Raw genomic sequence first — 70,583 nt, 5'->3', positions numbered from 1 at the left:
CTCCGCCACTGCTCTCTGAATAAAAGCCAAACTTCTTTTCGTGGATGTCTAGCCCTGCATGGTCTTGTTGCTCCTGCCATTCACAGGCTGATCTCTCACCTCTCTGTCCCCACTATGATTGAGCCCCTGCACTGTTCTCCCCTCTGTCTGTAATGCCCTCCCACCTCCTTTCAGCTGGCCAACTTAGATGTCAATTCCTCCAAGAACCCTTCCTTGACGTCCTTACTCTGGACTCCTATAGGACCCAGTATCCCCCACCACAGCAATTACCACTGTGGACTGTAATCATCTGTTTCCTTATCTGGGGCTCTGGCACACTTATTTATTTATTGAGCATTTACTATGTACTAGTCACAGGGCCAAGGGCTGTACAAGCAATAGCTCACTCAACACCCACTCAATGCTCACAGCAGCCCTATGAGGTAGGTGACGTTATGCTTCCCATCTCAGTGAAATGAAAGCTCAGAGAGATTAATTTGTATAAACTCAGAATGAACAAGTAATAGCACCAGGATTCCATCCCAGGTCTGCATGACTTCAGAGCGTTTTTTGTTTTGTTTTATTGTTATTATTTTGAGACAGGGTCTCACTTTGTCACCCGGGCTGGAGTGCAGTGGCATGATCATGGCTCACTATAGTCTAAACCTCCTGGGCTCAAGGGGTCCTCCTATCTCAGCCGCCCAAGTACCTGGGACCACAGATGCGTGCCACCACACTGGGCTAACTTTTAATTTTTATATGGAGGTCAGGGAATAGGGGTCTCACTTTGGTCTCAAACTCTTGGGCTCAAGTGATCCTCCGTCCCCAGCCTCCCAAAGGTCTAAGCCACTGATCCTGGCCATTCTCTCTCGCTCTCTCTTTTTAAGTAAAATAACTTTTTGTTTTTACTTAAATATTATGTGAACAATTCAATTACAGTGAAATTTTTTCTGAACTTCTAGGTTTGGGGTAATCTTTAAGTAATCTATGGGTGTTTGATATTATGTCATGCCCAAGACTATGTTTATATTGGATCAAAATAGAGAAGGAGAGAAAACTGTAAGGATTGCAAGTGTTTGATGTACCTAATGCATTTAATACTGTACTCTCAATGCCATAATTTTTAAAATAGAACCTCTCAAGATAACTTATCCTCATTTCTGCATACAATCAATAAATATAGAGTCAGGAGCAGCTACTCGAACAGTCCTCTGCTGGTATTGTTACCGGAAAGGGGTCCAAACCCCAAGAGCGGGTTCTTGGATCTCGCACAAAAAAGAATTTGGGGTGAGTCCATAGAGTAAAGTGAAAACAAGTTTATTAGGAAAGTAAAGGAATACAGAATGGCCAACCCCTAGGCAAAGCAGCCCCCAGGGGCTACCGGTTGCCCATTTTTATGGTCATTTCTTGATTATATGCAAGGGGTGGATTATTCATGAGTTTTCCCGGAAAGCGGTGGGCAGTTCTCAGAACCGGGGGTTCCTTCCCTTTTTAGACCCTATAGGGTAACTTCCTGACGTTGCCATGGCATTTGTAAACTGTCACGGCACTGGTGGGAGTGTCTCTTACATGCTACTGTATTATAATTAGCATATACAGTGAGGATGACCAGAGGGCACTTTTGGAGCAATCTTGGTTTTGGTGGATTTTGGCTGGCTTCTTTACCGCAGCCTGTTTTATCAGCAACTTCTTTGTGACCTGTATCTCATCCTGTGACTTAGAATGCCCAACTTTCTGGGAATGCAGGCCACTAGGTCTCAGCCTTAGCCCCTATTCAAGACGGAGTTGCTCTGGTTTAAACACCTCTGATGGTATTATTAGATTCTTGTGCTTGATTTTGGTTCACTGGCAAACTGCCACGTGCCAAGAGGAGGGTCCAGGACGCTGCTGGGGTGAAGCAGTGGGAAAGGTAAGAAATGAGCTCAGAGAGGTCCTGGGATGCTTGCTCTCTGCAGCAAGTTTTTTTCCAGATAAAATCAAACCTTCAAGGGGTCGGGCACAATGGCTCATGCCTTTGGGAGGCTGAGGCATACAGATCACTTGAGCCCAGGAGTTTCAGACCAACCTGGGCAACATAGTGAGACTTCGCTTCTACAAAAAATTTAAAAATTAGTCAGGTGTGATCTCACGTGTCTGTAGTCCTGCTACGTTCTGCTACTCAGGAGGCTGAGGTGGGAGGATTGCTTGAGTCCGGGAGTGTGAGGCTATAGACAGCTTTGATCACGCCACTGGTTAGAGACAGGGTCTCGCCCTGTCACCCAGGCTGGAGCACAGTGGCATGATCATGGCTCTGTAACCTTGACCGATCCTCCCGCCTCAACCTCCAGAGTCATTGCGACTACAGGTGCGTGCCACCATGCCTGGCCTTGCGATATTCTCTTAAACTCCGCCTGATCAGGATTTTGCTCCCACCAGCCACTGAACTGCTCTCATCAAGGCCACCAGTGACCCCCTGCTCGCTGAACCCAGAGGTCAGTGCTTAAAGCCTTTTTTGTATTGTTTTACTGCAGCCCCTCCAGCAGGTGCCTAACGTCTCCCCCATTTCTTCACTTGGCCCCAAGACACCAAACTTCTTTGATTTTCTTCCTCTCTCACTAGTGGCTCCTTGAACTCCTTGGTTGGTTCCTCCTCTTCTTTCTGATTTCTCAGCACTGAGGACTCCTCTCCACTCTCCATGCTCACTCCCTTGGGGATTCCACCCAGTCCCATGGCTTTAAATATCATCTAGATCCTGATGATTCCCAGCTTGTAACTCCAGCCTGGACCCTCTCCCTTGACCTGCAGATTACTATATCCAACTGCTTCCTGACACGTCTGCCTGGAAGTCTGGTAGGCCATCTTGAACTTAACCTATGCAAAGCTGAATTCCTGGCTTCCTTACCCAAAGCACCTACGCACACACACGCACACATGCACGCACATGCACATGCACACACCTCTTCCACATCTAAACTGGTGGCAACTTCCATTTTCTTCCTTTTTTTTTTTTTTTTGAGACAGAGTCTTGCCCAGGCTGGAGTGCAATGGCGCAATCTTGGCTCACTGCAACCTCCACCTCCTGGGTTCAAGCGATTCTCCTGCCCCAGCCTCCCACATAACTGGGATTACAGGTATGTGCCACCGTGCCCAGCTAATTTTTGTATTTTTTAGTAGAGACAGGGTTTCACCATGTTGGTCATGCTGGTCTTGAATTTCTGACCTCATGATCCGCCCGCCTCAGCCTCCCAAAGTGCTGGGATTACAGGTGTGAGCCACCACGCCCAGCCCACAACTTCCATTTTCTAGTGTTCAGGATGAACATTCTTGATGGTATTATTAGATTCTTGACTCTCTTTCTCTCACACCCCACATCATGAAATCCATTGGCTCTAGCCCTAAAATATATCCAGAACCCCACTCCTCATCATTCCACTGCTAGTGACCTGGTCCAAGCACCGTGACCTCTTGCCTGGATCACTGCAGGAGGCGTCACTGTGCTCTCTGCTTCCACCCTTGCTCCTCTACAGCCTATTCTTCTTCTTCTTTTTTTTTTTTTTGAGACAGGGTCTCGCTCTGTTGCCCAAGTTGGAGTGCAGTGGCACAATCTTGGCTCACTGCAACCTCCCAGCTTCAAGCAATTCTCATGCCTCATCCTCCCGAGTAGCTGGAATTACAGGCACGTACCACCATGCCCAGCTAATTTTTGTATTTTTAGTAGAGATGGGGCTTCACCATGTTGGCCAGGCTGGTCTTGAACTCCTGACCTCAAGTGATCCGCCCATCTCGGCCTCTCAGAGTGCTGGGATTACAGGTGTGAGCCACTGTGCCTGGCTTATAGCCTATTATCAACTGAGCAGCAAGTGACTCTGATACCAGATTATATCATTGCACTCTGCAAAACCCTCTAATGCCTCTCACTCAGGCCAAAAGCCAAGCCCTTGCATGGCCTGAAGGCCTTACCTAATTTGCCTTCCTCTGACCTCATGCCTTCTCACTCTCCCTCTCCTCCACTGCTCCAGTCACATTGACTTCCTTAGTGTTCCTTAGTGTTCACTTGGCACACTTGTGCCCCAGGACCTTTGCACTGGCTACTCCTCCTGCCTGACATGCTCTTCCCACAGATATCCACATGGCCAATGTTCTCACTTCTTTCTGCCAAGTCTTAGCCCAAATGCCACCATCTCGGGGAGGCTTATCCTGACCACCCAATTTAAACTGCAAATGGCCGGGTGTGGTAGCCCACTCCTGTAATCCCAGAACTTTGGGATGCTGAGGCAGGCAAATCACCTGAGCCCAGGAGTTCAAGATCAGCCTGGGCAACGTGGCAAAACTCCATCTCTACAAAAAATTTGATGGGTGTGGTGGCACACGCCTGTAGTCCCAACTACTTGAGAGGCTGAGGCGGGAGGATCACCTGGGCCCAGGGAGGTTGAGGCTGCGATGAACTGTGACCACACCATTGCACTCCAGCCTGGGCAACAGAATGAGACCCTGTCTCAAAAAACAAAAAGACTATGATCATGATTATTATTATTATTATTGAGACAGAGTCTCAAATTGTCACCCAGGCTGGAGTGCAGTGGTGTGATCTTGGTTCACTGCAACCTCCACCTCCCAGGCTGAAGCAATTCTCGTGCCTCAGCCTCCTGAGTCGCTGGGATTACAGGTGTATACCACCATGCTTGGCTAATTTTTTTTTTTGTATTTTTAGTAGATACCAGGTTTCGCCATGTTGGTCAGGCTGGTCTCAAACTTAGCCTCAGATGATCCGCCTGCCTTGGCCTCCCAAAATGCTAGGATTGCAGGCATGAGCCACTGTGACCAGTCAGGACTATGATTATGTTAGGTCTACCTCGATAATCCAATATAATCTCCCCATCTCAGGGTCAGCTGATTCGCAGTCTTATCGCCTGTAATCTTAATTTTCCCTTGCCATGTAATATCACAGATTCACAGGTTCGGGGGATTAGGACATTTGATATCTTTTGGGAGTAGAGCATTATTCTGCCTACCATGATGGGTAAGTAAGAAAACACTGTTGGCTGGGCACGGTGGCTCATGCCTGTAATCCCAGCACTTTGGGAGGCTGAGGCGGGTGGATCATGAGGTCAGGAGTTCAAGACCAGCCTGGCCAAGATGGTGAAGACCCACCTTTATTAAAAATACGAAAAAATTAGCCGGGCGTGATGGCGGACGCCTGTAATTCCAGCTACTCGGGAGGCTGAGGCAGAGAATTGCTTGAATCCGGGAGGCGGAGGTTGCAGTGAGCCAAGATTGTGCCACTGTAGTCCAGCCTGGGCGACAGAGTGAGACTCTGTCTCAAAAAAAAAGAAAAAAAAAAAAAAAAGAAAGAAAGCACTGTTGTTGGGCAATGACATATAGGGACTTTGAACTATGAGTACACCTGTGCTCAAAAAGCTACCAGGGATCCCCACTGCCTCCAGGATAAAGGCAAGACCTCTCAGCCTAGCAGGCAAAGCATGTCATGAATTGACCTATATTCCCATTTATGAACAGGTACTTTCTGGCTTCCTTGCTTCCATTCTACCCAAAAGCCCTTTTCTTCCATTTATGATCTTGAAAATCCTTCAATTCATTATGGTCAAGTTCAAATGTTACCTTTTCCATGAAACCTTTCCAGAACCCCCAGAATGATTCTCCCTCCCCTGTTGCTATTATGGAATTTGTCTTGACGGGAGTTGTTTGTGTATGTACCAGTTGGGGGTTGTTCCCATCTAAGTGTGGGCACCTGGACCACGGAGACCGCCTCAGCATAGGTCAGCAGTTCTCACACTTGAGTGTGCATGTGAATCACCTGGAGGATTTATTAAAATGCAGACTCCTGGGGCCAACATCCAGAATTTCAGATTCAGTTGATGTGAGATGGGACCTAGTCATCTGCATTTTTTTTTTTGTTTTTTTTTTTTTTTTCTTTTGAGACAGAGCCTTGCTCTGTCGCCAAGGCTGGAGTGCATTGGTGCGATCTCGGCTCACTGCAACATCCGCCTCCTGAGTTCAAGCGATTCTCCTGCCTCAGCCTCCTGAGTAGCTGGGATTACATGCGTCCGCCACTGTGCCCGGCTAATTTTTGATATTTTTAGTAGAGACAGGGTTTCACCATGTTGGCCAGGCTGGTCTTGAATTCTTGACCTCAGGTGATCCGCCCGCCTCGGCCTCCCAAATTGCTGGGATTACAGGCGTGAGCCACCACGCCCGATGGATCATTTGCATTTCTAACAACTACCCAGGTAATCCTGATGCTGCTGGTCTGGGGAGTACACTTTGAGGACCACAGGCACAGAAGTTGAGATGGTGTCATCAGGCTAGACCTGTCTTCAAATCTCAGCTCTGCCTCTTATTCTGTGATTCTCGATATGTCCCTATCCCTCTCCAAGCTGCTTTCTCATCTAAAAAAGGATTCATCTTCCCCTCCCAACTGGGATGATGTGAGGAGTAACAGGCTTAAGACAATTCCATGTACCTCGCAGGTTCTTAATAAAAGGCATGATGGCCGGGCGCAGTGGCTCACGCCTGTAATCCCAGCACTTTGGGAGGCCGAGACGGGCGGATCACGAGGTCAGGAGATCGAGACCATCCTGGCTAACACGGTGAAACCCCGTCTCTACTAAAAAATACAAAAAACTAGCCGGGCGAGGTGGCGGGCGCCTATAGTCCCAGCTACTCGGGAGGCTGAGGCAGGAGAATGGCGTGAACCTGGGAGGCGGAGCTTGCAGTGAGCCGAGATCCGGCCACTGCACTCCAGCCTGGGTGACAGAGCGAGACTCCATCTCAAAAAAAAAAAAAAAAAAAGGCATGAAGTTCTCCCTCTAAAATTTTCCTCCGCCTGTGTTTTGCCTTCCTAGTAGGTGCTCAGTAAAAACTCGTGAATTGGTTTTAGGGGAAACTACTGCCTTGGACACTTGGAAAAACGGTGCTGGCAGCTGGGCGCCGTGGCTCATGCCTGTAATCCTAGCACTTTGGGAGGCTGAGGAGAGCAGATCACTTGAGGTCAGGAGTTCAAGACCAGCCTGGTGAAACCTCATCTCTACTAAAATAAATAAATAAATTAAATAATAAAAATACAAAAATTAACTGGGCTTGGTGGCATACACCTGTAGTCCTGTCTACTCAAGAGGCTGAGGTATGAGAATCACTTGAACCCAGGAGGTGGAGGTTGCAGTGAGCCAAAATTGTGCCACCACACTCCAGCCTGGGCAACAGAGCAAGATTCTGTCTCAAAAAAAAGCTGGCAACATGAGAAGAGATGGGTATGTCTGGGTCAAAGGAATGTGAATGACCTTCACACTGGTGAGCATTTTCCTGACAATAACCATCATGTCAGAAGTGACAGCAGATCAACTGTATTGCAAGTTCACGGCCATTTATCCACAAAAGCTTCCCTAGTACCTCCAAGGAACCTGGTGACTGGTGGCCCTGCCAGGGTTACAGAGCTCGAGAGAAGGCGGTGATCCTGAAAGGGCTCAGACCATGAGGAAGATTTGTGTAAAGAGAGAAATAATGAGGCCAGGCATAGTGGCTCATACCTATAATTCCAAAACTTTGGAAGGCTGAGGCAGGAGGATGGCTTGAGCCCAGGAGTTTGAGACCAGCCTGGGCAATGTAGTGAGACCCCATCTCTTAAAAAAAAAAAAAAAAAAATTAGGCTGGGTGTGGTGGTTCACGCCTGTAATCCCAGCACTTTGGGAGACCAAGGCGGGCGGATCATGAGGTCAGGAGATCAAGACCATCCTGGCTAACATGGTGAAACCCCGTCTCTACTAAAAATACAAAAAATTAGCTGGGGCCGGGCGCGGTGGCTCAAGCCTGTAATCCCAGCACTTTGGGAGGCCGAGGCGGGCGGATCACAAGGTCAGGAGATCGAGACCACAGTGAAACCCCGTCTCTACTAAAAATACAAAAAATTAGCCGGGCGCGGTGGCGGGCGCCTGTAGTCCCAGCTACTCAGGAGGCTGAGGCAGGAGAATGGCGGGAACCCGGGAGGCGGAGCTTGCAGTGAGCCGAGATCGCGCCACTGCACTCCAGCCTGGGCAACAGCGTGAGACTCCGTCTCAAAAAAAAAAAAAAAAAAAAAAATTAGCTGGGTGTGGTGGCGGGTGCCTGTAGTCTCAGCTACTCGGGAGGCTGAGGGAGGAGAATCGCTTGAACCTGGGAGGCAGAGGTTGCAGTGAGCCCAGGTCGCACCATTGCATTCCAGCCTAGGCAACAGAGCAAGGCTCCATCTCAAAAAAAAAAAAAAAAAAAAAAAAAAAAAAAAAGAAGAAGAAGAAGAAGAAAAGAAAGAAATAACAGGATCAGGCTTGTCCTAGGGACCTGAAAGTACAGCCTAGTAGTGGTGGTGGGGTAGGGGATTGCTGGCCTCAGGGGACGCATTGTCTGGGAAGAGGATTCCTTGTGGCTGGGACACTGCCTATAGGCTTCCCCAGGGGCCTGTTTCCTTAGAATACCAAATACACACACATGCATATCATGCTTCCTTTGCTGCTCCAGAAGCCAGGTGTCTTCTCACAGTTTATATTTGAGGGGCCATTAGTCAGATTGTTTGTGGGCAAAATACTATGTCTTTGTTTCTCCAGCATCTGGCAGTGTACACACACAGGAAATCTCAAAGGTCAGAATGGAGCCCGCATAATGTCAGTTAGGAGGCTGGACCACATGGAAGTCACAAGCATGGTCCTTGGAGCTTAGATGACCATGTTGCAGTCTGGTTGTATCACCAGGTGAAGTGCCTCTCCTGCTCACCCTTACTAGCTGTGTGACCTCACATAAGTAAATTCACCTCTTTGAGCCTCACTGGTTATAATAATGCCTATTCTATAAGGTTTTCGAAAAGATGACATAGACTAAAACCTGGTCCCTAAAGAGATCTCAATAAAAGTTAGCTTTTCCCAATTGCTGCATTTGGCAGAGTGGCCACCAGAGGGCAGTGGTCTCCATGCTGGGAAAATAACCTGTCTGGGCAGAGGCCTAGAAAGTGCTGACCAGGCAAACACTCTTAGAGTGGTCAGGGATCCCTTTAATTGAGGGACTACACACTCCAGGAAGGGGTATGTGGCCATAACTAGGTCAACACAACCACCAGCCAACGGATACATTGGGCATCCTGCTGGTCACCCTTTGCTGTGGTCATTTGAGGACTGGCACAAGCCTTAGAATCAGTGAATTGAGATGTACTGGAACGCTCTATTCTATGTTTGTTTTGTTTTTTGTTTTTTTTAGACGGAGTCTCACTCTGTCACTCAGGCTGGAGTGCAGTGGCGTGATCTCGGCTCACTGCAATCTCCACCTCCCGGGTTCAAGCGATTCTCTTGCCTCAGCCTCCCAAGTAGCTGGGACTACAGGCACATGCTGCCACACCAGGCTAATTTTTTGTATTTTTGTGGAGACGAGGTTTCACCATGTTGCCCAGGCTGGTGGTGAACTCCTGAGCTCAGGCAATCCGCCCGCCTCAGCTTCCCAAAGTGCTGGGATTATAGGCGTGAGCCGCCACACCCAGCCCTATTCTATATATTTTAACCATGGAGCCACCTGGCCTTTTCCCAAAGAGCTCCTTCTGCCTGCTGTGCAGCCTTCTCCCCTTCTTTCCTTTGGCAAACGTCTCCTTCAGGCCCATCCCCAACCCTCTCTGAGTCCATCCTTCCATAGATGGAGTCCATCCTTCCATAAATGGAGTCTATCCGAGCTCCCAGAGCATTCCGTTCTTCCTTGATGGTGGCACTAATAACAATTTAATAAACGACATATTTATAATACATGAGGTTTGGCTAGAGGTTAAGAGTAGGGCTTCCTGGGGATGCACAGCCTGGGCTTCATCACATGCTGTGTGACTTTGTACACATTGCCCTACCTCTCTGAGTCTCAATTTCCTCATTTGTAAACATGGGGCTAATAACAATACCTACTTTATAGGGTTTTGCTGGAAACCACATAGCCATCGCTTTTAATGGCGAAAACCGCAATTACTTTTGCACCAATCTAATAAATGATTTTTTTGTTTGTGGCTTTTTTTGGTTGTTTGAGATGGGGACTCACTCTGTTGCCCAGGCTGGAGTGCAGTGGCATGATTATGACTCACTGCACCCTAGACCTTCTGGGATCAGGTGATCCTTCCAGCTCAGCCTCGCAAAGGGCTGGGACTACAAGCATGCCACCACCACGTCCGGCTAATTTTTGTATTTTTTATACAGATGGGGTTTCACTATGTTGTCCAGGCTGGTCTCAAACTCATGGGCTTCAGTGATCCACCTGCCTCCCAAAGTGCTGGGATTACTGGCGTGAGCCACCACACTTGGCTGGAAGCTAAATGATGTTATGCACACAAGGCCCTAATTTGTTGAACAAATGAATGAACAAGTGAGTGAATCCATTGGACTGTGAGCTCCTCAGGAATAGGGATTGTTTTGTTTCTTTTTTACATTTTGCAATGTCTGAATCCCAGTGTGGGCATTGCATGTTATCCGGTGCAGTGGTCCTCAAAGTGGTGTCCTCCTGACCAGCATCCTCAACATCACCTTGGAGCTTGTTAGAAATGCCCCCACCCCTTTTTTTTTTTCTGAGATGGAGTTTCGCTCTTGTTGCCCAGGCTAGAGTGCAATAATGCAATCTCAGCTCACTGCAACCACCGCCTCCCAGGTTCAAGCAATTCTCCTGCCTCAGCCTCCCAAGTAGCCGAGATTACAGGCATACGCCACCACACCTGGCTAATTTTGTATTTTTAGTAGAGAGAGGGTTTCTCCATGTTGGTCAGGCTGGTCTCGAACTCCCCACCTCAGGTGAGCTGCCTGCTTTAGCCTCCTAAAGTGCTGGGATTACAGGCATGAGCCACCACACCTGGCCCAGAAATGTCCATTTTTAGGTCCCACCCCTGACCTACTGAATCAGAAATTCTAGGGATGGAGCCCAGCAAGCTGTACTCTAACAAGCCCTCTGATTCTGATGAGCACTGAAGTTTGGGATCTACCAGCCAGCACATAGAGGCTCAAAGGTGTTTGTTTAAATACGTGTTCAAATCCATAAACTTTATATGGTTGGAATTAGAATTGGCTGTAAGCTCCATAAAGTCAGGGGGCATGGTTTCCCTAGCACCAGGCAGAGACAGGCACATAGTAGATGCTCAAGAAAGGTTTGTGGGCTGGGCTTAGTGGCTCATGCCTGTAATCCCAACACTTTGGGAGGCAGAGGCAGGCGGATCACTTGAGGTCAGGAGTTCGAGACCAGCCTGTCCAAAATGGCAAAACCCTGTCTCTACTAAAAATACAAAAATTAACCTGGTGTGGTGGTGGGCGCCTGTAGTCCCAGCTACCCAGGAGGCTGAGGCACGAGAATTGCTTGAACCCTGGAAGCGGAAGTTGCAGTGAGGCAAGATTGCGTCACTGCACGCTAGCCTGGGCGACACAGTGAGACTCTGTCTCAAATAAAAAAAAAAAAAAAAAAAAGGAAAATTCTGTGAAACAAATGAGTGAAGAGCCCTTTTGGTTCTTTTTATGGTTCTCAGTATCTTAGATTTTCCAAAGTTCAGTTTTATTACCTGTTCTCTCTTCCAGGATCTGTGGAAGGATCTACAAGCAAAGTAAGCAGCTTAATATACATAACAAAAAAGTATTGTCACACTGTTGAGCCATTTGAAACTCTCAGTTAAAACCCCCTGAAAGGTTTGCTTTTCTATCCCTGCTGCAACCCAGAGCTTGAGGCACCTCAAGAGTCCTGCTGCAGATGCACACCTGCCAGGCCTTGGCCATCCAGGGAAAGAGGAAACAATTTCTTAAGGCAGGTAAATATCCTTGACAAGGAGGGAGCAGTAGTTATGACCCAACCTTGGAACAGGGTAGATGCCCAATAAATGTCTGATAAATAAATGACCCTTGTTCGGGACAACGTTGTAGTTAATTGCATAAGTTCTAAACAGACTGGCAGGGGCTTTTTTCTTATTCCTTGTTTTATTGCTTTGTCCAGGATCACTAATACGATGTTGATTTGTAGGAATGATACTGGATGTCCTTCTCTTATTTCTAAAGGTTCACCATTAAGTTTGATATTTGCTGTAGAAAGTAATTCCTGTGTATTCTTATTTAGCTATCAGTTTTCTAAAAATCATGAATAAGCGTTGAATGTTTCAAGTGTTTTTCCTGTATCTGTGGAGATGGTCACATGGGTTTTTCCTTTAATTTGTTAATGTGAAGGGTTGCACTGATTGCTAAATAATACACAGGAACCATCACCATATCACCTTTAGAATATTTTCATCACAGCCCCATAAGACCCTGTGTCCATTAGCAGTCATTCCTCTTCTCCCCTCCCCAACAACCTTAAGTAGCCATGAATCTCTGTACATTTGCCTATTCTGGATATTTTATATAAGTGAGATCACATAGGTCAGGCATGGTGGCTCACACTTATAATCTCAGTATTTTGGGAGGCCAAGCCAGGAGGATCACTTGAACCCAGGAGTTTAAGATCAACCTGGGGAACATAGTGAGACTTTGTCTCTATAAAAAATCAAAAAATTAGCTGTAGGTTGGTTTTTTACTTTCTTGATGATGTCCTTTGCAACAAATAAGTTTTTAATTTTAGGTCGGGTGCGGTGGCTCACGCCTGTAATTCCAGCACTTTGGGAGGCTGAGGCGGGTGGATTATGAGGTCAAGAGATCGAGACCATCCTGGCCAGCATGGTGAAATCCTGTCTCTGCTCAAAATACAAAAATTAGCTGGGCGTAGTGGCGCACGCCTGTAGTTCCAGCTATTTGGGAGGCTGAGGCAGCAGAACCACTTGAACCCCGGAGGTGGAGGTTGCAGAAGCTGAGATCGCGCCACTGCACTCTATCCTGGCGACAGAGAGAGATTCCATCTAAAAAAAAAAAAAAGCTTTTGATTTTAATAAAGTCCAATTTATCTATTTTCTTCCTTTGGTTGCTTGTGCTTCTGGTGTCATATTTCAGAAATTATTATTCTGAGAGGCGAGGCAGGATCATTTGAGGCCAGGAGTTCAAGACCAGCCTGAGCAACACAGGAAGACCCTGTCTCTATAAAAAATATAAAAATTAACTGAGCATGATGGCAGGCAAGTAGTGCCTGTAGTCCCAGCTACACAGGAGGCTGAGGCAGGAGGATTGCTTGAGCCCAGGAGGTCGAGGCTGCTGTGGGCTGTGTTCACACACTGTACTCCAGCCTGGGTGACAGATGAGACCCTGTCTCAAAAAAAAAAAAAAAAAAAAAGTAATTGTTGCCTAATATAAGGTCACAAAGATTTATGCCTATGCTTTTTTCTAAAAGTTTTATAGTTTTAGCTTATATATTTAGATCTTTGATGCATTTCTGAGTCAAATTTTGTATATGCTGTGAATTAGGGGGTCCAACTTCATTCCCTTTACTTTTTTTTTTTTTGAGACAGAGTCTCGCTCTGTCACCCAGGCTGGAGTGCAGTGGCACCATCTCTGCTCACTGCAACCTCTGCCTCGCGGGTTCAAGCAATTCTCCTGCCTCAGCCTCCTGAGTAGCTGGGATTACAGGCATGCACCACCATGCCTGGCTAATTTTTGTATTTTCAGTGGAGACGGGGTTTCACCATGTTTGCCAGGCTGGTCTTGAACTCCTGACCTCAAGTGATCCACCTGCCTCGGCCTCCCAAAGTACTGGGATCCAGCTTCATTCTTTCATGTGTAGATCCAATTGTCCCAGGGTTATTTGTTGAAAAAAATTCTTCTTTCTCCATTGAATTGTCTTGGCACTCTTCTTAAAAATCAGTTGACTATAAATGAGGGCTCATTTCTAGACTCTCAATTCTATTCCATTGATCTATTTGTCTATCCTTATGCTTGTGTTGACTACTGTAGCTTTGTGTAAGTTTTGAAATCGGGAAGTTCTCTAGCTTCGTTTTTCTTATCGAGATTATCAGCCAGGCACGGCGGCTCATGCCTGTAATCCCAGCACTTTGGGAGGCCGAGGTGGGCGGATCACAAGATCAGGAGATCAAGACCATCTTGGCTAACACGGTGACACCCCGTCTCTAATATACGTCTAAAAATACAAAAAATTAGCCGGGCATGGTTGCGGGCACCTGTAGTCCCAGCTACTCGGGAGGCTGAGGCAGAAGAATGGCCTGAACCCGGGAGGTGGAGCTTGCAGTGAGCCGAGATCATGCCACTGCACTCCAGCCTGGGCAACAGAGCAAGACTCTGTCTCAAAAAAAAGAAAAAAAGAAAAAGAAAGAGAGATTATCTTGGCTATTCTGAGTCCCTTGAATTTCCATATGAATCTTAGGATCAGCTTGTCAATTTCTGCAAAGCCCGCTGGAATTTTGATGGTGACTACATTGAATCTGGAAGTCAATTTGGGAAATACTGCCATTTTAACAATATTAAGTCTTCCAATCCATGAATATAAAATGTCTTTCCATTTACTAAGGTATTCTTTAATTTCTTTCAATTAAAATACAAAGCATTGGCCGGGCGCGGTGGCTCAAGCCTGTAATCCCAGCACTTTGGGAGGCCGAGACGGGCGGATCACGAGGTCAGGAGATCGAGACCATCCTGGCTGACACGGTGAAACCCCGTCTCTACTAAAAAAAATACAAAAACTTAGCCGGGCGAGGTGGCGGGCGCCTGTAGTCCCAGCTACTCGGGAGGCTGAGGCAGGAGAATGGCGTAAACCCGGGAGGCGGAGCTTGCAGTGAACTGAGATCCGGCCAGTGCACTCCAGCCTGGGCGACAGAGCGAGACTCCGTCTCAAAAAAAAAAAAAAAAAAAACAAAGCATTATTTAGTACTTTGCAGTTTTCAGAGTATAAGTTTTGCACTTCTTTTGCTAAATCTATCTCTAAGTATTTTATTATTTTTGGTGTTATTGTAAAAGACAGTGTTGTCTTAATTTTATTATTTGGGTTGTTCATTGCCAATGTATAGAAATACTACTGAGTTTTGTATACTGATCTTTTATCCTACAACCTTATTAAACTCATTTATTAGTTGTTTTTTAATGCATTCCTTAGAATTTTCTACATTGTCTGCAAATAGAGATGATTTTGCTTGTTCCTATCAATCTAGTTGCTCCCCATGCTATTTTCTTGCCTAATTGTCTTGGCTAGAACCTCCAGTACAATGTTAAATAGAAATGGAGGGAGTGGGTATCCTTGTCTTGTTTCTGATCTTGGGGCCAGGGTTGGGGGAGAAGCATTCAGTATCTCACCATTATGTATGACACTAATTGTGGGTTTTTCATAGATGCTCTTTATCAGGTTGAGAAAGTTATTTTGTATTCCTAGTTTCTTGTTTTCAGTTTCTTGATTTTTTTTTTTTTTTAATCATGAAGGGGTGTGAAATTTTTTCAAGTTTTTTCTGCATCTAATAAGATGATCATGTGGTTTTCGTCCTTTATTTTACAGATACGCGTATTACACTAATTGATTTTTGGATGTTAAACCAATCTTGCATTCCTGGGATAAGTCCGATAAAGTGTAATTCTTTTTATTTATATGTTGCTGGATTTGGTTTCCTTGTGTTTTGTTGAAAATTTTTGCATCTCTATTTATAAGAGCCCTCATCCCCATTTATAATTAATCCCATTCCTACCCCAACTCCTCAGGCAATCACAGTCACCAATCTTTCTTTTTCTCTTTTTCTTTCTTTACTTCTTTTTCTTTCTCTCTTTCTTTCTTTCTGTCTCTCTCTCTTTCTTTTTCTTTTGTTCTTTCATTCGTTCTTTCATTCTTTCTCTCTCTCTCTCTTTCTGAGGCAGGGTCTTACTCTGTCACCCAGGCTGGAGTGCAGCACCATCTTGGCTCATTGCAACCTCTGCTTCCTGGGTTCAAGTGATTCTCCTGCCTCAGCAGCCCAAGTAGCTGGAACCACAGGTATGCACCACCATACCCAGCTAGTTTTGTTTGTTTTTTGTTGAGACGAGGTCTCACTATGTTGCCCAGGCTGGTCTTGAACTCCTGAGCTCTGGTAATCCACCCACCTTGGTCTCTCAAAGTGCTGGGATTACACGCGTGAGCCACCGCGCCCAGCCTACTTATTCTTTGTAGATTTTTCTGTTCTTCATGTCTCATGTACATGGAATTATATGTGATCTTTTGTGATTTGCTTCTGTCATTTAGCACCATGTTTTTGAGGATCATATTGTATCATGTATCAGTACTTTGTTCCTCTGTATATTGAATAGTATTCCACTGTATGAATCTAATACATTTTGCCTATCTGTTCACCAGTTGATAGATATTTAGGTATTTCCAGTTTGGGGTTATTATGAATAATGCTGCTAGAAACATTTGTGTCCAAGTTTGTGTCCAAGTCTTGTCTTTGCATAGACATATGTTTTCATTTCTCTTGAAGTAGAAATGAACCTACTTCAAGTAGGAATAATTCTATACCCAGGAGTAAAATTGGGTCTTATGGTAGTTTTATGTTTATCTTTTTGAGGAGCTGCCAAACTGTTTTCCAAAGTGGCTTCAAATTTTACATCCCCAACAATGTATGAGGGTTACTTGGGAACTTCTGAGTGTTTCTGTATCTATAAAGTGACTATAAGAGTAACTCTGATTTCCTGAAGTTGTTGTGAGCATTAAATGAGATTATGGTATATGAAGGCCAGGAAGCCTTCCAAAATGACCAATCCCCCTCCCACCAACTCCTGTAATGTATACCAATCACTACCATTGTTACATTATTTATAATTACATTTTTATGTTTGTGTTTTGTGAGCATCCTGAAAATGGGGACTAGGTCTTATTCATATTTATCTTCTCAGTGCCCAACATGTAATAGATATTCAATAAGCTATAACAATGTCCATGTGCAAAGTACTAATGATTACACGTTATGTCAAGAAAACTACAAAAAAGATTCTTGAACTGGGCCTTGAATAAGAAGTAGGCGCCCACTCAGCTGAAATGGAGCACAGGGCATCCTAGGTGGAAGGAACAGCATGTAGACAGGCCCAGAAGAGGGAAGACATGTCGATTTCAGGAGATGACAAGGAAGCCCAGTGTGGCAATGGTGGTGGGAAAGGGTGGCCAGGGAGGCCACAGGTAAGGTAGAGGAAGACAGCTGGAAGTTGTAAATAGCCATTCATACCACACAAAAGGGTTAGAACTTCATCTTGAGGGCAGAGAGGAGTCATGGATGGGCATTAAGCAGGAGAGTAACATGATTAGAACTACATTTTAGAAAGATCTCTCTGGGGATTGCTTCTTAGCCTTTTGGCTAAGATCAAGTGTAGAAAGATCTCTGTGGGGTAGCAGAAGTCAGCTCAAACTTCACCTGCATTAGAATCACCTGGGAGATTCATGGAGCCTCAGAAATTCTGAGTCCCACCCCATGAGTTTCTTATTCAGCAGGTCTGAGGCAAGGTCTTTTTTTTTTTAGACGGAGTCTCGCTCTGTCACCCAGGCTGGAGTGCCATGGCGCCATCTCGGCTCACTGCAACCTCCGCCCCCTGGGTTCAAGTCATTCTCATGCCTCAGCCTCCCAAGTAGCTGGGATTACAGGTGCCTGCCACCATGCCCAGCTAATTTTTTTTTTTTTTTTTTTTTTTGGTATTTTTAGTAGAGATGGGGTTTCACCGTGTTAGCCAGGATGATCTCGATCTCCTGACCTTGTGATCTGCCCGCCTTGGCCTCCCAAAGTGTTGGGATTACAGGTGTGGGCCACTGCACCCAGCCTTTTTTTTGAGACAGTCTCACTATGTAGCCCAGGCTGGAGTGCGGTGGTGTGATCTCACTGCATCCTCTGCCTCCTGGGTTCAAGCGATTCTCCTGCCTCAGCCTCCTCAGTAGCTTGGATTACAGGCACCCACCACCACGCCCGGCTAATTTTTTTTATATTTTTAGTAGAGATGGGGTTTCAGCATGCTGGCCAGGCTGGTCTTGAACTCCTGATCTCAAGTGATCCACCGCACCCAGCCTGAGGTATGGTCTTGAATATGCGTGCCTCACATTTCCAGATGATACTGCTGCTTCTGGTCTGAGGACTACAGTTGGACCCACTGATGTAGAGGGTGGGATGGAGAGTGTGGGCAGCAAGACCATTCAGGAAGCTGTGGAAATAACCCAGATGGGAGGTGACAGGCAAGGCTGATCACAGTTTAGATCTGGGTGCTGCGAACTTTTCAATGCCTTAATGGTGAGATTGTAGGCATGGTGATAAGAGGCTGTTTCTTGGAGGGAAATCCACTGGGCAATCATGTGCCCCTGGCACTGGCCAGGACAGCCCCCAACACCCAGCTTGGGGGGGGGCCAGATCCACAAAGACAAGATGCCCAGAGTTGCAGTTTAATGTTTAATGCCCAATTATCTCAATACAAGGAGGCTTACATGGTGCTCATCAAGACAGGACCAGCGAAACCAGGCCGCAGGAACTGACCCGCATGAGTCCCAGCACGGGGACCATGTTCTCTCGGGTCCAGCTCACCCTCGAAAAGTGTCACAGGCAAGGTTCTTCAGCTCACCCAGGAGCCAGCAGGCTGGCCAGGCTTATGGCCATCATGGTCACTGAGGGTCCTCGTGGGAGAGTAGGGTTCTGGGACCTCAGGATACAATGACAAGAACCAGAAAGCTGCTTCCAAACAACCCCAAAAGGTTTTCACTTCACGTGCGCTAAGCCACACAACACCTGGATGCTGGGGCACCCAAACCCTTTCCCTAAAACTCTAAACACTGCAGAATGGAGGCTGAGAACACTAGGGGAGGGAGAACAAAGTCAGAACCATCCTAAAGCCAGTTTTTCAAGCCTGACCACCTCCCTCTTCCTCCCTGCAGGCACACCAGCCGATCCCATTACTGTGGAAAAGGAACACCCTCTGGTCTAACACCTTTAATGGGAAGGGAGTTAGGAGCATGTTCTCGTCTTCAAGAAATCTCTGAATCTCCAACTCTACTGGATGATTTCCTGGAGCCCCAAGCTTTAGACATCTCTGAGGACATGGGTGATTTTGCGGGGGCTGCTGGTAGGGCTGGGAAGTTTCCTGGCAGAAATTATTTACCTCAGAAAGAAACTGGTTTTTCTCCTACCCTAGTTTTAAAGTCTACCTGGTCCCGGCCGGGCGCGGTGGCTCAAGCCTGTAATCCCAGCACTTTGGGAGGCCGAGACGGGCGGATCACGAGGTCAGGAGATCGAGACCATCCTGGCTAACATGGTGAAACCCCGTCTCTACTAAAAAATACAAAAAACTAGCCGGGCGAGGTGGCGGGCGCCTGTAGTCCCAGCTACTCGGGAGGCTGAGGCAGGAGAATGGCGTAAACCTGGGAGGCGGAGCTTGCAGTGAGCTGAGATCCGGCCACTGCACCCCAGCCTGGGCGGCAGAGCAAGACTCCGTCTCAAAAAAAAAAAATAAAATAAAATAATAAAGTCTACCTGGTCCCTAAAGAAAATACCACTCAGGCTGGGCCTGGTGGCTCATGCCTGTCATCCCAACACTTTGGGAGGCCGAGGCGGTGGATCACTTGAGGTTAGGAGTTCAAGACCAGCCTGACTAACATGGCAAAACCCCGTCTCGACCAAAAATACAAAATTAGCCGGGCGTCGTGGCGCATGCCTATAGTCCCAGCTACTTGGGAGGCTGAGGCAGAAGAATCACTTGAACCTGGGAGGCAGAGGTTGCAATGAGCCGAGATCAGGTCACTGCACTCCAGCCCGGACAACAGAATGAGAGTCCACCTCAAAAAAAAGAAAAAAGAAAATACCACTCAAAATGCGTCCTGAAAGCGCTCTGTGGAAGTCGGGAGGCTTCAAGTGTCACTGGCAGGAAGCGGGCATGAGATTGCGTTCTGCACTGAATCTGAGGCTTGGCCTGGGAGGCCTAGCCCCGTGGCCAGGAAAGGTGTGAAAGGGACAGTACAGAGGGGGACAGAGACAGCTGCTGAGGACACAGGGCACAAGCCTGAGGGCAGCTCCCCTGTCCAGCCATACGGAGAGGTGTTTAGGGCATGAGCTTACATTCCAGACTTCAGTATTAAACTCATTCCCCATGGGTCCTGCAGGCCTCTTCTTCCTTTTCTCTGATGTAATTCTTGGGAAAAGCTCCAGACAGAGCCCAAGGGATGGGAGTCAAACACCTCTGACTCCAGGGATGGTAGATGGCTAAATGGCAGCCCAGTGGAGACCTCAGAAGAGCAGCCCACTCACCCCAAACGAGATCCCACGCAGGGTCCCTGAGCATGCTGGACTTTAAGATGGGCTTCTGATAAGACCCTTGTATTTGGGGAGGGGAGACCAAAAGTATTTCTGTAAAGGGTACAAAATTAGCCTTGCTTATAGAGTGGGGGCAGCTGTGACCTGCTGACCACTCCCGGGAGGGGGCTAACTTGGGGGCCCAGGAATTTGAGCAAATGAGGAGGCACAATTGTCCCCAACTGGGCATTAGATCACATTGGGCCCCACCCTGAAATAATCCCCCGTCTCAAACTTCAGACATCAGTCAGTTAGTTCAGGAGCCATCCAACAAAACCAACTTCATATTTTAAACCAGCTTAATGCTACAGACTTTTTAAAAAAGTGCTGTCCAGCCAAGCCTCTGAGAAAACCTAGCTCCCTGAGGGGTGGGTGGCAGGCCTCTCAGACCAACCCCTGCGCCTCTCTCCAGAAGGCACGGCCTTGGTTCAGCCCAGAGCACCCACATCCCAGGGTGAGTGGAGGACAAGAGCAGCTGGGCTGCAGGGATAATGTGGGATGATCAAGCCTCTGGGGGAACAGGCTGAAGCCAAAAGACCCCCTTAGGACCCCAGGCCTGAAGAGGTAACATGAGTTCCTCTCCCCATTAGCTGCGAAGGCCTGGTCTGCCATGAAGTCCTCTCTCTGTCACCCCTCAGTATACCTGGGAAAAAAGGGGTGAACAAGTCACCAAGCCCCAGTCACCTCTGTCCTTGGGGGTCTGAGTGAGCTCTGAGGGGTGGAGCGGTCCTTAAGGAACCATCCCCTTCAATAACATGGTGAAAAACTTCCTCCCAGGGAAGCAGAGAATGATGCCAGCGCCACATCGGGGGGCAGAAGGGATGCTTTGGGCAGTTTTTTGTTTTAATCTGACCCTTCTTTTTTTTTCTTTTTTTTTTGGAGACGGAGTCTCACTGTGTGGCCCAGGCTAGAGTGCAGTGGCCCGACCTTGGCTCACTGCAAGCTCCACCTCCCAGGTTCGCCATTCTCCCGCCTCAGCCTCCGAGTAGCTGGGACTACAGGCGCCCGCCACCACGCCCGGCTAGTTTTTTGTATTTTTTTAGTAGAGACGGGGTTTCACCATGTTAGCCAGGATGGTCTCGATCTCCTGACCTCGTGATCCACCCGCCTCAGCCTCCCAAAGTGCTGGGATTACAGGCTTGAGCCACCGCGCCCGGCCTAATCTGACCCTTCTTTACAGTGGGGCTGCCTCTGCCTACCAAGTCCTTGGTGCAAAATGGCTCCTGGACCACAGCAAGGCAGAAACTCTGAGGAAAGGTGCCCGCCACAGCCATGAGAGCTGCCCCCATGTTCCTGTCTGTTTTCCTTGGGAGCTTGTCTCTGCTGGACCATTTTTACATCTCAAAGGGAGGGAGAGGTAAGGACTTCCTCAGGAAAGGGGTCTCCTGAGCAGGTGGCTCCTGTTTCCACAGGAGCCACAGTGCTACCTGCCTTAGGATGGCTCCCTGGAACCATGTCTGGGACAGAGGTGACCAGGAAGCCAAGACTGGCGGCTCAGCTGGAGATGTGAGGCCAAGAACAGGGGAGAGGCGAAAGGGCCCACAGCTGCCGTTTACTAGAATTGTGAGGCCTAAGTGCAATTAGCATTCCGGCCGACTGGACAGCCCCTCAGAGACCCAGCCCCACCACTATGGGGAAACCAGGGACGTGGCCTGGGTCCCTCCCTTGGAAACCCAGACCTGCCCTGGAACATGGACAGCGATGGGCCCTGATGGGCCTGTCTGCGGAGGCCTCACTAAAAACTAGAACAACCTCCCTGCTAAAACTCAGGGAGCACAAACAAACCACTCAACCTGAAATAAATACAAAGGCATTAAGTGCTTCTTGTACGTCGAGGGTCCTAATTACCCCTCAAAAGGAGGTAGCAGGGCCTTTCCCTGGACTTGGCCACCTCACCTGCAGCCTTCTCGTGAGAGGTCAGAGGTCAGAAGACTGGATGGGCCTCCCCAGGCCCAGCTTCCATTAGGAAGGTGAGGACCCACACCCTTATCCCCTCCTCACCCGTACCATTCACATCTCCCCACACAGCTTCTGCCGGCTGGGGTGGGAAAGGCGAGGAGACCCCATTCCCTGAGGGCAGCACCTAGTGTCCAATGTCCCTGTGCAGGCAGAGGGCCTGTCAGCCTGTTTGTGAGGAGGTAGAGTCGGGGGCAGGCTGCTGGGGGCAGGCGGGGCCACTCAATTAATCAACAGGTCCCCGAGGTCGTAGGAGTCGAAGAGGTCGCTGATGCCCTCACCCGCCTCCAAGCCCCACAGGTAGTCATCCTGGTCCAAGGACGGGGAGAAGCTGATCAGAGGGGAGCTGCACGCCAGGGTCGGGGACAGGAACTGGTCCTCAGTCTGCTGCAGGAGTGGGTGCGGCAGCTCCAGCATGCTGTCAGTAGCCTCCAAGGGGACCAGGGATGGAGGCAGTGGGGCCTGCTGGGGGGTTGGCGCTGGCGCTGGCACTGGAGACAAACAGACAAAGGTTACGCCTGGCCCTGGCATCCAAGCCCTCAGCACACGAGGACAGACTTCCGGTTCTCTGGACGACTGCACCCTTCTCCTCTCTCCTCAGCCTGGGTGCAACGCCCTGCTCTCAAAATCCACCTTCCAGAGTCTACACCCAACCCTACCCCTTTTCATGTACTTTTTATTTTTCTGAGACCGGGTGTCACTCTATCACCCAGGCTAGAGTGCAGTGTTGTGATCTCGGCTCACTGCAACCTCCACCTCCCAGGTTCAAGCGACTCTCCCACCTCAGCCTCTGAGTAGCTGGACTATAGGCACACACCACCACACCCAGCTAATCTGTGTATTTTTAGTAGAGACGGGGTTTCACCATGTTGACCAGGCTGGTCTCAAACTCCTGACCTCAAGTGATCCGGCTCCCTTGGCCTCCCAAAGTGTTGGGATTACAGGCCTGAGCCACCGCGCCCGGCCAAAAAGGAAAGAAATTCTGATATATGCTACAATATAGATGAACCCTGAGGACATTAAGCTACGTGAAATAAGCCAATCACAAAAAAACAAATACTGTGTGATTCCACTTATATGAAATACTTAGTCAAAAGCGCAGGGACAGAGAGTAGAAGGGTGGTGGTGGTCAGGGGCTGGGGAGACAGGGGAATGGGGAATAGGTACAGAGTTTAGTTTTACAAGGTGGAAGGAGTTATGGACATGAATGGTGGTGATAGTTACACAACATTATGAATGTATTAATTACCACTGAACTGTACATTTAAAAATAGTTACGATGGTAAATTTTTGTTATGTTGACTCTACTCCCCACGACACACAACTATACCTTACCTCGTCACCCTCTCCAATTACTGGCCCATTTTTCTGCTCCTTTGCGCAGTAAACTTTCTCCAGAGTAGCCTGAGCTTGTCTCTACTTCCTTATTACTATTCTCTCTTCAACTCACTCCAGTCTGGGGTCTCTCCCCACCATGTCCCTGAACCAATGACCTCCATGCTGCTAAATTCAATGGTCATTTATCTGGCCTCATCTTATTTGACCTTTCAGTAGCCATTCTCCAGCACTCTAAGCTCATTTCTTTCTCTTCTTTTTTTTTTTTTTTTTTTGTGTTTTTGGAAACAGGGTCTTGCCCAGGCTAGAGTGCAGAGTGCAGTAGGGTGATCACGGCTCACTGCAGCCTCAACCTCCTGGGCTTGAGCAATCCTCCCGCTTCAGTCTCCTGAGTAGCTGGGACCACTGGTGCATGCCACCATGCCCATCTAATTTTTAAACTTTTTTGTAGAGATGGGGTCTCACTCTGTTGCCCAGGCTGGTCTCGAACTTCTGGGCTCAAGCAATCCTCCTGCCTCAGCCTCCCAAAGTGCTGGGATTACAGGCATGAGCCACCACACCCAGCCTGCTCATTTCCACTAAGAGGTAAGATGGTGATTTCCCATACAGGGACATGCAATGAGGCACTGGAAATTGCCTGCCACATACATCCTGATGCTCAGAACTCCCCCCATTGGAGTCATTCCTTAAGCCCCAGCCAAGTATTATTTTGAAGATACAACTGCGCTGGGATGCTAGGCTGCCTGTTGAAACTGGAGGTGCACCCGTAGACATGTGATTTCACTTATTTATTTATTTATTTATTTATTTATTTTGAGATGGAGTCTTGCTCTGGGCTTCACGTTTTAGGGCATCCACTTCCTCCCCTCTGCAAGGGGCACGGTAGCTCTACCTACCTCAAAGGGTTGCTCAGAGGACTGCATGGTAAGTGCATATGAAGCACTGGTTTGGCCTGGCGCAGTGGCTCATGCCTATACCAGCACTTTGAGAGGCTGAGGTGGGCAGATCACCTGAGGTCAGGAGTTCGAGATCAGCCTGGCCAACATGGTGAAACCCCATCTCTACTAAAACTACAAAAATTTGCCAGATGTGTTGGCGGGCCACCTGTAGTCCCAGCTACTCAGGAGGGACTAAGGCAGGAGAATGGCGTGAACCCAAGAGGCGGAGCTTGCAGTGAGCCTAGATCAAGCCACTGCACTCCAGCCTGGGAGGCAGAGCAAGACTCAGCCTCAAAAAAAAAAAAAAAAAAAAAAAATTGCTCCCATTTACCAAGACTAATGGGGGAGGTGGTGACACTGCCCTTGAGGCGAGGCGTGGTTTAGCCTCCTTGGACACTCAAACGGCCCTGAGGGAGTCCATGCTGTTACCCCTATTTACAGATGAGAAAACTAGGGCCCAAATAAGTCAATTAAATGTATTTGAATTTAAAAAAAAAAAATCTAAAGTTTGTTTGGCACGCTGCTGATGTTACAGTCAGAGGCCTGGCTTGGGAGCAGGGAGCATGTGGGCTCAGACTCTGGCGCCTCCTCTCACCAGCCATGGAACCCCAGAACTGTTTCCTCATGTGGAAAAACAGGGATGAGTATTAGAAGCAGTAACTGATAAGACACATGTGAAAATGTCTATTATAGATCAGACCTTACTGTCTCCTGCTGTTGATCACGTCCAGAAATAGAATCGCCTTTTGTAATATGTGTCTCTCCACCACCCTCTGAATGGCTCTTTCTGTCTCTAAAACAGCACTAGGCCCAGCTAGTAGATGCTCTTCACATAAGCCTTTTTTTTTTTTTTTTGAGACAGAGTCTCACTCTGTCGGCCAGGCTAGAGTGCAATGATGTAATCTCAGCTCACTGCAACCTCTGCTTCCCTGGTTCAAGTGATTCTTGTGCCTCAGCCTCTTGAGTACCTGGGATTACAGGCATGCACCACCACCTCCGGCTAATTTTTGTATTTGTAGTAGAGATGGGGTTTCATCGTGTTGGCCAGGTTGATCTGGAACTTCTGGCCTCAAATGATCCACCTCCCTCAGCCTCTCCAAGTGCTGGATTACAGGCGCGCACCACCGCGGCTGGCCACATAAGCTTTTTTTTTTTTAAAAAAAGCACATTTATGCCATATCATCTCCTATAACCCACTCAGTATTCGTGAGGAAATTTCAAGTGTCCCCATTTGAGAGATATGGGAACTGAGGCTTCGAGGAGTTAAAGTGATTCACTGACAGTCACCAAGTCACTAAGATGTGAGATACAGGTTTGAACCCAGGTCTCCCAATTTCAAATCCTTTGCCATCAGCTACATTTAGGTTTATTTCAGAATGTCAGAGCCTGGAGAAATGTCAGAGACGATGTTGTTCAAACCCCTTCTATTACAAATGAGGGAAACTGAGGCTGAAGAGAACACTTCCCCTGGTAATGCATAACCAGGGCCAGGACCCAGGTCCCAAGACTGTAGCAGCTTCCTCTCTTACATGGCCTCTGGCACTCACACCTCAAAACAACACTACTTCAGAACACAGCACGGAACACGCGTGTGGGGGCGTGTGTGTGTGTCTGTGCAGGAGAATCGCTTGAACCTGGGAGGCGGAGGTTGCAGTGAGCCGAGACCAGGAAAACTTCCTCTTCCTCCCTTCAGCAGGGTAACACTGAGGCCATGCGACAAGGGTCGGGGGGACAGCTATGACATGAGAGCTGGCCCCACCACTGATTGTTCTATAAGCCTCTACTCCTCTCTAGGCCTCAGGATCTTGATTTGTAAACCTCAGGTAAAAACTTCCCATCCGGCCAGGCTGGGTGACTCACGCCTATAATCCCAGCACTTTGGGAGGCTGAGGTAGGTGGATCATCTGAGGTCAGGAGTTTGAGACCAGCCTGGCCAACGTGGTGAAACCCTGTCTCTACTAAAAATACAAAAATTAGCCAGGCGTGGTGGCACGTGCCTGTACTCCTAGCTACTCACAAGGCTGAGGCAGGAGAATCGCTTGAACCTGGGAAGCAGAAGTTGCAGTGAGCCGAGATCGTGCCACTGCACTCCAGCCTGGGTGATAGAGTGAGACTCTGTCTCAAAAAAAAAAACAACTTCACACCCTTGTTTATGCTTTGGGATCTGCCCCCTCCACCCAACGTCTCAGAGGACAACTGAAGCGAAGGTGATTCCAGCTTTGGAGGGCTATGTGCATGCTAACACTTGAGTGAGGAGGCACAGCAGGAGGAGGATGGACCAGAGGGTGGGGCACAGGTCTGGGATGGGAGATAGGCACTGGGGAGGTGCCCCGAGGGACAGATGGCTGGCACAGGGAGAAGCTCTGGTCCCTGATGAGGCCTGAGAGACACACGAGAGATCATTAGAGAAGAGTTGGGAGGCTGGGCTCTGGTCCCAGCTCTGCCATCAACTTGCTGTGTGACCTTAGGGAAGCCACTTGCCCTCTCTGGGCCTCTGTTCACTCATGTGTAAAAAGAAGGGTTGAGTTAGATGGGGACAGCAAACTTCTATAAAGAGCTGGAGCCTGTAATCCCAGCACTTTGGGAGGCTGAGGCAGGTGGATCATCTGAGGTCAAGTGTTCAAGACCAGGCTGGCCAACATGGGGAAACCCTGTCTCTACTAAAAATACATACACACACAGAAAAATTAGCTGGGCGTGATGGCAGGCACCTGTATTCCCAGCTACCTGGGAGGCCGAGGCAGGAGAATTGACTGAACCCGGCAGGCACAGGTTGCAGTGAGCCGAGATCGCACCATTGCACTGCAGCCTGGGTGACGGAGCGAGACTCTGTCTCAAAAAAAAAAAAAAAAAAAAAAAAAGGCTTGAGAGTATTTTAGGTTTTGTGGGACACTTGTGGTCTCTGTCACACAGTTGCCTTCTTTTTCTTTCTCCCACAACTCTTTTTTTTTTTTTTTTTTTGAGACAGAGTCTCGCTCTGTCGCCCAGGCTGGAGTGCAGTGGCCGGATCTCAGCTCACTGCAAGCTCCGCCGCCCGGGTTCACACCATTCTCCTGCCTCAGCCTCCCGAGCAGCTGGGACTACAGGCGCCCGCCACCTCGCCCGGCTAGTTTTTTGAATTTTTTTAGTAGAGACGGGGTTTCACCGTGTTAACCAGGATGGTCTCGATCTCCTGACCTCGTGATCCACCTGTCTCGGCCTCCCAAAGTGCTGGGATTACAGGCTTGAGCCACCGCGCCCGGCCTCTCCCACAACTCTTTAAAAATGTTAAACCATTCTCAGCTCATGGGTCATTAAAAGCAGGTCAGATTTGACCTGCAGGCAATAGTTTATTAACCTCTGAGTTAGAGAAATGGACACAACCAGGGTACTGCAGAACCCTTCCAGCAAGCCTATTCCATCAGCCCAGCTCTAGCCCTACCTTTGTCTAAACACTACGGTTCTACTTAAGAGAATGCTGCTGCAAAATAAGAAGACAAAAAGTGGAACACTGGCCTACACAGCCTTGAAGAATCCTGCCGGTCTAACCGGATGTGTGATCCCAGGAAAAGGCAAAAACTGTTCTGGAGAGGGGCCTTTACAGGCTTCCATTTGTACTCCTTCTGGACTCCCACCCTCTTTGGGAAGCTCTCAGGAACTCTGCTCCCTGGCAACTTCCCTGTACTACCTTCCACCAGGGGTAGCCAGCTCTTAACCATACTGTCCACCTCCCAGCCAGAAGCCCCTTCTTTGATTTGTTCTATGCCTTGTGGAGAGAGCACTGGGCTGGGAGTGTATAGACCAAGGTTCAAGACACAGCTCTGTTGCCTCCCAGCTGGGAGACCTTGGGTAAGACACATCACCTCTATGCCTTAATTTTTTTTAATGGGCAAATTTTATTATTTTATTTTATTTTTATTAGAGATGGAGTTTCATTATGTTGCCCAGGCTGGTCTTGAACTCCTGGGCTCAAGTGATCCTCCCACCTCACCTTCCCAGAGTGCTGGGATTATAGGTGGGAACCACAGCATCTGGCCTATTCTTTTTTTTTTTTTTTTTTTGAGACGGAGTCTCGCTCTGTCACCCGGGCTGGAGCGCAGTGGCCGGATCTCAGCTCACTGCAAGCTCCGCCTCTCGGGTTTACGCCATTCTCCTGCCTCAGCCTCCTGTGTAGCTGGGACTACAGGCGCCCGCCACCTCGCCCGGCTAGTTTTTTGTATTTTTTTAGTAGAGACGGGGTTTCACCGTGTTCGCCAGGATGGTCTCGATCTCCTGACCTCGTGATCCGCCCGTCTCGGCCTCCCAAAGTGCTGGGATTACAGGCTTGAGCCACCGCGCCCGGCCTGGCCTATTCTTTTTAAATTTTATTCTTATTTTTATTTTTGAGACAGGGTCTCCCTCTGTTGCCCACGCTGGAGTGTGGTAGCATGATCATAGCTCACTGCAGCCTCAACCTCCATGGCTAAAGTGATCCTTCCACCTCAGCCCCCCGAGTAGCTGGGACTACAGGCGTGTGCCACCACACCCGTCTAATTTTTAAATTTTTTTGTAGAAACAGGGTATCCTGTTGCCTGGGCTGCTCTTGAACTCCTGGTCTCAAATGATTCTCCTGCCTCGGCCTCCCAAAGTGCTGGGATTATAGGCATGAGCTATAATCTCACAACAACCTATGAGTTAGACAGTATTAATTACTGTGCCCAACTCACAGATGAGAAAAATTGAGGCCAAGAGAGGTGAAGTAACTTGTCCAAGGTCACAAAGCTGGTAAGTGGTTAGGCTGGGATTCAGATCCAGGCCTTCCTCTGCCCTGGAGCAGCACCAGCCTTCCTAGCGGGGCTTTATAAAGCATGAAGTACAATGCACATGTGTGGGGTAGGATGACTGCATCTCCAGCTGCTGGATAAAACAGGAGATTTTCAACAAACATTGATGTAGAAGAGAAAACTAAGGCCGGTTGCTCCCCCAACCTCCTGTCCCTCTGGACAAGGGCCCTACCTGAGGATGCTGTGGGCTCCATGATGCTAGGGTCGGTGCTGCTGCTGGGCTGGGCAGAGTCAGGGCTGGGGCAGAGGGTGGAGGTAGAGGGGAGGGGCTCCTCGGAAGGACTGTCCGGCTCCTGCACCTCCTCTGGGCACAGGTAGACTTCGATGGGCCCTTGGGTGCTCTTGAGATATATCTGCAGGTTGTCCTGAAGGAGGAAGAGAAGCCAGGTCATTGCTCTGGGCAGCTGGACACTTACACTCAGTGTGTATGGACAGACGCACATGGCTGCTGCCATCCCTGGGTGCAAGCTCAACCCCTGGGCTGGCACTGAGACCAACTCCATCTGGCCTAAGGTGGACTTCCGCTGTTTCTGCTGTCTGGCCCCGAAACCCACTTCTTTTAGGGGGAACACCTTGATTTTCCTGTGGGAAATCACTCTTCCCTCCACTCTCAGGTCATGTAGTTTTGGGGCAGGGGGGCAGAACCCTTCCCCAATGCCAGTGGGTGAGCTTGTGACGCAGCCAGGAAAGTTAGTGTGACGTGATTGGTTGGGGTGGCAAATGGCTCAGGTGGATCCAACCAGCACTAGGCCCACGACTTTTGCTGGACTTGTGGGAAATGGGAGCCCCCTTCCCACTGGGGTTGCTGAGCTGGTATCATAAAAGCTGTCTCTGCCACCACAAGGAGAGAGCCCACCTGGGAATAGAGTCAGCACAGAGAAAAGCAGAGAGATGAAAGGCGTGAGACAGACCTGAAGTCATAGTTTGGGCATCTACATCCAGCCTTGCCCGCAATCTCTGAATCTCCCCCAGGACTTGTCACTTGGTTCCCGCCACCCCTACGCATACCTCCGGCTGAAGCCAGTTGGACTTGGCTTTCTGTTACTTGTAACCAAGAGTCCTAATATTTGGCCTTCCCACTCTGCCTCTTCCCTACCACATAACTACAACTTAAGCCACAACTGATGACATGCCTGCCATCCCGGCACATGTCCAGGTCTCCATGCCTGTGTTCCCACAGGACTACACCTAGCAAAAACCCTATTCGTTCTTTAAGACCTAGTTTAACTGTTCCTATCTGGGATACCTCCTCTAACTACCCTTTCTCTATGCTCTCAAAGCACATCTTCTGTCTATAAATGACAGCGGTTTTTTTCCCACTAAGTCCTGAACTCCTCCAGGGGAGGGGCGGGATGTTAATCGTCTCTGCAGCCCCCGTTCTTCCTGGGGCTGGCTCTGGGCAAGGGATATAAGGTGAGCAGAACATTCTCTCGTGAAGCTTATACTCTAATAGATGAAGCAAAATGCAATTGTGTAATCATGCCAAATATACCTCAGCAAATGGAGATTAAAGGCAGTGGAAAAGCACAGGTGTTTACGAAGTCTGGAGGTAATCAGAGAAGGCTTCCTTGAGGAAGTGACATTTGAGTTGAGACCTGTAGGATGAATAGCAGTAAACCAGGCAGAGAGGGAAGAGCATTTCAGCTGAGGGGAAGAGCATGTATGAAGGTCTTGCACAGCTAGGTGCGGTGGTTCACACCTGTAATCCCAGCACTTTGGGAAGGCAAGGTGGGCAAATCACTTCTACGCTGGAGTTCGAGACCAGCCTGGATAACATGGCAAAACCTCGTCTCTACAAAAAGTACAAAAAATTTGCTAGCCATGGTGGCATGCACCTGTGGTCCCAGCTACTGAGGAGGGTGAGGTGGGAGGATGGCTTGAGCCCGGGAGGCAGCGGTTGCAGTGGGCTGAGATCATGCCACTGCACTCCAGCCTGGGTGACAAAGCAAAACCCTGTCTTTAAAAAAAAAATCAAATAGGTCGAGCTCAGTGGCTCATGCCTGTAATCCCAGCACTTTGGGAGGCTGAGGCGGGTGGATCACGAGGTCAGGAGTTCAAGACCAGCCTGACCAACATGGTGAAACCCCATCTCTACTAAAAAAAGTACAAAACTTAGGCGGGCATAGTGGCAGGCGCCTGTAATCCCAGCTACTTGGGAGGCTGAGGCAGGAGAATCGCTTGAACCTGGAAAGCGGAGGTTGCGGTGAGCCGAGATCACGCCATTGCACTCCAGCCTGGGTGACAGAATGAGACTCCGTCTCAAAAATAAATAAGTAAATAAATAAATAATTAAAATAAAATAAAATAAAACAGAAGATCTCATACTAGGAATGAACTTAGTGCAATGGGGTAACTGCAGACAGGTCAGTGTGGCCAAAACAAAGACAGATGGGGCAGCAGGGAAAAGGACGAGGCCAGCTGGGGTCAGAGCACCGAAGCCTCATAGGGAGCGTCAGGAATTTTGGTCTTTAACTTGGGAAAGCACAGTCAGCATGAAGGGATTTTCATGAGTACTGACACCGTCATATGTGGGCACGAGTGTGCATGTGTGCAGGAACCCAGGGCCGGTGGGATGCAGAAGAAACTAGGAACAGAGATTTTCTCAGGCCACTGCTCAGTCTCGGTTGCCCTTTCCAGCCTCTGCCATTTCTGCTCAAGCTTGAAGGCCACCAATATTGCCATGGACACCAGAATGGGCCTGGGAAGCATGGGGCTAGGCAGTGCCCGGGACAGAGTCTGCAGAGCTGCCTGGAACCCTCCCTAGCAGGGTCTCAACCCTGCTCTCCACCAAATATTTCGCCTCTCACCTCAGTCCTGTCGGGCACTTCCAGTCTCGTCTGCGGAGGGGCCTTGACGGCAATCACTGTTTGCTCCTTAAAGTTGCCGACAGCACGGATATCCTGGTAAGTCACATAGGCCAGCGTAGGGCAGGAGAGTCAAGAAAAGTGACTGTCTGGTCAAAATTCAAACCCCAAGCCTGCCAGGAAGCACCTTCACCTCCTAAGCCTCTGAACATTACTTTCTCACTCCTTGTGCAGCTTAGAAATAACTACAATCTGTAACCTGTTAATATCATAAGCTACCTTGGATCCCTTTGGAAAGCAAATGGGGATATAAATCATAAAAATTGTTGCCTTTTATCAGTTTTTTATATAAAGGCTTCATCTCTCAAACTAGATCATTAGTTCTGAGAAGGCAGGAAGACGTGTTTTATTTCTTTATATTTCTCACAATGCCTCACATCCTTCCGAAAATACAAGATCATATCCCAAACCAATTTGATATGAAACAATTTTGGAAAATGTATGAAAGAGCCTTAGCAAAGTCCATGCTCTTTGACCTCTTCATTTTAATCCTAGGAATCTGACCTAGGAAAACAAGTAAAAATATGGGAAAGTGTTCTATGTATAAAGATACTCGGCCGAGAGTGGTGGCTCATGCCTATAATCCCAGCACTTTGGGAGGCCAAGGCGGGTGGATAACTTGAGGTCAGGAGTTCAAGACCAAACTGGCGAATGTGGTGAAACCCCATCTCCACTAAAAATACAAAAATTAGCTGGGCATGAAGTCCGGGTGTGGTGGCTCACTCCGGTAATCCCAGCACTTTGGAAGGTCGAGGCGGGTGGATCACCTGAGGTCAGGAGTTTGAGACCAGCCTGACCAATATGGTGAAACCGCATCTCTACTTAAAATACAAAAATTAGCTGGGTGTGGTGGCAGGCACCTGAAATTTCAGCTACTTGGGAGGCTGAGGCAGAAGAATCTCTTGAACCCAGGAGGAAGAGGTTGCGGTGAGCCGAGATCGCACCACTGCACTCCAGCCTGGGCAACAAGAGCGAGACTCCATCTCAAAAAACAAATAAATAAATAAATTAGCCGGGCGTGGTGGCGGGCACCTGTAATCCCAGCTACTTAGGAGGCTGAAGTAGGAGAATCACTTGAACTCAGGAGGTGGAGGTTGCAGTGAGCCAAGATTGTGCCACTGCACTCTATCCTGGGCGACAGAGTAAGACTCTGTCTTTAAAAAAAAAAAAAAAAAAAAAGAAAGAAAAGCTATGTGCAGCAGGCACACAACTATATTACAACTATATTTAAATAACACACATTCTGTGTGCAATTCTGGAACAATGGCTATGTTAAGGTGGCAGTTTGTCATTCTTTTTCTCCATTTTCCAGATTTAAAGGCAAATGTACTTGGCTTATTTTCAATAATGAAAAAATACCTTTAATAAACTTGAGACCAGGCACAGTGACTCATGCCTGTAATCTCAGCACTTTGGGAGACGGCAGACTGAAGTGGGAGGATCGATTGAAACCAAGAGTTAGAGACCAGCCTGGGCAACAAAGTGAGACCCTGTCTATACAAAAAATAAAAAATTAGCCAGGCATGGTGGCACACGCCAGTAGTTCCAGCTATTCGGGAGGCTGCGGTGGGAGGATCACTTGAACCCAGGAGTGTGAGGCTGTAGTGCGCTATGATCATGCCATTGTACTACAGCCTGGATGACAGAATGAGCCCTTGTCTCTAAAAAAAAAAAAATAATAATTCAAAAAATAGACTTGAGAAGAAAGGCCACCCAGGAAGGAAGAAACAGATGCCAGACCCTTAGGGTAAGTTACTGAATCAACTCAGGATAGATATAAACATGCAACAGGTTCCTGCTCCCTGACACCTTCCCCCAACGAAGGAGGATATCTCTTGTTGGCCTTGTCCTCAGTCAGGTGCTTGAAGCTCAGAGAGCAGCTCTGGATGAGCTGGTCCAAGGCCTCCTCGATGTTCATCAGCTCCTTCAGCTCCTGCCCCAGCTGTTGCTGCTTCCCAGGCCGGGTGGGGTCTTCAAACATTCCCCTGCCTCTGGGAACAGAGCAGCCCCCCAGTGTCAGTCTGTGGGTGAAACTCCAGAACAAGGCCATTCAAAAAATAGTCTATGAGGGTGCTCCCCTGGGTTGTGTAAATCAGTGGTCATGCCTGGCTCTCAGGGAGCTACCAGGGATTGGAACGAGAGGTTTGGGGGTTGGGCTTGGGAGAAGAAACAAGTCAAGGCCTGAACCCCACTTCTGGGGGGCTCTCGATTCTGTTCATCCCTATCCCCCAGCCTCCTCCAACTGGAGTAGCCTCAGTCCTGACTCCCCACTCTGGCTTCTCTTAGGCCAGGACTGTAGGCCACCTCTTAGGTTGAACTCTTAGGTTCTCTTAGGCCACCTATGCCAAGGGCCCTAGGTCAGTTCTTTAAATCCTGTAGAAATGGAGAGAGGAGGCTGGAGTACTCCTATCTCAGATCTGGAAGAAGTCCGGGATCCCCCTACTTAGCTCCCAGGGGACTGCCCTAAGCTAGAAGGAGTGGATATTAGGATCTCTGACTCGAGAGGAAGAATCTGGGGTCCCCTTTGGCCTTTACACCTCCCAGATGTCATTCGTCACTCTGCCCCGCATCACGTTCTCCTATTACTTCAGCAGGTACACCGCGCTCTTCCTCACCATACATTGGCTCTACCCCCAGCAATAAGCCTATTGGATGTTGCTCTTGGTCCGCCTCAGCCCTTGTGCCCATTGGATGTTGCTCTCAGCCCTGCCCCTGCCACTCACAGCCACTGGCTATTGCCTCTGGCTCCGCCCACAGCGCAAGTACCCATTGGAGGGTACCACTGGCCGCCCAGGCACTCACACCCACTGGATGTTGTTCTTGGCCTTCTTGCGGATGAGCTGGATGCCCTCCAGCACGTTGGTGATGTCATAGATGCGCCGCTTCTGCACGTCCAGCACCTCAGCGGCCCAGTTCAGGTCCAGGACCCCATCCTCTGACTCGCTCAGGAGGTAAATGAACTTCTTGGTGAGCAGCCCCAGCGAGGTGTCATACCGAGTCTTCTCCCCGGGGGATTTGGGGGCTGAGGAAGAAGGGGACCCAGTCACAGCTCAGGGAGGGCCCACGCAGGACCCTCATCCATTGACCTAGGCTCATTAAGTACCAACTTTTCACCACTTTCCAGTCTACAAAGCACTGTGAGCAAGGGCATCCATCACCACCACTGTCCAGACAGGAAACCTGATACCTGAGAGGGAAGGTGACTTGCTTAAGGTCTCACAGCCAGTGGGCAGTATTGGAAGCCAAGTGTCCTGACTCCTGGTTTAAATGCACATTTCCACCACAGCTTAGGGCTGCCATACCACCATCCACAACTACTGTCACTGTTCTAAGTGCTTTCCATATACGAACACATTTAAGTCCTACAACACCCTATAAGGTTGCTGTACAGTCATCCCCATTTTATAGATGAGAATACTGAGGCACAGTTTAAGTAATTTGCTTAGCTCACTCAGCTAGAAAGTGGCAAAGCTGGAATTCAAATCCAGGCAGTCTGGCTCCAGAGTTTTCCTTCCTTTTTTTTTTGAGACGGAGTCTCGCTCTGTTCCCCAGGCTGGAGTGCAGTGATGCAATCTCGGCTCACTGCAAGCTCCGCCTCCCGGGTTCACGCCATTCTCCTGCCTCAGCCTCCCGAGTAGTTGGGACTACAGGTGCCCATCATCGTGCCCGGCTCGGCCTCACAAAGTGCTGGGATTACAGGCCTGAGCCACTGCACCCGGCCCGGAGTTTTCCTTCTTAAGCATCACCCTATCCTGCCACCTAAATGTCCGGAGTTTGGAATTAGAATAGGGTAGAAATGATAAGCCTGGATTTAAGAGCATTTTTATAGATACGCACTTGCTTTTTCTTCCCATGTGAATCACAGTGATCTGAAAAAAATCGGTCCTGTAACATAAAGTGGGGGAGGTTCATGAAAAAGGTCCCTTTCTCAAATGAGGTTGATGTTGCAAGACCACATCTCAGCTGCAGCATCTTAAACCACAAGGGGACTTTTGTAATCGAGTGACTTCCAAGTCATATGGCAAGTTAGTGGCCAATCTAATAATTCTGGAGCCTGAGTTTTAGAGTCTTAGGTTCCTCTGGAAGAGGACCAGTTATCATGAGCCTTAGGATCCTTTAAGACAGTGCTTTGGGCAGCTTTGACCAATCAAATGTAGAGGAAACTTTCTTGCCATTCCTGATCTAGCTGTGCCTCCTTTCACAAGAGACAACTAAGGTTCACAGGAGTGAACTGTCAGGTCGGGGCATAGGCCTTCCTGGACCCCCAAAACTAGTGTTCCTTCCAAACACAGTTGCTTAAACTCCTGCTCTAACCCAGAATTTTTTTTTTTTTTGAGATGGAGTCTCACTCTGTCTCCCAGGCTGGAGTGCAGTGGCACCATCTCAGCTCACTGCAACCTGCCTCCCAGGTTCAAGCGATTCTCCTGCCTCGGCCTCCCAAGTAGCTGGGATTATGCACCACCATTATGCACCACCACGCCCAGCTAATGTCTGTATTTTCAGTAGAGATGGGGTTTCACCACGTTGGCCAGGCTGGTCTAGAACTCCTGACCACAGGTGATCTGCCCGCCTTGGCCTCCCAAAGTGCTGGGATTATAGGCGTGAGCCACCGTGCCCGGCCTATCCAGGATATTGACTGAAAATATCAAGAGGCAGCAACCCCCTCCAACTTAGCTTTAGGAAGGCACACCTGGGCAGCCTCTGGATCTTAAAAACCTCTGGGGTGGCAGAGACTGGATTAACCTGTGCTTCCCTTCCCTTTGAATCACTTGTTCAGCTCCTTGTCTGCATGTGGGAGAAAGACCCCGGTTAGCCCCTGCTCCTCTGATTGAGAAAAATTGACATTGACCTAAACATTAAAACTTTTTAAAAATAATAAATTCCCAAGTAAAACACTGGTCACTGCATTTAGATCATGAGAGCAGTACATGGCGTGGTAGAAGTAGTGCGAGACTGGCCGGGTACGGTGGCTCACGCCTGTAATCCCAGCACTTTGGGAGGCCGAGGCAGGTGGATCACTTGAGGTCAGGAGTTCGAGACCAGCCTGGCCAATATGGGGAAACTGTGTCTCTATTAAAAATACAAAAATTAGTCAGGGATGATGGCATGCACCTGTAGTTCCAGCTACTTGGGAGGCTGAGGTGAGAGAGTTGCTTGAACCCCAGAGGTGGAGGTTGCAGGGAGCCAAGATGGCACCACTGCAATCCACGCTTGGTGACAGAGCGAGACCTGTCTCAAAACAACAACAAAAAACAAAAACAAAAAGCAAAAAACGTAGAAGTAGTACAAGACTTACACGTCCAGGCTCTAGTCCTGACTCCACTCTGAGACTATGGGCAAGTCACTCAAGCTCTCAGAGTCTCAAGTTGCCTGATTAGTAAAGAGAGACAAGCCTACCTACCCGTCAGGATCAAGTGATAAAATGCACAGGAAGCTTTTGCAAACTGGAAAGTGATCCAAATATGACTCCCAGTGATTGGGCAGGGCACTGCCCTCTGTCCCTGCCCCACCCCACCCCAGAGGCCCCATCAGCACTGCTTACTTTTGGGGCTGGGGAGGCCATCCACTCTGATGCACTTCCCCTTGGGGGTTGGGAACTCAGGGACGGCAGGCCTCCCAATCCCCTCCAGATCCAGCTTCCTTTTGGCCTTGGAGAGAAGGGGAAGAGAGAGGCAGAGTTTGAGAATCATTCCTCCTTTAGCCTTTCCCTGATATGGGGCCAAAGTGATAAGGTCACTTAGCAGCCACCTCTGTGCCTCAGTTTACCGCCAGTCCTGGTGAAGCCCTGCTGTACTTGATAGGAAAATATCAATGACCTGAGGAAGTGAGCTTTCAGGGGAAGTCTTGTTTCCTGAAGAGCAAATAAAATTCCCATCCTCTGAGGCCCAGGCACTTGAGACCCTACCAAAGCCAGTCTGGCCAGGGGCTCAGGGTTCCTTAACCACAGGCCTCAAGCCCGCTCCTACACCCGCTTCTCACCCCACCACACCCAGAGGATGATACCAGGAGGAAGCAGTGGGTAGGGCCTAAACCACATCAGGGTGGGGAAAGGGCCCCCTACAGAAGCAGCTGGCCCAGCCAGACTGAGTGCCCATCACAGTCCCACAGCTGGTCCTTATCAGGGTGGGGCTGGGCATCCGCCCAGACCCAGTGGACTTCCTGGCTCAGTGCCACACCCCAGGGAGGTGCCCACAGTGGAAAGCAGTACAAACATCCCCACCCCCATGTTTGGGCTCCAGCTTGAGGGCCCCAGGGCCTCCTGAATAGACTGCATTTGCCATTCTTTCTTTGCCGAGAGGGGCAGACAATGAATCCTTCCCGCAGACAATGAATCCTTCCCGTGTCTAAGGACAAGCAGCTGAGGCCACCCCCCTCCCGCTCCCCCTCTCTGTTCCCGCCAAGCTTGGGAAACACCTGCCGGGGAAATCAAACCACAGACCCATCTGCTCCTCTCCACCCTGTCGCCACCCGGGCCCCAATTAGGCCCAGAGCTGCACTGGCCCGGAAAGGGCCTCTCTCCTGGTTAGGGCTGGGCAGGGGCAGGGCAGGGGCAGGGCTGGGGCACTGGGACACTGGGACATAGGTCAGAGACCCATGCTTGAACCTCCAGCTCCTTTGCAGGCTCACTGTACGAGCTCCATATCTAGGAGCCTCAGTTTCTTCCTCTGTAAATGGGGTAGAAAATGCCTACCTCAAGGGGCTATTGTAAGGATTCAAGGAAGGCACCACCTGGGCAGCCTCTGGATCTTAAAAGCCCTGGAACAGGCTGAATTAATCCCCGCGTCGCTTCCCTTTGAAGCACTTATTTAGCTCCCTGTCTGCATGCTGGAGAAAGACCCTGGGTAGCTCCTGCTCCTTTAACTTCTGTGAAGTTCTCAGCCTGTGTCTCAGCACACAGTAGGTGTTCAGGAAATGCAGAGTCCCTTCCTTAAAATCTAATCTCGACCTCTTCCTTGATACATCCTTCTGGGGGTCATCAAGCCCATTTCTTTCCTCCTTCCAACTCTGGATTCCCCAGACACCCCTACCCCGGCTTGGACAGAGAAGCCTATTTTAACGTTTGGTGTTGAGGTCATGCTCGGCAGGGCTGAGACTTCTAACTGCTGCTGAGCACAGCTGGGCTGACAGGTGTTGGGGGTGGTGACAGCTCTTCCTGCTGTCAGTTCCCCTGCCCCCACTCCTGCCCCGTCCAGGAAGTCTTCCTGGGCTGATTTGAGGAGGCTGGATATGACACTCCTGCTCTCCACCACTACCCAGACCTGGAAACCATCCAAACACTTTACTGCTCATTCTTGAATGAGTCTCTTGAATATTCCTTTTCTACCTTCCTAACTGGTGAAAACCTATATTCTAGGGATTTAGCCCCACCCTGTCAGTAGAGAAAGGGCCAGGCACTGGCAGAGACCTTCCACATGCCCTGCACCACGCCCCAACATTCATCACTTCCCTGAATCTTCCCACACCACTAATCCCCATTGTACAGCTGAAGTAATTGAGGCTTGGGGAGCTCTGAGTCCTCCATCAATCCTGACCAAGGCTGCGCATCCCAGTATTCTTCATATATCCCCCGGCAGGAGCACCAAGGTCAGGGAGAAGGGACGCTCAGGTGGAGTTCTACTTGATGCAGACATGGGGCAGCCCAGAGCCTCCCCAGCCACACCTGCCTCCCCGCACAGAACACACCAGGAAGAACCCCGGGAAGACCTTGCACAGAATATCTATGCTGGGCCTATTACATGCTCATAACAGTCCTACCGCATCAGTATTGGCACTGGCTCTCGTAAGACAAGAAATGGAGACTTACAGAGAGTAGGCACATGCCCAAGGTCACACAAAGGCCAGAGCCAGGGTCTGAACCCAGGCCTGACTCCAAAGTCATGTACCAGGTTGCCTCAGCTGCATCCCACACACGCTGCCCCAGGATTTGTTAGAATTTGGGCCAAGGCCTGGGCTATGCCCACCTGTCCCCATCACTGCATGCACATGCACACACACACACACACACACACAGCCGTCTCTCTTTTCTCACCCTCCTTTACCCTTAGTCTGCACTCCCAGGGTCCCAGTGCAGCAAAGTGTCCCCCTAAGGATACCTCCCTGACACCTTTGGGCAGTGCCCAGAGTAAAGTCAGCCTATGGCTTGGGCTGAACCTGCAGAACACAGGTAGCAGAGGACAAGCCCAGGAGGATCAGGATCAAGGTGAGGCTGAGCACAGGTCTTGGAGTCAGACCGGCCTGGGTTTGCATCTAGGCCTTCCCCTTCTTAGCTGGGAAATCAGTTGACCTCGAGTCACCTATAAAATGGGCATCATTATCTCCACCTATGCTGAGGATTCAGCGAGATAGTGCAGCAAAGCGCTTTGCCCACAGGGAGTGCTGCCATCGGGGGGCTACTAGCACTGACGTATGGGGAGCACCAGTGGGAAAAGGGGAAAGTTCAAGGGTGAGCTGAAAAGAGACTGCGGTGGGAGGAGGAGAGCAAAGGCTATGGCCACAGCCAGAGACCGGCTTAGCTCTATCCTGGACACTCTTAGGTAGCCCCTTTGGCTGGATCTTCAAGGCCCGGTCAGGACTCAAGCCCACCCTGCCAACCACTATGGAGAAGAGTACAGCTCCTTACGCAGGCAGCTGCAGAAGTGCAGAGGGTCAGAGATCCCCAGGCACAACCCCCTTACGGGCACCAAGGTGAGGAAACTGGGACTTGGGGAAGAGGAAGTGACTTGCCCAAGGTCACACAGAGTGGAGCCTGGTCTCTCCTAAGCCCTAAGTTAGATGGTGGGGGTAGGAGCAAATGTAAGGGGTCGAATCTTGCTTTCAGATCCCAGCTCTACCACTTGGTAGCTGGGCAGCCTGGGATTCACTGTCTGCCGCTCTGAGCCTACATCTCCTCACCTGACCGGGCTTGTAGAGTTGTGTGTTAAAATGTTTGTGTTCTTTCTGCCTCACAAGAGGAAATTTGGAAAATGCAGACAAATTTTCTGTTCACGCCTGTAATCCCAGCACTTTGGAAGGCCAAGGCAGGCGGATCACCTGAGGTCAGGAGTTCGAGACTAGTCCGGCCAACATGGTGAAACCCCATCTCTACTAAAAATACAAAAAATAACCCCGCATGGTGGCAGGCGCCCGTAATCCCAACTACTTAGGAGGCTGAGGCAGGAGAATCACTTGAACCTGGGAGGCAGAGTCTGCAGTGAGCCGAGATGATACTACTACACTCCAGCCTGGGCAGAGCTTCCTGCAGGGATGACAGAGAATGATGCCATGCGCCTGACCAGAGGAGGCATACGATAAAGGAGCATTCCCTGAGCTTTCCTCAGAGGACTTGGAAAGAGCTCTGGACAGGGAGCCAGGAGATCTGGGTTCTGGCCTTCATTCTGCCACTGAACTTGGTTGCCATCTTTGGACAGTGCCTGAGGTCGCTTTAAACAGAAGCTCCCCAACAAATCCTGCTCACCTTGCACTTTGCAGCCTGGCCACAAAGCAAGTGGCCACACCCAGGGTTGGGTTTGGAGCTGCTCCAGGTCACACCCTTGTAAAATGAGTAAGCAGAGGGCAGGCCTGCCCACGGGGCTGGGCCCCGGGCATCTGGGGATGACAGGAGTGGGAACTCTGGGCCTGGCAGGCATTTAGGGTGGTCTGCTGCAAGGAGACTCTCCTGCTTCTTTGCTTGTGACCCAGGCAAGTGACTTCCTTTCTTTGCTCAGTTTCCTTATCTGCAAGATGCCTCATTCTGAACATCTTGACCAAGATAATGAACGTGAAGAGTGCCAAGCAGTGTCTGGCACACGAGAGGCACTCAGTAAAAAAGAGACCTTCTTGCTAAGATCACTGAGCCCCTCTGGGAGGGAGGTACAGACAAGATGCACTTGGGCTCCTCTGGGAGGGTTCAAAGCAGTGGAAAACCACAGCTGTTACTGAAAATTCCAGTGTGAAAGCAGCTGGCCAGAGGAGAGTGGGCCTGCTGCAAAGTTCCCTTCCCCGGGGGGTACTCAGCTCCTAAGTCAGGCAGTAATAAAGAAAGTCAAGGCTACATAGAGAAGAGCCTACTGCCTGACCAGGTGCAGTAGCTCATGCCTGTAATCCCAGCACTTTGGGAGGCCGAGGCAAGAGGATCGCTTGAGCCCAAGAGTTTGAGACCAGCCTGGGGAACATAGGGAGACCCCTGTCTCTGCAAAAAATAAAACAGAGAAGAGCCTACTGCCTTGTGAGTCCCATCACTCTATCCCATCCCCATCTCTGACCTTAGGTCACATCCCCTCTCTGAGCCTGTTTTCCCCCTGTAACATGGAGCTACTAATGCCATCTATTTCACAAACTACAAAGATGTTTTGGGCTATAAAACGCTGACCACAAGATCACCAATCCCAGTTATCCTCGGTTGCTTAACCTGTAATATGGGGACAATACCATTCCTGCCCACTGCCCTCCTAGTTAGAAATCATGTGCAGGAAGGGTCTCCGGGAAGGTTAACGTTTTGAACATGGGCAAAGCCTGAGTCCACTGGCAGGGAGTAGTGGCTCTGCCTGCATCCAGAGCTGGCTGGGCATCCGTGCCTGCTGACTAGCACAGGTCTGACCAGATGCCTCTGGGGCAGTGGGGGGTGGTCTTATCCCTGTACCTGAACTTATTCACCACACCCACAACTAAGCAAACCTATAACACCCCAATCCTCTCCCTGGAGCCGGCTTCCAAAACCCAGGACCTGGAGTCGAATGTGGCAGAGAAGAGCTAGCCCCACAGCCACCCTGTGCACACACGCATTGTCAAGGAGAGGACACTGAGGCCCAGACTGGGGCCAAGACTTGTCCAAGGACACACAGAGAATTAATGGCAGTCACACCAGAAACCAGGCTCCTCAACCACCACCACCCCCACTTCCCCGGGCTTTTCCCATTCCACCCCCCACCCTAAAGTTGTTTTGATTCACATGGGCTCCAGGAATTCCACTCCCACAAAACACACCCTGAGCCCAGGTCGGCAGGCAGCCTGGTGCCACTACACTTTGGGCCATCTCTGGCAACGAGCCTGGGAGCTTAAGGAGAGAGCAGCCAATCTGAACAGAACCCAGGGGGCTGCCCACATTTCTATCTGCTACAGGCTGCCTGGGAGGGAAGATTGGGCCTTGGGGAGGACCAAGGGCAGATACTTGGGGCTATACCAGGAGTTGGCTGGACAATTTGGAGTCTGTCCATGGCAGATTGAACCTGAGAGACTCACTAGACCTATCCCTCTGTCTTACCAAAGTCCCACAGTGTCCCCAGGCATGCTCTTTGCCTGGACAATAGCAGGCACCCAGTGCTGGTTTCTGGCCAAACAATGAAGTAATGAATGAATGGCGGCAACTTTGGCTGCATGGGCTTCCCCAAGGTCACACAGTGCACTGGGAGTAGTGGGTTGGGTCTCCCTCCAGACTCGCAATCCAGTGCTCATTCCACTCCACTAGAATGGATGAGATTACTTCATCCAAAGTCTGAAAATGAAGGGGTCTTCTACTCAGATACTGGGGGCACTGGGTCCTGGAAACTGAAAGCTCATCTTCCCTCTTCCCAAAACTCTACCTGCTCCACTCAAACTGGATCTCAGGCACCCCTCCCTCCTTTCCCACACCTGGAAAAGCATAGGGGGAAGCGGTGGGGGCCCCAGCATTACCGGTAGCCGGCCTGCCGGCAGGCATCGAACAACTTGGCCCTCGGGTCCGTGGGGAGTGGCATCGAGGCAGGTGCCGGACGCCACTGCGGGAGGCGCCGTCTGCGGGTACAGCGGCGTGTAGTAGGTGGTAGTAGCTGGGCAGAGCTGGGGGCTGCTGAGGCCGGATGGCCACAGCTCTGTGGGGCTCATCGCGGGCACCACCTTCGGGGGCTGCCCAGCGGCCGAAACCAAGGCCCGGGGCCCTTGCAGCATAGCGAGTAAGGCGCCCCCTACCCAAACGGGCCTGGCGCGCCCGCCGACACCTGCGGGTTCCGGTGCTGCAGCCGCTCACACGGCCCGCGGCATGGCGCGGAGGCCGGGGAAAGCCACCAATGGACGTCTGCGGGGCAAGGCCGGACCCTCCCCTCCTGGCCCGCAGCCGAGCAGAGCAGCGCTTGGAGATCGCCGCTTGGAGATCGACCGGCGGTTGCGGTGGTGGCACTGCCAGGGGCTGTCCCGCCCCGAGGGCACCGCGACCCGGGACGCCCCGCGCCCCCCAAGGCCTCGGCACCTGGGGTCCAGCCGGCTCTGGGGAGGAGTCCCCGGCGTGCCCGCGAGCTCCGTGGAGACGCGATGCGCTGGGACGGGGAAGGGGGTCTCGACTGCACCGACTTCCTTGCGGCCCGCTCTCTAGTCCCTGAGTCTTTCTCTGCCTCTTTTTTTTTCTTTTTTCTTTTTCTTTTTTTTTTTTTAAGCGCCAAACGGCGTGCCGCGAAATTCGGATCTCCCGCGGAAAATGCCGCGCTCCCGTTGGCTGCTGCAAGAGTACAGGCTCCACCCCCCGGAAAGAACCAGTCCTCGAGGCGGCGATTGCAACACGAGCTTCGCTGCTTAAAGGGGCAGCCACACCTGCTGTCGGTGCCGCCCGCCGCTGGACGCGCTAGCTAGCAGCCGGCGAGACGGAGACAGGGTGGTTCTGGGATGCACAGTGCAGAGGCGGCCAGAACAGAGCACAGCGCCCCGAGAAATGGGCCCGGATTCCCTGGGGTTGAAGGGAAACATTTTGGCGCCGGGTCCCGACCTGAGCCCAGACTCAGCAGTGTATTCCCCAGGCCACAGGCCCTTTTGTTAGTTTGCATTGTTGCTTAGCTAGCACATGTGCATTCATATCCCCTTTCCTGCTAAAATGAAGGCCAGGAACTTGTTCCCTTTAATGGCAGAGGGGTGAGGGATGGAGGCAAACTAGTCTACTTCTTTATAGGGAAAACTAACATCTATTCAGCGCCTGCAGGATGCCAAGCACCATGCTAGATCCTTACAAGGATTGTTTTAATTTATTCCAACAATCCTGGGAAGAGGAATGATGATCCCCATGATAAAGACTGACAGTCTGAAAGGCTGGGTAACTTGCCCAAGGTCATACAGAGAGATTCCCTGATTTGAGAGCTGGCAATGGAATCTGGGACAGGTCCCAGCTCTGGAGCCCTTGTTTTTCCAGTTAAGGGGTTCTTCTACCCTCCCAAGCTGCCTGCCGGCACAGCAGGGTCAGAGGCCCACTGCAGAGCTTTGTCTTATTCACAGTTGTATTCTTAGGACCCAACACTCAGTAAATGTTTGAACATCTCCAGGTTTCTTTTAAACAATCCTTTTGTCACAAGAGCCTCCCTGCCTCATTCAAAAATCTTCATTGCTGATAATATATTCCTCACCACTCCAGTTTAGAGAGGCTCAGAGAAGCAACCTTTGGTAGTGAGTGGTAAAGCTGCTAGAAGCTGCTGCTACATTCCAGGTCTGATTCTTGCCTGGTGCTGTGTGATTTTTATGCAAGTCTGAGCCTTGGCATTCAAAACCCTCCAGAGACAGTCCACAGCTTATTTCCTCATTAGATGGTTGAGGACAAGGTGGCAATAACCCATGATGATTAAGAGCCCAGGCTGTGTGGCCAACAGCCCTGAGTTCAAACCCAGGCCCAGACACTTTATTCGTTGTGTGACCTAGGCAAATTTTGTAAATTCTCTGATCCTTGATCCTTGATTTTCTCATCCTAATAGCACTTACCTCATAGGATCATGAGGAAATCTCCTGAGATAATGCATATAAAGCTTTCAGCACAGAACCTGGATCATAAGGAGGCTCAAGAATTGGCAGATGTTGTTATATCTCTGACTTTTTTTTTTTTTTTTTTAAGACAGAGTCTCACTCTGTCACCAGGTTGGAATGCAGCGGTGCAATTCTCCTGCCTCAGGTTCAAGTGAGTCTCCTGCCTCAGCCTCCCAAGTAGCTGGGATTACAGGCACCAGCCACCATGCCTGGCTGATTTTTGTATTTTCAGTAGAGACGGGGTTTCACCATGTTGGCCAAGCTGATCTCGAACTCCTGACCTCAGGCGATCCACCCTACTCGGCCTCCCAAAGTGCTGGGATTACAGGTGTGAGTCACCACGCCCGGTCACATCTCTGAACTTATCTCCGGTGCATAAGACCCTTTTACTCTAGTCTACGTATCTCATTGGTCCTTTGCGGCCCAGCTTAAACTTCACCTCCTTCAAGAAGCCTCCCCTGACTGCTTCCTCTCAGTCAAATGATTCTTGCCCTCTTGGGACCCTTTGTGTGTTCTACCTCAACAAAACGAGGCTTTGTTTTCATACCTTGTTTATCAGTTAGGTTCTATGCTCCTTCAAGAATCTAGGTCAGATCTCTCTAGAATGCCCCTTAGCATCTAGGGCCTGGCTGGAGTGCAGAAGGCAGGTAATAAATACTGATTATGATTCACTCATCTGCCTGGCTGCAAAGAATAAGAGAAGTTAATGAGATCTGAAGTCAGAAAATCAGGAAGCCCAGATTAAGTCCCGCTCTCTACTTCCTAGCTAAGTGACACTGGACAGCTGCTGCTTCACTTCTCTTAACCACAATTTCCCCAACCATCAAATGTGGATAATGCTATCAGTCAGTCAGTTTCAGAGGACTTCAGAGACACTACTTAAATGACAGTGGTGGTGAGGTCACTGATTTTTATTGAGAACCTACTATAAGCTGGGTTCTAAGCACCTTGAGCCCCTCCTCTGATCCTCACAACACTACCCTGAGGCAGACACTATTATTATCCCCATTTTACAGATGAGGGAACCTGGAAGGAATTGTGGTGGAGCAGGTTTGGGGAAGGAGCAGTGCCCCAGGGCCAGGGAGGGAAATGGGGGTGGCAGGGTGGAGCTGGGAGAAAAGAAGGGAGCCAGTGAGGGGCTGGAAGCCAGTGAGGGGCTGAGAGCCAGCTCTCTGTGGTTGAGTTTCTGGCAGCTGGGGCTGGCTTTAGAGTTTCACTGCCTGGGAACTGACTAATTCTCGCAAGAGGTGTGGGGCACAGATCTGAAATCTGCCTCCCTGAGCTTGAATTCCTGCCCCATTCATTCCTAGCATTGTGATCGTGGTCAGGTCGGTGGACCATTCTGAGCCTCAATTTCCTCATCTTTGAAATGGGGGTGCACAAGTGACCTCTCCACTTACTGTGAGGATTTAGTAAGGTGTTGGTTATAAAGTCCTTAGAGAAATGTCAGATGCATGGTAGGTACTTAATATATTTTGGCTAAGATTTCTGTGAAATGGACCAAAAGAGGCCCTCACATGGAACCAGACTAAATACTTGCAGTTTCAGGCCGGGCACAGTGGTTCAGGCCTGTAAACCCAGCACTTTGGGAGGCCAAGGTGGACAGATCTCTTGAGCCCAGGAGTTCGAGACCAGCCTGGGCAACATGGTAAAGCTCTGTCTCTCCAAAATATAGAAAAATTAGCTGGGAGTGGTGGCACACACCTGTAATCCCAGCTGCTCAGGAGGCTGAGGTGGGAGGATCACCTGAACCCAGGGAGGTCAAGGCTGCAGTGAGTCATGATCATATCACTGCATTCCAGCCTGGGCAACACAGTAAGACTGTCTCAAAATAAATGAACAGGCCGGGCGCGGTGGCTTATGCCTGTAATCCCAGCACTTTGGGAGGCCAAGGTGGGTGGATCACTTGAGGCCAGGAGCTCGAGATCAGCCTGGTCAACATGGCAAAAATCCGTCTCTACTATAAAAAAAAAAAAAAAAAAAAATTAGCCAGGCATGGTGGTGCATGCTTGTAATCCCAGCTACTCGGGAGGCTGAGGCAGAAGAATCGCTGGAACCCAGGAGGCAGAGGTTACACTGAGCCAAGATCATGCCACTGTACTCCAGCCTGGGTCACAGAGCAAGACCCTGTCTCAAAAAAATAAAACCTCAGAGTTTCTGTCATACATGCCCTACACTTTCCCATCTCCCAGGCTTTGCTTACCTGGCTCCATATCCTCCTATTCTCCAGGCCCCTCCTCTCCTCCATCCCCATGTGCCCAAATCTGACTCATCCTTCAAGGTCCAACTCAAATGGAGTAGAAGGAGTAAAGAATCTGAAGTCAGACACCCCTGGGTTCAAACCCAGGCCCTGACACTATTAGCTGTGTGACCCATGCAAATTTCCTAAAAGATTCTCTGATCTTTGATCTTCGATTTTCTAATCCTAATAGCACTTACCTCATAGGATTGTGAGGAAATCTCATGAGATAATGCATATAAAGCTTTCAGCACAGAACCTGGTTCATAAAGAGCCTCAAGAATTGGCAGTTGCCGGGCGTGGTGGCTCACGCCTGTAATCCCAGCACTTTGGGAGGCCAAGACGGGCGGATCAAGAGGTCAGCAGATCGAGACCATCCTGGCTAACACGGTGAAATCCTGTCTCTACTAAAAAATATGAAAAACTAGCCGGGCAAGGTGGCAGGCGCCTATAGTCCCAGCTACTCGGGAGGCTGAGGCAGGAGAATGGTGTAAATCCGGGAGGCGGAGCTTGCAGTGAGCCCAGATCACGCCACTGCACTCCAGCCTGGGCGACAGAGCCAGACTCCATCTCAAAATAATAATAATAATAATAATAAAGAATTGGCAGTTGTTCTTATGTCTCTGATCCGACCTCCAGTGCGTAAGACCCTTTTACTCTAGTCTACCTATCAACAAAGCTTCAAACTCCTTGGGGGCAGGACCCAGGCTTTGTTTTCACTTTTGTGCCTTCCTCCCCTGAGATGCCAGGCACAAAGTAGGCCTGAAATAAATGATAATAGCTCACATTTCCTGAGAACTTCCTAGGCATAAACACCCAGGTAGGTATTTTACATACCTTATTTTCTTGAAACCTCCCAACTACCCTGTAACACAGGTACATTTTGGACAGATGAGGAAAATGAGACTGAAATATGTAAAGGAACTTGACAACCGTTTAAACATGAAATCGGCCAGGTGTGGTGGCTCAAGCCTGTAATCCCAGCACTTTGGGAGGCCAAGGCAGGCAGATCACGAGGTCAGGAGATCGAGACCATCCTGGCTAACACGGTGAAACCCCGTCTCTACTAAAAATACACAAAAAATTGGCCGGACGCGGTGGCGGGTGCCTGTAGTCCCAGGTACTTAGGGGGCTGAGGCAGGAGAATGGTGTGAACCCGGGAGGCGGAGCTTGCAGTGAGCCAAGATCGCGGCACTGTATTCCAGCCTGGGCAACAGAGTGAGACCCCGTCTCAAAAAAAAAAAAAAGATGAAATCGGGACCTGAACTCAGATCTCTGTCTCCCAAGGCACTGCACTGTTGTGAACAATGAACTCAGCCCCAAAACCCCATGTGAAGGAGGGTACATTCTGCTAATGAACCAGGGGTTCCAGTGCTGCAGACACTGTCGGAAGTGGAAAGACTGTGCCCCACAACTGGATGAGTAAGGGATACTTAGTACTATTTTCCAGATGAGGAAGCCATGACTTGCCACAGAGCAGGTAAGTGAGGAAGTTCCTGTTTCAGGCAACCCCAGATAGCCCTGGAAAAATCCCCAAACTAAAGCAAACTTCCATTCCAGCTGGTATATCTTCTCCTGAAAAATTCTGCAGATTCCCTGTGCTCAAAGTCCTATTAATCACAATACAAACTGCTTGACAGACTTCCTGAAGGTACATATCCCCTGTCCCAGGCTCCTCAGTGTGTCACCTGTTCACACGAATCCCAAATCACAGAGAAATCAGATCAGAGCTATGGGAAACAAGGAAGAAAAGTCCCTGCTCCATCTTCTTTGTGCTTCTCCTATTCTACAATAAACATGTATTAGATTGGAGAAAAAAAAGTTATTTTTTAAAAAGAGAAACAAGCTATTGCTTTAAGGAAGTTCTGCTAGTGGTAACCCTTTTACTGGAAAATTGTTGGAAGATGGGTTCGTGGGCTTTTCTTTTTTCTTTTTTTTTTGTTTTTTGTTTGTTTGTTTGTTTGTTTGTTTGTGACGGAGTCTCGCTCTGTCGCCCAGGCTGGAGTGCAGTGGCCCGATCTCAGCTCACTGCAAGCTCTGCCTCCCAGGTTTATGCCATTCTCCTGCTTCAGCCTCCCGAGTAGCTTTCTAACCGTGACTGGCAAGTAGTAAACACTATATGAATGTTTGTTAAATACATAAAATTCTAGGTACAGTGGCTCACACCTGTAATCTCAGCACTTTGGGAGGCCAAGGCAGGTGCATCAGTTAAGCCCAGAAGTTTGAGACCAGCTTGGGTAACATGACGAGACCCCATCTCTACAAAAAAAATACAAAAATTAGCTGGGTGTAGTGGCCTGCACCTGTAGTTCCAGCTACTTGGGAGGCTGAGGTGAGAGAATTGCTTAAACCTGGGAGGCAGAAGTCATGTCACTGCATCCCAGCCTGGACAACAGAGCAAGATCCTGCCTCAAAAAAAAAAAAAAAAAGGTGGTATATTTATATAACAGAATATTATTCAGCCAAAAAAAGGAATGTAATTTTTTCTTTTCTTTCTTTCTTTTTTTTTTTTTTGAGACGGAGTCTCCCTCTGTCGCCCAGGCTGGAGTGCAGTGGTGCGATCTTGGCTCACTGCAAGCTCTGCCTCCTGGGTTAACACCCTTCTCCTGCCTCAGCCTCCCGAGTAGCTGGGACTACAGGCGCACGTCACCACACCCGGCTAATTTTTGTATTTTTAGTAGAGACAGGGTTTCACCATGCTGGCCAGGCTGGTCTCGAACTCCTGACCTCAGGTGATCCACCCACCTCGGCCTCCCAAAGTGCTGGGATTACAGACGTGAGCCACCACACCCAGCCTTCTTTTTTTTCTTTATTCTTTTTTTTTTTTTTTGAGACGGAGTCTCGCTCTGTCCCCCAGGCTGGAGTGCAGTGGCACGATCTCAGCTCACTGCAAGCTCCGCCTCCCAGGTTCACACCATTCTGGTGTGAACTACAGTCTGCTGGGACTACAGGTGCCTGCCACCGTGTCCGGCTAATTTTTTGTATTTTTAGTAAAGACAGGGTTTCACCGTGTTAGCCGGGATGGTCTCTATCTCCTGGCCTTGTGATCCGCCTGGCTCTGCCTCCCAAAGTGCGGGGATTAAGGTGTGAACCACCGCGCCCGGCCTCTTTTTTTTCTTTTTCTTTTTTTTTTTTTTTTGAGACAGAGTCTTGCTCTGTCACCCAGGCTGGAGTGCAGTGGCCGGATCTCAGCTCACTGCAAGCTCCGCCTCCCAGGTTTACGCCATTCTCCTGCCTCAGCCTCCCGAGTAGCTGGGACTACAGGCGCCCGCCACCTCGCCCGGCTAGTTTTTTGTATTTTTTAGTAGAGACGGGGTTTCACGGTGTTAACCAGGATGGTCTCAATCTCCCGACCTCGTGATCCGCCCGTCTCGGCCTCCCAAAGTGCTGGGATTACAGGCTTGAGCCACCGCGCCCGGCCTTCTCTTTTTTTTCTTAATAGTGATGGGGGTCTCACTATATTGCATGGTCTGGTCTTGGCCTCCTGGGCTCAAGCAATCCTCCTGCCTCAGCTTCCCAAAGCGTTGGGATTATAGGCATGAACCACCACATCTGGCCCCATGAAAAGGAATGAGGTACTGATACATGCTATGACATGGAAGACTCTTCAAGACATTATGCTAAGTGAAAGAAACCAGACACGAAAGGCCACGTTTGTACGATCCCATTTAGTGAAATATCCAGAATAGATAAATCTTTTTTTTTTTTTTTTTGAGATGGAGTCTCGCTCTGTCGCCCAGGGTGGAGGGCAATGGCCGGATCTCAGCTCACTGCAAGCTCCGCCTCCCGGGTTTACGCCATTCTGCTGCCTCAGCCTCCCGAGTAGCTGGGACTACAGGCACCCGCCACCTCGCCCGGATAGTTTTTTGCATTTTTTTAGTAGAGACGGGGTTTCACCATGTTAGCCAGGATGGTCTTGATCTTCTGACCTTGTGATCCGCCCGTCTCGGCCTCCCAAAGTGCTGGGATTACAGGCTTGAGCCACAGCGCCCGGCCTTTTTTTTTTTTTTTTTTTTTTTGAGACAGAGTCTTGTTCTGTCACCCAGGCTGGAGTGCAGTGGCATGATCTCGGCTCACTGCAACCTTTGCCTCCCAGGTTTAAGGGATTCTCCTGCCTCAGCCTCCCAAGTAGCTGGGACTACAGATGTGCACTACCACGCCTGGTTAATTTTTGCATTTTTAGTAGAGATGGGTTTCACCCTGTTGGCCAGGCTGGTCTTGAACGCTTGACCTCAGGTGATCCGCCCACCTTGGCCTCCCAAAGTACTGGGATTACAGGCTAGAATAAATAAATCTATAGAAACAAAAAGTAGATTAGTGGGGCTGGGCTTGGTGGTTCACACCTGTAATCCCAGCCCTTTGGGAGGCCGAGGCGGGCGGATCACCTGAGGTCAGGAGTTTGAGACTAGCCTGGCCAACATGGTGAAACTCCATCTCTACTAAAAATACAAAAATTTGCTGGGCATGGTGGCAGGCACCTGTAATCCCAGCACTTTGGGAGGCTGAGGCAGGAGAATCGCTTGAACCGGGAGGCAGAGGTCACAGTGAAGCGAGATTGTGCCACTGCACTCCAGCCTGGGCAACCAAGTGAGACTTTGTCTCAAAAAAAAAAAAAAAAAAGAGGCTGGGAGCTGTGGCTCACGCCTGTAATCCCAGCACTTTGGAAGGCTGAGGTGGGTGGATCACTTGAGGTCAAGAGTTCCAGACCAGCCTGGCCAACATGGTGAAACTTTGTCTCTACTAAAAATACAAAAATTAGCCAGGCATGGTAGCGCATGCCTGTAATCCCATCTACTTGGAAGGCTGAGGCAGGAGAATTGCATGAACCCGGAAGGTAGAGATTGCAGTGAGCGGAGATCACAACACTGCACTCCAGACTGGGGGAGAGAGCAACACTCTGTCTCAAAAAAAAAAAAGTAGATTAGTGATTGCTAGGAACGGGTCAGTCTCTGTACAGATTAAGAACCTGGAGGCTCAGGGAGGCCAATTACCACCGTGCCCACCCATCTGTGTGACTTTGGACCAGTGACTTCACTTCTCTGAGCTGTGACATGGAGAGAATGACGTGTGCCTGAGAGGGTGGCTGTGCAGCTCGGTGAATATGCCTGCCGCGCCTGGTGGGTCCTCCCGCGTCTTCGTTAGTTGTTTTCCCTTCTCTCAGACCTTTGGCTGGAAGCTGGTGGGGCTGAAAGGTGAAGGCTGCCACCTAGAGGTGAACTCCGGCACCTGCCAAAGCCTGCGAGTAGTCTTTCTTCTCATCAACAAGGTAACTCACCCGCTATGGGCTTGGGGAGGAGAAACAGGATGTGAAAGATGCAGCCCCGCTGAGAAGGCCAGGGCTACTAGACTGGCCAGATTCTTTCCAGATGTCTGTAGGCCCTGGGAAAGTTTTTCACAGCTGTTGGGTCCCGTGGAGGTGATCCCATGCGGGAAGAGGGACATCCCATGCGGGAGTCAGGTCCCAGCAGAGCTGCTCAGCGCCTCCTGGGGATAATGCCACCTATAATTCCTGTAATTGTCGGTTTATTCCCTCCTTTTCCAGAGGGATCTCTGTAACACACACACCTGACCTTGTCTCTCTCTAGCTCAAGGTCTGGCAAGCAGCTCCCCACTATGGCCCAACCACCCCCACCACCAGGTCCTTCTGATCTTCAGACCCTTGACACATAGGCCTTAGGTTTTTGTTTGTTTGTTTGTTTGCTTGAGACAGGCTCTCACCCTCTCGCTCAGGCTGGAGTGCAGTGGCGCAATCTCTGCTCATTGCAACCTCTGCCTCCCAGGCTCAAGCGATTCTCCTGCCTCAGGCTCCCAAGTAGCTGGGATTACAGGCAGGCACCACTACTGCCCAGCTAATTTTATTTTAGTAGAGATGAGTTTCACCATGTTGGCCAGGCTGGTCTCGAACTCCTGACCTCAAATGATCCACCCGTCTCGGCCTCTCAAAGTGCTGGGGTTACAGGTGTGAGCCACCGCACCCGGCCCCCTTATGTTCTAATCAAACACACTCTTCCTAACTCCCCATCTGACCTCTCAGCTCTCCCTGTTGCCCATGCTGTGCTCCCTGCTTGTCATGTCTCTCTCCACCTCTACCACCAGAAAAAAACTGTTCTGCTCTCAGATGCAAGTTTCTTCCTTCTTTTCTTTTGTAAACCAGATAAACAAATCATTGAAAATGCTGTGTACCGCCATATCCCCCACGTGATCTTAAACAGCACTCAATTTTAAAAGGGTGCATTTTTAACTCCTCAGGCTAAGAAAACAGAAACCTGGGACAAAATTAAGAATCTAACTCAACTGCTAACATTGAAAAATGACTCAGAACTCTTTTTTTTTTTTTTTTTTTTTTTTTGAGACAGTCTCACTCTGTCGCCCAAGCTGGAGTGCAGTGGCGTGATCTCAGCTCACTGCAGGCTCCGCCTCCCAGGTTCACGCCCTTCTCCTGCCTCAGCCTCCTGAGTAGCTGGGACTACAGGCTCCCGCCACCAGGCCTGGCTAATTTTTTTGTATTTTTTTAGTAGAGACGGAGTTTCACCATGTTAGCCAGGATGGTCTCTATCTCCTGACCTCGTGATCTGCCCATTTCGGCCTCCCAAAGTGCTGGGATTACAGGCGTGAGCCACTGTGCCCAGGCTTTTTTTTTTTTTTTTTTTTTTTTTTTTTTTTTTTTGAGACAGGGTCTTGCTCTGTCACCCAGGCTGGAATGCAGTGGCATGATCTTGGCTCACTGCAACCTTCACCTGCTGGGTTCAAGCAATTCTCATGCCTCAGCCTCCCGAGTAGTTGGGACTACAGGCACCCACCACCATGCCCAGCTAATTTTTGTGCTGTTTTTTTTCTTTTTAGTAGAAACAGGGTTTCACCTTGTTGGCCAAGCTGGTCTTGAACTCCTGACCTTAAGTGATCCGCCCACCTCAGCCTCCCAACATGCTGAGATTACAAGCATGAGCCACCGCACCCAGCCCAGATCTCTTTTGAAATAAGCAAGACATTCAGTTTTGAAATCGAGGTGGTTTTGGTGTTGGCCACAGTGGGGATGATGGTAGATTATGCCAGCCATCTTTTGGAAGCTGACCCTGAGCCCTGCACCCCACCTCTTGTTAGGAACCTCAATCTATCTTCGTTTTTGTTTGTATGTTTGTTTGTTTGTTTCTGTAGAGAAGGGATTTCATCATGTTGCCCAGACTAGTCTTGAACTCCTGGAATCAAGTGATCTGCCTTGGCCTCCAACGTGCTGGGATTACACAGGTGAGCCACCATGCTGGCCCTCTATCATCATTTTGCAATTGTAATTACAGTTGTTTTAATGTTCTGTCTTCCTCCCCACCCCACCACCAGATTTAAGCTTCTCCTTGTCTTTTTAATTTTCACACCCCAATATCCAGCATAGTACCCACTGCAGAGTACAAGCACAAGAATTGCTTATTGAACTAAACTCAACAAAAGGTTTTTTGTTTGTCTGTGTTGAGATAGAGTCTTGCTCTGTCGCCCAGACTGGAGTGCAGTGGCCCAATCTCGGCTCACTGCAACCTCTGCCTCCCACAGGTTCAAGTGTTTCTCTTGCTGCAGCCTCCTGGGTAGCTGGGGTTACAGTCACGCAACACCATACCCGGCTAATTTTGTATTTTTAGTACAGATGGGGTTTCTCCATGTTGGTCAGGCTGGTCTCAAACTCCCGATCTCAGGTGATCTGCCCACCTCGGCCTCCCAAAGTGCTGGGATTATAGGCATGAGCCACTGCGCCTGGCTAATTTTGTATGTTTTGTTGAGACAGTTTCACCATGTTGGCCAGGCTGGTCTCGAACTCCTAACCTCAGGTGATCCGCCTGCCTTGCCTTTCCACAGTGCTGGGATTACAGGCGTGAGCCACACGGCCCGGCCAATGAAAGGTTTTTTGGAATAGGTGCAAGATCACTCACAATCTGTTTCCAAGAGACTTTCCAAGAAAGTCTGTGCACTGTCACAGTCCTTCTGTAACTCTGCCTGGGGGGAAATGGTGAGTGGGGGCCTTGTGAGGCCAAGGAGGTAGTCACAGGAGCCAGAATTGTCATGTACCTCCTCCAGGCTCACGGAGAGAGACATAACTCACTTTTTTCTTCCCTTCCCCATTCCCCTCTTCCTCCCCCTCCCTTCCCCCCCCCCATTCTTTCTCTTTCCTTTATTTCTCTTTTTTTAGAGATAGAGTCTTGCTGTGTTGCCCAGGCTGGTCTCGAACTCCTACATTCAAGCAATCCTCCCACCTCAGCCTCCCAAAATGCTGGGATTACAAGAGTGAGCCACCATACCTGGCCTATAATTCACTTGCTCACCCACTGCTCTCCCCCACCCCCTGCCCCCTACACTACTCCACCCCTGTGATTATTCCTTCTCAAACAAGCAGATCAAAAATGATGCTAAGAAGTCGGGCACAGTGGCTCACTCCTATAATCCCTGCACTTTGGGAGGCCAAGGCCAGAGGATGGCTTGAGTCCAGGAGTTCAAGACCAGCCTGGGCTACATAGTGAGACTCTGTCTTTACAAAAATATTTAAAAATTAGCTGGGCGTGGTGGTGTATGCCTGTAGTCACAGCTCCTCAAGAGGCTGAGACTGGAGGATCTCTTGAGCCTAGGAGGTCACGGCTGCAATGAGCTGTGATTGTGTTACTGCATTCCAGCCTGGATGACAGAGGGAAACCCTATCTTTAAAAAAAAAAAAAAAAAAAAAAAGCTAATAGTTGCAAAGCAAGCACATTCATGCCCAGATCTGCTTAATTATCACAACAGCCCTATGAGGAAGCCACAATTAGCCCCACAGAACTGAGCCTGGGTGTAGTTCAATGATTATGCCTGAAGGACAGCCTGTGTGTCAGGGCCCTGAATTTTATTTGCTATGTGTGGGTCACCTTTCTGAAGGCTCATAAACTTTCACACATATGATCCTCATATCACCCCCATGAGATGTATGCTATCATCACCCCCATTTTACAGATGAAGAAACTGAGACTCCAAGCATTTAGGTAACTTGCCCAAGGCCACGGGGCTGGTGACAGTAGAGGTGGTTTTGAGCCAGGGCTGTCCAGGTTCACCCTCGCAACCAATTTGTCATCCTTCCTCTGGATATTCTCTGGACACCTTGGCTTCAGCATGTGCAAGTAGGACAAGAAGACCCCCCTCACCGAGAGGTAGGAAGGATTAGATCTAATGTGTGTGTGTATCTGGACCACAGTAAATACCCAGGAAAAGAGGTCATCATTTGTGCTCCTCTCTGACAATTGCAGCAACTGGCCGCCAGAGGGGAGTCATGCACTGAAGACCTAAGCCCTTCCCAGGCCACTGGTTGAGAATTGTGCTGAGTCCTTTTTTCTCTATGCCCAAATGTGGGATCAAGGACACATCTCACCAGTGCGGAACCACAAGGGTCTTTTGACTCTTGCAAAAGAAATACAGCTTAGGCCTTAAACCCATCCAAGGCCCCTTTACCAACACCAATTCTGGGACTGGGAGGGTGGGGGAGATCCCTGTGGAGGGGGGTCCAGCTGTGTCCCATTTGGTGGTGGCAGTGCTAGGGGAGCGGCAATTATCAGTAATTCCCCTCCTGCTGGAGGCCGGGCTCCTGGAGGCACAGCTGCAGGGTGGGAGGCGGCAAGGAGGGTTTTGGAATTATCTCCCTAAGGGGTTTCCATGGTTACAGATGGATACAGGCAGCCCACTAGTCTGGGTCCTTTCTCCATATTGTCTCCTGGGGAGACAATGGGCTTTGGGGATGGGGTGGCATGCCACGCAGATCATTGCTGGAGCAGGGGCCGTGAGTGCCTGCTCTGTGAACCCCTGGACCCCAGCTGCTGGGACAGGAGTTGGGCACAGGCATCAGCCTTGGTAACCGACTCCCTGCTTTGGGGTACAACACTACCGCTACAGAAACTCAGAGAGGCTGTCCACTGAGCCACTCAAGCAAATCTGAGGCTCCAAAACAGCCAAACTGCAGAGGCCTTCAGGTATTTAAAAAGCACGCATTTTGGAGTCAGATAGTCATGTCATGATTCTGTCCCTTACTAGCTGTGTGACTTGGGCAAGTTATTTTACCTTCCTGAGTCTCCGTGTCCTTATCTGGAAAGTGGAACACCACCTACTTTTAAAATTGGTGTGAGGAAGGAATGAGCACAAAGCCTAGTGCCAAGAAGGTGCTCAGAGAGTTCCTAAGCTCAGGTGGGTTGATGGGGGGCCCTGGGATGTGGGACTGGCTCTTTACCCACTCTGTGGCCTTAGACAAGGCCCTTCTTATTTCTGGGTCTCAGCTGCTCCATCTATGACTTGGAGACTTTGAAAGGTTTATAAAGGATGAAAGCTACTCAGGAGACTGAGGTGGGAGGATCCCTTGAGTCCTGGATTCAAGACCTGCTTGGGTGACACAGTGAGACCCGCCCTGCCTCAAAAGAAAAGGAAGTACCTGGCCAGGCGTGGTGGCTCACACCTGTAATCCCAGCACTTTGGGAGACCAAGGTGGGCAGATCACTTGAGGTCAAGAGTTCGAGACCAGCCTGGCCAATGTGGTGAAACCCCGCCTAAATAAAAATACAAAAAAAAAAAATCCCAGGTGTGGTGGCGGGTGTCTGTAGTCCCAGCTACTCCAGAAGCTGAGGCAGGAGAATTGCTTGAACCTGGGAGGTGGAGGTTGGAGTGAGCTGACATCACGCCACTGCAGTCTAGGCTGGGCGACAGAGCAAGACTGTCTCAAAACAAAACAAACAAAAAAACAAAGTACTTGGCCAAGCGCAGTGGCTCATACCTGTAATCCAAGCACTGTGGGAGGCTGAGGTAGGAGGATCACAAGGTCAGAAGTTCAAGACCAGCCTGGGAAACAAAGTAAGACCTCCTAATCTCTACAAATTTTTTTTTTTAAAGTAGCTGGGTGTGGTGGTGTGCACCTGCAGTCTCAGACTTGGGAGGCTGAGGTGGGAGGATCTCTTGAGCCCAGGAGTTTGAAGCTACAGTGAGCTATGATTACACCACTGCACTCCAGCCTGGGTGACAGAGTCACCCTGTCTCAGAAAGAAAAGAGGGGAGGGGAGGGGAGAAAAGAAAGGAGAGAGTTTGGGAAAACAGAAATCAAAACACTAACACAACAATCCCATCTTCTAGGACTTAAATACAGTTGGAATATGCAACATGTGATCACAGGGGCATGTGGTATTTGTGTAAGTAGACTCTGGTGCTGTGGCGATTAAGGGAGATTTTTCTGAAGGAGGCAGGACTTAAGCTAGGCCTTGGAGAGTCTCAGAATCAGGAAATTATTCCAGAAAAATCTCCCACGCTATGCCAAGGAAAAACAGAATCCCAGAGGGGCGAAGGGACTCAGCTCTCTGCCACTCAGTTTCAAATCTTTCCTAGTCACTGCCTTCTCCCCAAGGAAGGGTGTGTGTACATGTGGAGGAAAGGAAGGAGTAAGCAAAAACCATTGTCAGTTATGTACCATTTATGGGACACCTTTACATGAGTCAAGTTAATCATAAGCCCCATTTTATAGGTAAGTAAACTACGGATTGCTCTAATTTTTATCCAACTGATTTGGCGAAACAATGTACATGGCCCAAGAATAAACTTTGTCTCCAGTATGGAATACAAAACTTCCCCAAGGGAAAGGTAAAACAATTCCTTCTTGTTTAAATCATCAGCAGAGAAAATCAAATCGTTTACACGTATATTACTTGTCCTTCTATTAAGAGGCACGTAGCCGGGTGTGGTGGCCCACACCTGTAATCTCAGCACTTTGGGAAGCCGAGGTGGGCGGATCACAAGGTCAGGAGATCGAGACCATCCTGGCTAAACATGGTGAAACCCCATCTCTACTAAAAAAAAAAGAAAATACAAAAAAATTAGCTGGGCGTGGCAGGGTGCGCCTATAGTCCCAGCTGCTGGGGAGGCTGAAGCAGGAGAATGGTGTGAACCCAGGAGGCGGAGCTTGCAGTGAGCCAAGATCGTGCCACTACACTCCAGCCTGGGCGACAGAGCAAGACTCCGTCTCAAAAAAAAAAAAAAAAAAAAGGCACTTGGCACAGAGCCTTGAACACAGTAAGTGTTCAGTAAATGAAAGTTGTTGTCACTGTCACTGCTATTATTAAATGTATTACTACATATTCAATGATGGGGATACAGAGGCCAATAAAACTCTCTCCCTGTAGTCCCAGCTACTCTGGAGGCTGACACGAGAGGATCCACTGAGCCCTGGGGGTGGAGGTTGCAGTGAGCCGAGATGGTGCCACTGCACTCCAGCCTGGATGACAGAGTGAGACTCTGTCTCCAAAAATAATAAAATAATAATAATAATAATAATAATAACTCCCTTCTGTCTTTGAGAAATTCAGCCTAGTGAGAGAAAAGGGGCTGCAAAAAAACTGATCTCTTAACTTCCTGAACACACATATACCATCTCATTAAATTCTCCAAACAACCTTTTGAGGAAAGTTTTTTCTTTCTCATTTTAGAAATAAGGAAACTGAGGTTTAGTGGGCTCCATTGACTTACCCAGACATTGTAAAATATGAATAAAATATGAAATAAAATAGTGTTAGGAGACAAACACCTTTATTGGATTAACAGATACATCAAAAAGCAATAAAGTCTATTAATTATGTAAGGCATATAGACCATAGCCCCATTTTATTAATTATTTTTATTTATTTATTCAATTTTTGAGATGGAGTCTTGAGCTGTCGCCCAGGCTGGAGTGCAGTGGCGCGATCTCAGCTCACTGCAAGCTCTGCCTCCTGGGTTCACGCCATTCTCCAGCTTCAGCCTCCCGAGTAGCTGGGACTACAAGAGCCCGCCACCATACCCGGCTAATTTTTTTGTATTTTTTTAGTAGAGACGGGTTTTCACTGTGTTAGCCAGGATGGTCTTGATCTCCTGACCTCGTGATCCACCCGCCTCAGCCTCCCAAAGTGCTGGGATTACAGGCATGAGCCACCACGCCCGGCCAGCCCCATTTTCTTAAAGACTATAAAAGACAGCTTTTACTGAGCTAAAAAAGGAGCCAGACTTTTGAGAGCTCTCACTTATGGGGCAACAGCGACATGCCAGGCATTTTCCATGTGTCTGTCAAATCCTCATAACCCCGAGAGGTAGGAACAGTTAGCTCCCTTTCAAAAGACAAAGCTGGGGTTCAGAGAAGTGAAGTTACATGGCCAGGGTTGCACAGCAAAGGAGGGCATCGAGTCAGGGCTGGGACCGAGGCTCTGACACTTGGGATAAGAGCTGGAGCCAGTCCTTTCTCCCAAGTCATGTTTGCCAAGAGGTTTGCCAAGGGCTATGCTGCCACTGTGAGCCAATCACCCTTTCCTGTCTCACTCCACGGAGCGTGATGAGTGGGCGGGAGAGGGGACAGGCGGTTCTTCAGGGCAACAGGACTTGTTTCAGCCCATTTGGGAAGCAGCCCGGCGTAGCCTGCCTTGTCAAAGTGTGTGTGTCTGCATGCATGTGTGCTCATGCATGCATATGTGTGACTGTGTGTGAAGTTGGCTGGGTGCTGTGTCTCACAAAGCCATGTGATAAAAATCTGGTACATCTTTCTGAAATGTCTGTTTTACTCAAAAAATAAAAATAAAAGAGAGAGAGACAACACAATTTTATATTAAAATACAGATGGCTATAGAATGTAAAAGAACACAAGCTTCACATGGTATGCTAAGATAATGAATGACAACTAGCATTTGGGGGCTGTGGTTCTTATTATGTGCCAGGCACTAATCTAAGAATTTTGTGTGGTAACTAAGCCTCACAACAACAACCATCTGTGTAGGGACCGTTAGCAGATACTGAGAACTTAAGTCACTTGTTCAAGTTGACACAGCTAGTACGTGAAAGAGCATGGGAACACAAAGCATTTCATTAGACAAATCTTAGAACGTCTCTACTATCCATTGTTTGTTCAATTAAAAGTTTGTAACAAGGGCCAGGCGCAGTGGCTCACGCCTGTAATCCCAGCACCTTGGGAGACCAAGGTGGGTGGATTACTTGAGGTCAGGAGTTCAAGACCAGCCTAGCCAACATGGAGAAACCCTGTCTCTACTAAAAATACAAAACCCCATCTCTGGTAAAAATACAAAAAATTAGCCGGTCATGGTGATGGGCGCCTGTAATCCCAGCTACTCGGGAGGCTAAGGCAGGAGAATTGCTTGAACCTGGGAGGTGGAGGTTGCAGTAAACTGAGAGTACGCCACTGCACTTCAGCCTGGGCAACAGAGCAAGACACCGCCTCAAAAAAAAAAAAAAAAAAAGTTTACAAGTACAAGTGAGGCCGGGCGCGGTGGCTCAAGCCTGTAATCCCAGCACTTTGGGAGGCCGAGACGGGCGGATCACGAGGTCAGGAGATCGAGACCACCCTGGCTAACATGGTGAAACCACGTCTCTACTAAAAAAATACGAAAAACTAGCCGGGCGAGGTGGCGGGCGTCTGTGTTCCCAGCTACTCGGGAGGCTGAGGCAGGAGAATGGCGTAAACCCGGGAGGCGGAGCTTGCAGTGAGCTGAGATCCGGCCATTGCACTCCAGCCTGGGCCACAGAGCCAGACTCCTTCTCAAAAAAAAAAACAAAAAACAAAAAACAAAAAAAACAAGTACAGGTGAGGTGGTTCATACCTGTAATCCTAGCACTTTGGGAGGCCAAGGCAAGTGGATCACTTCAGCCCAGGAATTTGAGACCAGCCTGGGCAATATGGCAAAACCTTGTCTCCATTAAAAATACAAAAATTAGCTGGGTGTGGCCAGGCACGGTGGCTCACACCTGTAATTCCAGCACTTTGGGAGGCCAAGGCGGGTGGATCACGAGGTTGGAAGATCAAGACCATCCTGGCTAACATAGTGAAACCCCGTCTCTACTAAAAATACAAAAAATTAGCCGGGCATAGTGGCAGGCGCCTGTAGTCCCAGGTGCTGGGGAGGCTGCGGCAGGAGAATGGCGTGAACCCGAGAGGCAGAGCCTGCAGCAAGCCGAGATGGCGCCACTGTACTCCAGCCTGTGCGAAAGAGCGAGACTCCGTCTCAAAAAAAAAAAAAAAAAAAATTAGCTGGGTGTGACGATGGGTACCTGTAGTCCCAGCAACTTGGGAGGCTGAGGTGGGAGGATCACTTGAGCCTGGAAGGCTGAGGTTGCAGTGAGTTGTGATCATGCCACTGCATTCCAGCCTGGATGACAGAGACACATCCTGTCTCAAATGTAAAAAAAAAAAATAAAACAAAAAATTGTTTGAAAGTTTACAACAAGATTTATACACAAGGATGAGGATAAGAAGTAGCTGGCTCCAGCCAGGCATGGTGGCTCACGCCTGTAATCCCAGAACTTTGGGAGGCCGAGGCAGGTGGATCACGTGAGGTCAGGAGTTCAAGACTAGCATGGCCAACACAGTGAAACCCCATCTCTACTAAAAATACAAAAATTAGCCTGGCATGATGGTGTCTGCCTGTAATCCCAGCTATTCAGGAGGCTGAAGCACAAGAATCACTTGAATCCGGGAGGCAGAGGTTGCAGCGAGCCAAGATTGCACTACCGCACTCCAGCCTGGGTGACAGAGCAAGACTCTGTCTCAAAACAAAAACAAAAACAAAAACAAAGGCCGGGCATGGTGATTCACACCTGTAATCCCAGCACTCTGGGAGGCCAAGGCAGGTGGATCATGAGGTCAGGAGATCGAGACCATCCTGGCTAACACTGTGAAACCCCTTCTATACTAAAAAAAAAAAAAATTAGCCAGGTGTGGTGGTGGACACCTGCAGTCCCAGCTACTCGGGAGGCTGAGGCAGGAGAATGGTGTGAACCTGGGAGGCAGAGCTTGCAGTGAGCCAAGATCGCGCCACTGCACTCCAGCCTGGGAGACACAGCGAGACTCTGTCTCAAAAAAAAAAAAAAAAAAAAGTAGCTGGCTTCTCTTTTGCTTCCTGTTCGTGAAATTATAAGGGCTGCCAGTTGGGAGCAGGTACTCTACCTCTGTTATCTTATTTAATTCCTACAACAGCCCTATGGGAGAGGTACCATTGAAAGTTTACAGATGAAAACCTGAGGCTCAGGGAGGTGGTGTCATGTAGCTGGTCACACAGCTAAGAGGTGGCAGAGAAGGATTTGAATGCAGGTCTGGTTGATCACGAAGCTGCTGCTCTTACCTACACAGTTACACCAACCCTGGCCTCCAGGTTCTCTGGCCTCTGGGTCACGTTCTTCCTCCCCACAACTCCTGTTGTCTTCAAGAGAGGGTAGTTTCATGAGTGAGCTGGTTCTGGGTCAGGCTGAGCCGGGCGAGGCTCACCACCTCTGAAACGCTGTCCCTTCAGCAGCCAAAAGCACACTTGTCATGAAATAATTACAAATTCCAACAATGAGAAAGTAGTAATTAGACACTGACTGGGAGCTTGAAGATCTGCATTTTTATCCCCAGTTCTGTGAAGGAATCTTTGCCTGAGTCACTTTCCCACTCTGGGACTCAGTTTCTCCATGTGTCAAATGAGTCTAGTAATGCTTCTTGAGTGCCTGCCATGTCCTGGCAGGCTTTTAGGTGCTTTACATTCAGTAAATCCACACACAACTCTGGATAGGGTTCTCACAGTATTACAAGAAGGAGACTGAGGCTGAGAGAGAGGAAGGAGCCTGTACAGGGTGGCAGAGCTTGGGAGTGGAGGTGCAGGACCAGAGCTCTGCTTTTAGTCCCTGCACTGTTTATATTTATTCCTCAAGCCACTGGGCTGCGACGCTGATCAGATACTGCCAGGCTGAGTGAAAGGGCTCTGCTCTACATACAGAGCGCCAATGCTGGACAGGAGTCCTGGGGTGCTGTGACTGGGTTATGCCAACCACATTGCCACCCTGGAAAGATGAAGAAGGAATAAGGCTAGGAATCTGACACCAAGCCCAGCAAACTCTGTGGTGGGAGTCATCTGGAGCCTACCAAGTACAGATGCTTTACATATGTCATCTAATTTAATCATCAATTCAACCATGTGAGGCTCAGAGAGGATATATAACTTACCTGTGACCCGGCTCGGTGGTTCAGACCTGTAATCCCAGCACTTTGGGAAGCCAATGTGGGAGGACTGCTTGAGCCCAGGAGTTCCAGACCAGCCCAGACACCATACAAAAAAGAAAAAAAAAAAATTAGCCAGGCATGCTGGCGCACATCTGTAGTCCCAGCTACTCAGGAGGCTGAGGTGGAAGGATCACTCGAGCCCAGGAGGTCAAGGCTGCAGTAAGAGCAGTGATCATGCCACTGCACTCCTGCATGGGGAACAGATTGAGACCCTGTCTCAAAAAAACAAAAAGAAAACAAAACTCTTACCTGTGAGAGCACAGCTGGTAAATAACAAAGCTGAGGTTTCAACCAGTGTCTGTATGTTTCCCAGACTCACAGAGAGAAAGTAACAGGATTACTTCTGTGGCTGAAAGAGGCCAACTCTGCAGTACCCATCGGTTTGCACAGTTTCAAAACAGCTGCAGACATCCAAAGCACTGGGTAAGGAGGCCATCCTGGAGACTGTGGCTCTGACAGTTACTCCAGGGTGACCTTTAGCAGGTCCCCTGACACCTATGAGCCCTGAGGTGGGTGAAATGGAAGTACCCCCCAACCAGTCCATGTTACCACATAGACTATAAAATGCTGCCCACTAGTGAATGGCCTCTTTTGAAACACTTTCTTGCCGTTCTCTTTGTATATGGAGTTGAACCTGCAGTGGAAAATGTGATTGACAGGGATTAACATCTAGGCCCCTTGGGGCCCACCTGGATGAACCCTCAGTGGAAGCTGGGATCATGAACACTGGATATAGACCCATTATAAGACCAGGTGGCCCCTGGACCTGATGAAGAGAGTCAGGGTGGGTGTGGGGTGGGGAATGGAGCAATATGGTTGTCTGTTCTGATGGTCCTCAATCTCTCATTCTCTTCCCTGCATAACCTACAGTGGCATGTCTTGAAACTCCTCTTTTCTTTTGGAGATGGAATCTCACTCTGTTGCCCAGACTGGAGTGCAGTGGCACAATCTCGGCTCACTGTAACCTCTGCCTCCTGGGTTCTCCTGCTTCAGACTTCTGAGTAGCTGGGATTACAGGCACATGCCACCATGCCCAGCTAATTTCTGTATTGTTAATAGAGACGAGGTTTCATCATGTTGGCCAGGCTCGTCTTGAACTCCTGACCTCAGGTGATGTGACCCCTTGGCCTCCCAAAGTGCTGGCATTACAGGTGTAAGCCACCGCACTCGGCCCTGAAACCCTTTTTTTTTTTGATGCTAGAAATGGCATAGGCATAGGAGACCAGGCGCGGTGGCTCACACCTATAATCCCAGTACTTTGGGAGGCCGAGGCCAGCAGATCATGAGGTCAGGAGATGGAGACCATCCTGGCTAACATGCTGAAACCCCTTCTCTACTAAAAATTTTGTATTTTTAGTAGCCAGGCATGGTGGCAGGCGCCTGTAGTCCCAGCTACTCGGGAGGCTGAGGCAGGAGAATGGCGTGAACCCTGGAGGCAGAGCTTGCAGTGAGCTGAGATCGCGCCTCTGCATTCCAGCCTGGACAACAGTACGAGACTCTGTTAAAAAAAAAAAAAAGAAAAGAAAAAAAGAAATGGCACAGGCATAGGAAACAAAACAAGATTCAGGAATAACTTGGATCAGTGAGTGGGCAGGTTATTTGGGGGAGTCTGCCGTGCCTTGGGTACCCTCATTGCCACACAAGGCACATTTTTAGCCCCAAACGGACCAATTGCCAGCTGGCCAGCGACCACCTCAACTCCGGGTAATGAGTTCCATATGTTTCCATAAGAGCCCAGCTAAGCTTTTCCCCAGCAGTTCTTACAGTGTTCTCTCCCTCCCCGCCTTCCAACTCGACACTTGGCCACCCTTGTTCCATTTGCTCCTAAGGAGGGTGGCAGGGAGGGGGTTAGGTGGGCAATGACAAGAGACAACGCTTTGGGAAGTCACCCTTCCCTGACTTCATTTTTGCAGATCCTCAAGCTACGAGGCCTCTTGGCCTCCCCAGGCCTCTGCTGCCCCATCTCTAAAGTGGGAAAAGCAACCCCTACTCAGGGTAGCGAGAGCATCATGAAAAGAGCCTTGGGTAGGAAAGTGGGAGGCTGCTGTTCCAAACCCGACCTGAACACCAACTTGCTGTATCCCTGAGCAGGCTCCTGCTCCTCTCTGGGCTACATTTGTGACGTCTAACGGCCTTTCCTTCCATCCCTGACAGGTTTCAGACTCATAACAAATGACTCATCAGACAGCGAAGGAAGAACATCGACTTTCCTGGGTGCATCCAGGGTAGGGGTCCCCAGGAAGCCTACCGCCTTCCTACCCTGGCCACCCTCACTCTAAGCCCAGGCTCCCTTTGATGGGACTGGCCCAGTGAGAGTTTCTGCCTGCAATATCGGGCACAAAGTATAAGCAGGGTGGCAGTGTGGAGAGGAGGCGTCCCCCGATGGAAGGACAGCTCCACAGCTGGGAAAGTGGAGGTTGTGGGGTGGGGGTGCCGGGGGCACCTATGATCATCCCCCAGCCACGGCAGGAGGTGAATATGAGTATATGAGTTCAAGGGACTTCAGATAACTCCTCCCTCCTTATCTGGTTTGTCAAAGATAACCCGCAAGTGCCGGTCTCAAGGTGTCTCACTACCCTGATCCCGACTGCCCACCGACCCTACCCAAAGACAGACGCACTAACCTTGGCCTCTGACACTGCCTACAGATGGACCCCACAGCCTGACTACCCACATTTATCCCAAAAGCCTGCCCCAGGCTGGCGAAACCCCAAATCCGACCACGCTCTGACCCCTGATCTCAGTCACAGACTCCGTGACCTTGCCACCGACTGACCCCTATCAGGAGAACTAATCAGAGAACAATTAAATTGCTCGACTCTGAGCGAAGCACCTCACGGAACACAGGGGCGGAGGTGGGGAACGAGACTCGAGAGGGCAGAGGCTTCCCGGAGGAGCCCAGCGGGCCTGGGGCCACACTCGGAAGGCCGGGAAGGCCCTGTGCAGGGCACGTCGCAGGCGCTCGAGGAATGCGAGTTGCCTGAAAGAACGAAGGAAGGAAGGAACCGGGTGGGAACCAGGGCGGCCTCGAGGCTGGGGCAGGAAGCGGGTGGGGGTGTGCCGACGCTGCAGCGGCCCAAGCGCAGCTGGGGGCAGCGGGAGAGCAGTGGGGTCAGCGACTCCGCTGGGTCGGGGGCCCCCCAGGCCGGGAGGCTGGGAACCGGGAGGCCGCGCTGCTGGCAGAGCGGCGGGGGCGCCGCGAGGCTCCGGATGGGCTGCGAGCCCCGCCCGCAGGCTGCGGAGGGAGCCGGAGCCAGAGCGGAGCCAGAGCTCAGACATCCGGGCGCCAACGAACACCTGCGAGCGGCCCCCAGGGCCCGCGGGGGAGGGGGGGCCCGCCGGGAGGGGAGGGGCGGGGCGGAGGCGGGGCCGGCTCGGCTCCGCTCCGCCCCGCCGGGCTCCGGGCCACGTGGGCCGAGGCTCTGCCCCAGCCCGGGCGCCGCAGAGCCGCCGGTGGGGAGCGGCTGTCTCCGGGGAGGTCCGGGAGTGGGCAGAGGAGAGCCCTTGGAAGCAGCGCTGCGGGAAAGACCGCGGCAGGAGGTTTTCAGGTTTAGCCTGGGGCATAGGGAAGAATGGTGGCCACGAGGGGTGATGAGGCTGGGAAGACAGATAATTGAAGGTTGTCCTGCGTGTCCACAGCTAGAGAGCTATAACTGGCTTTCTGGAAAGGGCACCATTTCTGGTGTCACAGGCATGAATTTGAATCCTGGTTTTGTTACTTAGAAGTTGTGTGGCCACCGGCAAGTTACTTCACCTGTTCTGAGCTAGTTTATTTACGAAACAAAGACACCTCCCAAATGTATTTCACAGCCGATGCGATCAGCTCTGAATCTGATCGCATGCGACAATTTGCACAAGACACTCAGCAGTGAATCTTGTAGTTCAGGAAGCCTCGTGGATACTTTATGCGCCTTATGGTTTATCCGAACAACACACCTGGAAGGGAGGTACCGACATCCCCCTTTCACAGATGAGGAGGAGTCCTAGGTCTTTCATTCCACAAGCACTCCCTGGGACAAGCACTCCCTGGGGACCAAGCATATGCCAGTCTCCGGGAATGGCGAGGGAAAAGAGCCAATCTGAAGTGAAGGCAAGAACATGAGCTTTGAAGCTAGAGGAAGCTGAGGTTCCTAAACCCTGCTCTGCCACTTTCTTGCTGTGTGACCTGGATCAAGTTATTCAGCCTTTCTGAGTCTTTTCTATAAACCAGGAATGATACTCATCATGGTGGTTTGTGAAGATTAGAACAAAAATGAAGATAAAATAGTCTGGAACCTGGCAGGCACTTCCATAGGTGATTATGACAGAAGACACTACTATCCTCTCTCTGGGAGTTTTCTGACCTAGGGCCAAATTGCTTTCACTCTCTAATGACTAATGGATTGGCATGCTGGTCTATCTTTTGTCCTGGCCGCCTGAACAGCTCAGTCCTGGGAGTCCTGACAGGCAATTTCCTTGGAATTAGCTTAATAATACCTCGTAGGTGTGTGATGCATTTCAAAGAACTTTCCCACCATTATCTTCTGTCCTGGGAGGCAGCAGGGCACAGGAGGAGAATGGCTCAGAGAGGTGGAGTGCTTGCTCAGGGTCACTCGGCAGATGACCACCGCAGCCCTTTTTAGCCTTCCATGGTACCGAAACTTCCGAGCAGCAGGAGGCAACGTGCTGTGGCAGAAAAGGGTATAAGACATTGAGCTCAATGCCTGGCTCTACTGCAGTTCATGGTGTAATGTGGGGCCTAGCACCTCAGAACCGCTGCCTTAGAATCAGCTTCCTTTACAGATGCAGAAACTGGGGCTCAAGAGAGGCAAAGCCCCTAGCCTGAAGTTATACAGCTAGGAGGTGACACAGCAGGGATTTGTGCCCTTGTATGGCCATCTCTAAAGCCAGCACAGCACACCTAAAAAACAATCGAAGATAGACCCAACCCAGGCTTTGTACTTGGTTTGGTGCAAGGGTTTCTCGCATGAGGACTGAAGTCTGCTATTGCTCTGAGCTCTGTGTGTGTGTATTTTTTGAAGAGTATTCATACCTTCCATCAGATCAGAGTGACCAGGACACACAACAGGTTAAGAACCACTGCTCAGGCTGGGAGGTTGGTTGGCAATGGCAGAGGTTCTCCTCCTCTCCCATGCCCCTGTTCACCCCAGAAAGCTCACCAGGGTTAAGGCACTAAAGGTGATGACGTGACCTGTTTGTTATGAAATATTGAAGTAATTCATGCCAGGGACCAACACACAGATGAGATCATACCATAAACAGGAATCTCCAGTAAGGCCAGGCACCTGGTGAAGCCCACCTGGGGAGCCACCAGGGGTGTGGGGGAAGGCATGGGTTGGGATCTTGCTCTCTGCTCCACTTCCAGGCCTGGCCTCAAGGAATGGCCAGTCCCCAGCCCTGCTCCTGTTCACCACAGTCAAGTCACTGAAGTCACAGTTCAAATCCCATCTCTACCTCTCAAGGGCTGTGAAACCTAGTTCAGAAGCATTACCCACAGAAGTTCCCTTTCCCCATTTCTGAAATAGGGACAGGGATGCTTACAG

General features: G+C 49.8%; 2 protein-coding genes across 4 annotated transcripts in view; both read right to left on the bottom strand.

The window, feature by feature from the left end:
* Positions 1-18,233: 18,233 nt before the first annotated feature.
* E2F2 (E2F transcription factor 2) lies at positions 18,234-44,368 on the bottom strand. Of its 2 annotated transcripts, none has more exons than XM_074017279.1 (8): positions 43,679-44,368; positions 37,572-37,677; positions 34,832-35,051; positions 33,862-34,020; positions 31,973-32,087; positions 29,338-29,530; positions 19,319-22,581; positions 18,234-18,993 (listed from the first exon to the last, which is right to left on the bottom strand). In XM_074017279.1, exons 1-7 carry the CDS (start codon positions 43,928-43,930, stop codon positions 22,313-22,315), a joined length of 1,314 nt encoding a protein of 437 aa, XP_073873380.1. In that variant the 5' UTR covers positions 43,931-44,368; the 3' UTR covers positions 18,234-18,993; positions 19,319-22,312. The 2 variants fall into 2 exon arrangements, with proteins under 2 accessions (XP_073873380.1, XP_073873386.1); XM_074017285.1 differs by having other exon boundaries at positions 34,838-35,051.
* Positions 44,369-60,532: 16,164 nt separating this feature from the next.
* Positions 60,533-70,583, bottom strand: part of LOC141408644 (uncharacterized) — an 11,342-nt gene continuing 1,291 nt past the window's right edge. Inside the window, exons 1-2 of one of the 2 annotated variants that reach the window (XR_012424615.1) lie at positions 64,984-70,583; positions 60,533-64,285 (exon numbers count right to left, since the gene is read on the bottom strand). The exon at positions 64,984-70,583 is cut by the window's right edge and continues 1,291 nt beyond it. Coding sequence is in view for 1 of the 2 variants with exons in the window: in XM_074017241.1 (XP_073873342.1) it covers positions 67,846-68,604 (759 nt within the window). In the remaining variant the exon portion in view is untranslated. The other variant, XM_074017241.1, reaches the window with a different exon arrangement.

Source organism: Macaca fascicularis, chromosome 1, assembly GCF_037993035.2.
Source record: "Macaca fascicularis isolate 582-1 chromosome 1, T2T-MFA8v1.1".
In the NCBI taxonomy this organism is placed as follows: Eukaryota; Metazoa; Chordata; class Mammalia; order Primates; family Cercopithecidae; genus Macaca; species Macaca fascicularis.
Note: the sequence above shows the minus strand (reverse complement) of the source record. Positions and strands in the feature narration are given on the sequence as shown.

Bases quoted from the DNA above. Each gene is read 5' to 3' on its own strand.
- E2F2 (XM_074017279.1), bottom strand. From the start codon at position 43,930: ATGCTGCAAGGGCCCCGGGCCTTGGTTTCGGCCGCTGGGCAGCCCCCG. The intron at 37,678-43,678 runs GTAATGCTGGGG...CTTCTCTCCAAG, and splicing joins TGCCGGCAGGCCGGCTACCG to GCCAAAAGGAAGCTGGATCT. The intron at 32,088-33,861 runs ATATCCTCCTTC...CTCCTGCCCTAC, and splicing joins GAGGACAAGGCCAACAAGAG to GCTGGCCTATGTGACTTACC.